This window comes from Halyomorpha halys, unplaced genomic scaffold (genome assembly GCF_000696795.3).
Source record: "Halyomorpha halys isolate HHAL.00 unplaced genomic scaffold, Hhal_1.1 Scaffold37.1, whole genome shotgun sequence".
Taxonomy (NCBI): domain Eukaryota; kingdom Metazoa; phylum Arthropoda; class Insecta; order Hemiptera; family Pentatomidae; genus Halyomorpha; species Halyomorpha halys.
Genome location: NW_027106407.1, coordinates 233,582 through 300,658, shown reverse-complemented (window position 1 = coordinate 300,658; position 67,077 = coordinate 233,582). Strand labels below are relative to the sequence as shown.

Genomic DNA, 67,077 nt, shown 5'->3' with positions numbered 1-67,077 from the left:
CAATTATGATGGGAAGAGTTAAAATAGTTTTTATGATATTTGAATCTGCTCAACATGACCTTGATTCAACGGACTTTTTGAAGGATACGTACCGCCATCTTGGTTTTGTTTTGAATCACAAATTTATTATAGCCAATGAAAATTGGTTAGCTTGCTTTTTGCTTCAACAAAACAAATGAACAATATTAAAATGATACATAAAATAAAACATATTAAAAATCCTTAATACATCAAAATATACTATTTAATCAAAAAGAGCATATTAAAATATATTAATTTATAACATTTTTTTATTTTTTTTTATATGTTCAACTCCTATTTAAATATCTTTTAAAAAAAGCATTCCTAAGCTAATGAAACATCTGCAAAATTTGTGACATCTTGATTGACAACATAACTGTCAGATTCCAATGCCCAATGTAGTAGTCAACAAGTTAGATAATATCTCTGTCCTTTATCCCAAAATTTTGATAAAGTTTGATTGCAGAACTCTAGAGTTCTAGAGCCTAGAGAAGGTTCTAGAACCTTTATGTTTTTTTAAGATTCAAAAACGGTCCATAACTCATGAACTCCTTGAGCACTTATTCAAACCAAATTTGGAGGGCTGGTAAAGGTTGTCTGAATACAAAATTTTCTTTAGCCAATGTTATTTGTTTTAACCTCAATTTTGTTTCTATTTTGTAATAATTTTTTTGTTTTTACACAATCCTTCAGAAATAGTGTCAATTTTATATAGCTGGAAATTCTCCTCTTTCTAATGAGTCTAAGAACTTGAAAATTATATCAACTGAAAGTGGAATACTGAGCCTGAAATTGAACCATAATTTCGTAGCATAATATTTTAGCACCACCATCAGAAATGATAAAATATGTTTTCTATTACGTTTTAAAAATTTTTTTTTTTTTTTTGTGTTGCCACCATTTTTAGTGTGAACTAGTCTATAAGGGTAGTTTACTTAATTTAAAAATTTTATTTGACCAAAAAGTATTTGTTTTTTCATGTTTATTTATTTCCTTTAATTCGCTTTATAAGAACAAAAGTTTTGACAGTGAACATGGTTCTATTACTAAATCCTTAGTAACAATGGTTCATACACATTTTTTTTTACAGGCATCACTCTAAAATTGTTAAAATAACTCAGTTACCATTATTTTATAATTATTCTACTCATTAGAAACTGGATATATTATGGATAATCAAAATTTTTTTCAGGAATTGGTGAAGTGCATGTTAAACAGTAAAAGTCACAGCAGTCTTCCATCTTCTACTACTTCTTTAGCTCACATAACTCAACAGCCTAGCGTAAGATATTATCTTTGATTTTTAATGGGATAAATAATATTTTTTTTATATATAGAAATATAATATTGTTTTCTATAAAAAGTAAGTATATCCAATTCTGAAAGGTATGAGTTTTTTTGACAAATTGAAATTCTATGCCAAAAACTTATCCAGTTATTTTGAACTATAATTTTTCTCCTATTAAACAGATTTTACTATTCAAAGATTTCCAATAAAACTTTAACTTACATAGAATACTCCTATAATGATTTTTAAACTATAATTTTTATGAAGTGGATATATTGACTTTTATTAGAAAACTCCTCAGTAAAAATAATTTTTGACTAATAGTATGAATAAATTGAATAGGATACAAATGAGGGAGAAGGGGACACTTCTTCGTCTCCAGTTAGAAAAGTTTCTAGGTTTCAAGTTAGTTCAGTACCCGAGATCATTCCAACTCCAGGTAATGCCTAAATTAATAAGTTGTTGGTTATTTGTTATGCTTTGGATTGGTGTCAAGGATTTATTAATTTATTGCTAGGATTATGATTTACATCTGTTGATTTTTCTCTTATTAAGTTGTTTCAGAAGCTCAAAAATCCGGAGTACTGAGCCCAACTAGTAGTTTAGCAGCTAAGATTGCCAGTATCTTACCTACCTACCACCATCAGGTAATTTTAGTATTCAGTTTTTGCTTGTTTAATGTGTTATTTTCATTTTTTTTTTTAATTTCCACACAATGTGTTTTGTACCATTATTGGTGTGTAACTAGCACGATATGAAGTGTCATCGCATGGTTTTGTTTTATTTTTTATTTCCTCTGTAACTAAAAATGAACATTTTTTTTGTTTGTTTATGTATATTGTAAAAGTGCTGTGTCCTCAGCTAAATGAATTGATGAAAGATTAGTTTTACTTATTTTCTTTTAAAACATTTAATCTCACTGCTTTTTTTTTTTTTCACCTTTTAAGTAGTGAGCACCCTAAAATTTATAGTTTTATTTTACCATAATTCATTTTAGATTTGATTTAATTTTTCTCCCTCACTTTGCTCTCCATTTATGTTAAGGTAATTACAGATTCTTTTATGAAAAAACGTTTGTTAGAGTCGAAATGAAAGGATAAGATTAATTTTGTTCTTAATGTAAATAAGCTTTAGCTTTTTCTAATTCTCAACAACTATATTTAGTTTGGGTTTAAGCTATTCTTAGTGCAATCTAAATGAGTACGATTTAGTAAGCTATTACTACTATTGGCACTGTTGGGCAAGAATTAATTTTAGCTTAAGTAATTGTAGTTGTTATGGATTAATTTTTTAGTTACTAATGCTTGATAACTATAAGAAGCATTTAATTGATTATTTCAGTTAATGGCTTATTTAGTTACAAGAAGTAGTAACAAACAAACAGATGACAACTGATCTTTTTGATTATTAATCCATAACGACTAATGCTTTTTAGCTATAGCTAATTTTTTAGTTCTCTTGAGAGAATTTCTCGAGCCTGTTTTTTTATTTTATTTTTTTATATTTTCTATTGCTCAAATTAGAATCCATCTCACTGTATTTTATAATGCTAAAATAATCAACATTTAGGTACCAAGATAAGTAGTATTTTACTATATCTTATGTATTGTATTTTCAGTTGATTTGATAAAACTATGTTCACTGGGATGTGTTTCGTTTCTCTAGTTTTCTACATAGAGAATGAATCATTTTTACTGGCAAAATAAAAATGAAATAAAATAAATAATAGAACATTTCGAATTCTTGAAATATTTTGTTGAAAATGATATGCTTTTATGAGCTTCAACAAGATTGCCTGAAGGACTCAGCAAATATGTAGTTTGGTTGCAGGGCAGTTGTCAATTTCTGCTGCTTTGGATTGTTTAGTGCTAAATATTTTCATTTTAGCTCATTTTGTTTAAATATTGAGCTATGGCAAAGGGTAATTTACTTCATATTTTTCTATTTCCATTCCTCTGTTGTGGAGTAAGTCCAATGAGATCAAATATTTCAGTTCTATTTATTGCATGAAAAAAAAAGCAGCTAACCCTAACGATTTATAGAAGAACTTTAGAGTGTACAGTTTTCTTTACTATTATTTGGTGATGGTTGGTCTGAATATCAGAATTTATTTACTTTCTGTTCATGGTTATAACTTTTGTATAACTGAAATAGCTAAAATTATTAACATACTATTAAAATGGACAACACCAGATTCTTTATGATCTGGTTTAGGACTAGCAACGTACCAGAGGTGATTTTCACACAAAAAAGGGTAATTTTTAGCATGAATTTTCAGAGATATAAAAGTATGCTTAAAAAATAAGGTTACTCTCGTTAACAATTAATTGAAATTCAATGCCCATCCAAACAATAATAATTTTATTTATAAATAAATAAGAATGAAGGTAGGTAAAGACGGGGTCATGTTTATAATGTGGTTGTTATGGATTAATTTTTAGTTACTAATGCTTGAAGAATTGTTTTTAAATAATTACAAAAATTGGGAATAATCCTAAACTATTTATTTTTTCATTAAATTCAAAATGTACTTTCAGTTATACATCATACTATCAATTTTAACATTACTGATTTAAAATTATATTAAATGAGTTAGCAATTTACTGTCAAAGAGTAGGATCTTTTTTTCTTTTGTTCTCGCCAATTACTTATTAGCATTAACTTACTAGGGTATCATCACCAATAAACATTGTGTACAAATTTTGTTGATAATTTTAACTGACTAGTGTAGCCACAAATAGGGTAAATAAAATGTTTCGGTATCTATTATAATCTATTCGTTTGTAGGTATGGGACGATTATTTGAATGAATGACTATGCCAATTTTTAAATCTAATGGCTCAAGTTATTCAATAAGATCCCCTAAATGTTTAGAAACATGTTGAGATCATGATATTGAAAATGATGGTATTAGATTTGTTTAATTTTTTTTTTTAATAGCTATTATTACCAACATACCGAAGAGGTGGGGGGTGATTACCTATAGGTAACCAACCTATTCTAACTATGGTGAGAGGTCAAGTTTTCATTCTTGGAGACCACCATAAAATAAAAAGTCAATTCTCAGGCTAGATTTAAACCAGCCACCGCTGCAGTACCAGGGCTTGTTAAGACCAAAGTGTCAACTATCTGGGCTACAAATGGCCCAAAAATGTGTTTAATCTATCCACCTGTAGGTATGTAACCATTTTTTGAGCTAATACCTCAAATTTATACAATAAATGACAAAAATTATTCGGTGATATCCCTGTTTTGAAACAATTAGAACTCAAAATATTGTACTAAATTTGATTAATCTGCCTTTTTCTGAATAACACTTTTTTGAACTAATTTCTAAACCAACTGTTAAGAGCTCAATTGAAGGAAGCTAGTCTGGGTGGTGATCAAGAATGATACTCAAATAGCAAAAAAAAAAAAAAAAATTATTAGTAACCCATGTTTCGCCCCACTTTACAGCGGTGAATCCTAGATCTAATCCATTATCTATACCTCTGAGGAAGCCATGCAGGGTGGGACGAAATGTGGGTGACTTTATTGACAATCCCCAGACCATCTTTCTTCATCTTACGAGTCAGATATATCCATATTATTTTGAATATCCACAATGAGTGTTGTATTTTTAATTAATATAAAAGAGTGAAAACTCCATAAGAGACACAAAATAATTGTCAAAATACAAATGGAAGATAAATAGACCAAAGAGATAAATAGGAGTTAGATCAAGATTGAAAGAAAGAGCCTTTTGTTCAAATCTATTATTATTTTCAAAAAAATTCTGAGACACAAGAAGTCCAGAAATCTTATCAGAATCGAATTTTCTTATTTTGGTAAAAATGAAATTAAAAATAATTAGAGAAAAATGTCTATTGACTGTGATATAGAAAATGAAGAAGATACAAAACAAAGTGATATTAAAATAAATACATATATAAATAAATTATTATTATTATTAGTTTGATTATTATTTATTAGTATGCTCTCTGTTGTAAAAGGGTCAATGCAACTTTAATAAGATTAAATTTTTGAAATTATTATTATTATTATTAGTTTGATTATTATTTATTAGTATGCTCTCTGTTGTAAAAGGGTCAATGCAACTTTAATAAGATTAAATTTTTGAATCATTAGTCTTTATTATTATTTTTTAAAAATATTAAAGATAAATTAATGAAAGGGGAGAAATGAGAAGTTTTATGAATATAGAATAAGTTTATAGGGGTTTGAATTTTTTTTCTATCTATATCAGCTATTATAACTGTTCAATTTGATCTCTGATAGGTCCTTTATAACGTTTGATATATTATTGTGCTGATCCTAAAAAATACATAATTGGAGAGTTTTCTGGCCTCTAAATAATTTGCTGATTTTTTTAATACACTTTTTCAATCTTTCAAATCGTATCTATATATAGATCAAATGTTAAAAAATATCATTTATTTTTTTAAAACATTTAATCCATAAAAGAGTTCAAGAATAGAAAATATCTTTAATTTTAAATTTCACATTCTTTGATGTTGGTTAAGAGCTATATATTTGTTTGGCAGAAAGTGGTTTTCTTGTTATAATGAGAAATATTAAAAATAAGGATACAATAGTTGTATCGTGTCAAAATTAAATAATGTCCTGCCTTCTAGATTTTTTGTAATACTATTACTGTTAATGTAAATACATGTTACTGTTAACCATAATTTTTCATTAAAGTTTTAAGGTTTAAAGGATATTAAGTATTTTTTAACATTAAATTGTTATATGGTTATAGTTTAATTAATTATATTTTAAAATATTGGAATTGCCACTTTTAGATGGATTTTTAAATACTAAATACCTCTGTAATGAACTGTATTTTACGGGAAATAACTGCAGAATTGAGTTTATCAAAAGTCATTAATTTATTTCTGATTAAGTTTCAAACTTAATATAACTGTTTTGACCAGTGACCGAAAAAGTTATCCGTCTTTCACTAAGTTTAAAATAACTGTTTTGTATATAAAAGTTTCTGCTAGACTTTTGTTTTATTGGGAAATTATTAAAAATGTTTCAAGCAAAAAAATTAATAACATTTCCGAGATTTCTAATGCTATTTAAATACAATTGAGTGATTGTACAAGTAATACAATCATATGAACCTAGTTCATAAGTATTTAGTTAATAATGTATAGTATTCAAAGGATTAAAATCTCTTTCTGTAATAACATCCATCCCCACATCTTCTAGCTAAAAAGCATTTGGAGTTTTATTTTAGTTTGCTAAGTTCTTTGACTCATAATAGGCATTTATTTTTCGATTTGTACGGATTAAAAAAGTGTATTCCATTCCCAAAAATAATCATCATCAAAATTATAGTCGGGGATTAAAAAATTTATAAGAAGGGAATGAGTAAAACATTAGTTGAGGACATGAGATGGGTATGTAAAGGGCGTACGGCGTTGGCCTAGCGAAGGAAGATTACACTGTGAGGAGAACCGACCTTCCAGACGGCAGCCTCGAACCCTTGGCTGTGGAGAGATCCTTCATTACAGCCATTGGCTCCTCAATAAGGCCAAGGTAATCTTTTCCTTGGTAATCGTTATACTTATTTTTTGGGATATTAACACTTACTATTTTGGAAGGGGTATGTCCAATTTCTCATTATATATAATTTAAATAATTACTTGTTGCTATAGTAATAATTAATTGTTGATCCAATTTTGAAAATTCTCTTCCCTTAAAATCTAACATTGTAATTATCTCAGCGTTTTAACATGCTTAGTAGTTATTGTAATTTCTGTTGCTTGCTATTGTTTTATTTAGATTCAAAAGCCTTGCATGCGCTTCTTGTTTTTATTTTGGTCCAATTTTCATTGTTTAAACTAGTATCGTTTTATAAAGTTATGCTTGCATTCAAAAGTATATGCACTGTTCATAGGTTTTGTTAAGAAAAATGCACGTTCTATGTATTTTTATGTTGATAGAAAAAATCAAGATGGAGCTATCAATCTAATGTTCCAAAGCTATTTTTTGAATCATTATATGCTCATGAGCTGGCCTATATAATATATATAATTTAATTATAGTTGAAAAGTTTTAAGAAACAAATAATTGTTGACTTATTTCTTGTTTTTCTTAAAATTGGATTTCCTCATTATAAATATTATTATTTTTGTTTATTATAATATTTTTTAACTCTAAAATGTTGGAGATATAAATTCTAGAATATGTTTTGGTTGAAAAACTGATTTGCAAGGTGTATTACATTTCTTTCTCTCATCTTCTTGATTATTAAACACATTTAAACATTATTTATCCTGAAACTAATTTTAATTTTAATTGTTTAGTGGAAGATCGATGATTGACCATGTGTGATAATAAAAGGTAGATGGTTCAGGTTGGGTGTGGTCAAAGAAAAAAACTCAAATAGTCGTAAAACTATTTCAGTTTTTTTCATTGACCACATCTGAACCATCATCCTTTTATTTAATTGTTTATAATTAATTATTTTGAACTAATTTTTGAGGATTTTTTTATTTTGATTTTAGTATTTATAAATTTTAAAATTGATAAATCTATTCATATATTTGCTAATTTTAATTTTTTTGGTGATTGTGATGAAAATGATGTTTTTCTTTCATTAGGTGATAAGTTTTTGTACATTAAAAAATAATCCATTGTTGAAAAAAAAAATGTGAAGGATTTGTATTGTAGTTATCATTTATTTTTGTTGTTGTTTTTAAATACAATTCTTAAATAAAATCTGGTTTATTGACAAATCATGTGCCTAGGTTCAGAATATTATGAACTATTTCCATTTGGATTTTGTCTACTGATATTTACTAGGTCTAAAATTTAATTTTCTTATTCTTTTTAATTACTTACATTTTCTGTTTTGGTAGACTGGTTCTTATTTTTTGAAGCTTGCCTTCCAACTTTTGTTTTACATTTAAATAAATACTGGAAGCATTAAATTTTTAAAATATTGCAATCTTCATAGTTTAAAATTTATAATTTTTTATTCTCTTGTGTCTTTGTTCTAGACTCTTTTGTTGCTGAGCAATGTGAGAAGCTTGGTCTGTGAGGCCCAGTATTGTGCCAATTCATGTTCTGTTCATGATAGGCCTCTTTAATTTCATGGCTGAACTCTGTTAATTAGCCTTTTATGTAGTTGTGCTTTGCCCTCTTTAATTTCATGGCTGAATTCTGTTAATTAGCCTTTTATGTAGTTGTGCTTGGACCTCAATGTATCTAATCATGTCTACTGATGATGATCTAGGGCGGATATGGCTGTTCTTAATTTAAATTGATCCGTTTATTTCCTTTTCACAAGTAAAGACTTCATGGTATTATTCTGTTCCAAATTGTAGCATCTCTCCCTTGATGCTTGTGCATAGGGTCCTCAAATATTTGAAAATTTTAATTTTCTCTTGTACTCCATTTAAGTTAATCAATGTGGTCTATTTATTTTTCTCTAATTCTTATTATTTTTATGAAAATAATTATAGTTGTGGAAGTCAATTTTCTGTAGGTATTGCTATTTGTACTGGTCAGAGAAGTCTTTCTAGTTTTAACAATTTCACTTAATATATAATATTAAAATTATTCAACCTATTACTTGATTATTTCTTCCTTAGAATGTATCTTAAGTTAACAAGCATAAATAAAAGACTCTTTAAATAAGTCAATGTTAGCCCATTAACATGAGAGATATGTAGCCTAGATATTGTTCTGTAACCAAGAGTGTTTATGTTTTCAATGGATATAATTATTCTCAAACCATTTTTACACTTTACTATAATCATTATTTCTACAGATCACACAAGAGGAAGATATAGAAAAATGTAATCACGAACTTCATGCACTTCTTCAGAGGTATTATATCTCAAATTTATTCTGTTTTTTTTGTATTTTTTATTTTTAGTGTCTTAGTATTGTAGGTAGTTAATATGTGGTAAAGGATTCTATAACAAGACATGTCTATTTTCAAATCTGTAATTTAACTGTAGTCGGTACTAAATTATCACAAGGTAAAAGAATTTCTTCCAAAAACTGCTTGTGCTATGGCTAACAACATACAATTGTACATGCAGGTTATGCATATAGGGTTATATACCATTATATTATAGATTAAATTAATAAGTGTTTCCTTCCCATCTCCGTATTATTTACTGGTGTTAGTTTGTAAATATATTTAAAAAAAATCATTTGTTTATAATGTGATTAATTAGTAGTTTTCTATACAATGCAATAAAATAATTCGGATTGAACCCAATCCAAAAACCCACATTTCAATTACAAGTTAAGCTGTCAATGTGTATTCATTTAATTAGGGAACAAATTTGGAGCCTCCTTTTATCATTTCTTTAATTCTTTGAACACATTAGTTTTTGAGTGCAAGGTCCCCTTACTGCCTATATCCACTTCTAGTTAAATACTGTCACTTCTAAATGGGTTCATCAACTAGACTAGACGGTACTGACTTCTTTGTGCGCTAATGGCATCTTGCCCCAATTCCAAGTTAGCACCTATAATACAGTAAATACTTTTATTATGATAAATGAGCATCATATTTCAATAAGGCTTTACTGAAAAGTTTTTTTTTTACTTTGACCGAACAATTATCTTCGGCGTGTGGGATATTGTGCTCCATTAACTCTTAAGTGAGCTCCCACTTCTGATTTAAATCAGACTACTTACCACTCAGCAATGTTTAAACAATCCTTTCAAGTCTGTATAAGGATAGAATCCTAAAATATTTGATAATTTTTGTCAATATTTATAATACTAACATTAGTAATTCCTTTGTTGTGTTCTAGGCAAAAACTTGAGTTGGAAGCATTACAGCAGAAACATAGGGAGGAAGTAGAAGCGCTCTGTAGACGGCTTTCGCTGGCTATACCTTCTGGATTCATGCATCATGGTAAGAAACATTTTAAAATTTAGTGGTGTTCATCAGTAGAAATTAGTAAACGCCTGGTGTAACAATGACTTTTTATTTTAAATTTTTTTCAAACAATTATTTATTTACTAAGCAATGCATTAACTCCATCTCTGTATTAAAGTCTAAGTTGCCTTTCAGTTATCAACTTAAATTTTCTTATACAATCTGCCTAGGATATTATTTATTAATATCTCCAAGATGTATAGATTTTTAAATTGTATTAATTAAAAGTTATTCTGATATAATTTGAGAAGTCACTTTTAAAACTTTCTGAATTATTGTTCTTAAATTTCTAGATAAATTTATTCTGCTGAAGGATGGCTAAGTATTTTCTTTACATAAAATTTATTACCATTCCACAACAAAATAATTCTATTTAATTTGAGTTATAAGCAAACATTCCTTATTAATTTTAATTTCATCATTAAAAAAAAAACCGATAAATATAACCTTCTTATTTCATGTTATGCAGAAAATTAAATGCATCTTAAAATATTTACTGTTTTTAAAAATAATATTAATTTTAAATAAAAATCCGACCTCTAATATCATTTCTCGTTGTTCTATTTTAATCCACAACTTGTTTTAAAGGATGATTGATACTGATTAGAACTACTTTTTTTTGTAAATCAATGAAATTCCCCATTCCCAAAAAGGAAATACAATTATAATTTCTTTTTATAAGTCTTCATTAAAAACCAAGGCTTGCTACCTTTACCTTATCTCTTTATGAGTGGTACCCTTATGGATTTCATTTTCTGGTATCATCTATTCCATTAAGAATTATATTCTTATAGTGACTTTATTAAGTATATCAAGTGAAGAAGACCAGTTGTTCAAAAGCTTTTAGATGCCTAGCTATGAAAAAAAAAAATAAACATTATTTTTATTTTTACATTTATAAATTCAAGAAAATTAGAATGTAACTTATTTATTGCTTGCTATATATCTTGCTGAAAACTTTTTTAAATAATTTAATTTTACAAGGTACAGAGGACAGAGGGAGTGAAATTTCTTGCAACAATCTTGTTTTCACAATATGCCTCCCTTATAACTGTCAAGTCCTATTACTTTCCAGTATGGTTTTATCTACATAACATTTCTTGTTTATTTATTATAAATAGGAAGATTTAACATGAAAGTTAAAAAAAAAAAAAAGTTTGTCCTCTCAAACACAGTATTATTTAACAATTATACTAAAATGTGCATATTTATGTTTGGTCAGGTAAAAAAAAATTCAAAATTATTTCTAAACAAGGCAGCTTTTGTCTTTTGGGTGTATTGTATAAGGTATTTTGAAAGTAATGTTCAAAATTTATGCAGATAAAAAACTTTGGATTGTTAGAATTTTGATTTGTGTCTCTGAGTTTGGAATACTTTTATTGCTTGTTTTCTACAATTTTTCTTATTAATTAATTCTATCCCCCTCCTCTCCCATGTATAAATTATACTTATGGATTTTTTAAAAACGTGAGAATATTATTTGATCAATTGAGGTTTGGGTTGGGTGATTAACTCTTGTAGCAGTAAAGGTTTTGAATCGTTCCCTAATTTATTTATTATGAAAGTTAATGCAATGCATAGTATGGGGTGTGCAAAAATATTTAACTGTAAGTTTAATGCATGGAAAGTATTAACTTTAAAATAAAAACCTCTAACAATCATAAAAATTAATGTGATGATATGAAAAAAAAAAAATTAGGCAAAGGCAAAATTCAAGGTCCAAACTTGTCAGATTATTTTCACAAAAATAAATTAATTTATAAATAATAATCAGCTGTTACTAAAATATTTTAAAGTAAATATATATTTTCTTCGTTATTGAATTGATTTGTCATTGAAGTTATGATTAATTGTTTTCATTTTATTGCTTCAAAGTTTCTAGCTTAAATTAGTGCAGATTAGCAATTCCGCACTGTATTGCAAAATGAACAAAGTAAAATATTATCAGTTGCTTTAACAATTCTATGTGTTTATTATGTATAGTAGTATAAATGATAGTAAGAAGGGCCGTGCCCTTAGATTGTACAGAGCCGATGTAGACACTGCTGCCTGACTGGTTGTAGGTCAGATCGATTGCAGTATGGAGGGATACTCGACGGCGCTTCAATCACCTGAACAAGTCTGCTCTCGTGTAGCCTCTCCCACTCCAATGCAAACTGTTAATAAATCGTCTGATAACGATAAAGGCTAGTCCCCTAATGCTTTAATTCTGTGTTATATATTTATTATTTTAAAATTGAATGTATGTATATATATGTTTATATACATATAAAATTATTTAGTTGCAATAAAATTTTAGATTGTTCTCAGTATGCATTAAATTTAAATAGTTTAATTTCAACTAAAATACTTCCTTTTTTTTTTATTTATTTACAATTATCATTTTATGTATGTTACTTAGCAAAACAGAATTTTGTTCATTCATAAATTTAAGAATTGGATCCTTAAAAATGCTAGTCCACCTTCTTTTATGGTTTGCTATGGCTTCTTATGCAATATAGAAACTAAGCAGTTTTATGTTATTATATCTTTATTACATCAATTTTTAGGAAGATAATTGTATTATAAATTTGCCTAAATATTGTTTATTATAATTACTGTATTAACTTTTAAGACTGAGATAGTGAAAGTAAAAAAGTTTGATTGTTATATTGTAAATGAAATGTTCAGAGTTTTATTTTATTGCCCCTATTAATTTGAGGAAAAGGAATTACGTATGTATATAAATATACATGTATATTTATATACATATGTGCTCTTGTATATAGGAATACATAATTGTAATTAATTATATATTTATGTTTAGACATATTTAATATTCTGGTTGAAAAAAATCCTGTATTATTTTGTGAAGCTTGAATTATATTGTAATTAGTTAAATTCATATAATTTATAGTAATATAATGCTATTATTTAAACTAAATCAAATAAATTTAAGTTCAGTAATTGTTTCATTTTTCTCCTTTGGGTGAATATGTATGAAATATTTTGTTTATTACTTTTCACCTCACCTAAAATATAACATTATCTACTTACATTAGGTTAATTAATTAAATTACAAGAAGAAAAATGATAATTCGTAATAGTTTATAATTAATTCCGATTTGTTATTGAAAATAACAACTAATTGAAAATACGAATAGTGTAGTAGAACTCATTACCCATTAGATATACTTTATTACATGTAATTTATGTTATGCAGTATTTAGGAAACAAAAATGTTATATATGAATAAGTAGTCTATATTAGAATGGTGAATTGCAAAAATCGCACATATCCATATTTATAGTAATGTGCGATTTCTGCTATACATGATTCATTTTATATAAACTGTAAGGGTGTCTCATATTTAATTTTAAATGCTTTTTGTTTTTACTTATTCTTTTTAATGTCAAACAAAATAACTGTTGAATTCTGCTGAAGAATAAGGGTATTTTCTTCTCTCTGTTTTGCATCTCTTTATATTTAAAGGAGAATCAGGTATTTTCCTAATCTTAAATTCCTAATGAAAAATTAACTTTTTTTTTTTTTTTAAGTTTTAATCTTGTTACATTGATTTTTGTCTACCTTATGAATGTTAAAACTTTTCCACTATTATGTTTATTGACCAGTAGGAAGTGAGTGCAACTTCAATGAATGAATCAATTTGTAAAGGATATTGTTAAAATTACTAATGATAATCTAAAAAAGTATTATCATATTTACGAACAATAATTTGGAGATCATATGTTATATGAGGTAAAAAATTAATAATTGATACCATACATAAAATTGAATAATAATTTATATTCATTTAGCCATTGCAAATAAAATGATTTGTTTTTGTTTCACCTTTAAAACATATTTATGTTACATAGTAATGAACTTTTTTTTATAAGTTGAGATCCCTGAAAAAGTGGAAAATGATAAGGGCTCAAAATTAACTTTAAGTTGGTTACAACTAATCTACAAATTAGACTAGAGGACACAGTACAAGGACAGAAGTTGCTGAAAAAAAAAAAAGGTAAGGACTCCTAATTCTCCACTTCTCATACAAGGATAGGGCTTAAGTGTCCACAGTGCACTTTTAATAATAAATAGATGTTTTAATCTAGCGGATGGAAGAGTTTGGCTCGATTGTATCAGTATTTTGGATCTCCTAATTTTGTCTCTTTTTTTATTTTCCTACATTAGTCTTATACTTATGTTTCTGCTCCTAATTCAATGGTATTTATGATTATTCTCTGTATAATCTGCAAGATAAATTACACCTAATCATGTCTTATAAATATTTTTTATGCGGATTATTCATATATATATAAATGTAAAAACTAGTTTACACCTGCGAGAACTCTCGATTTAGATATGCTTCCTCCTTCTCTTTAATAAAATAGGAATATAAGTGAAATTATAGTCATGCCTATAAACAATAAATATTATCAAGAATATCTATTTCACATAAGAAACACACAAAATGGGTAAAACTAAGTTAACTTTATAATGACTATTTTTAAGGAACAGTTTATGAAATAAGTAATTATGTTTTCCACTGAAAAATAATTATGTCAACCATGAATTGTATCTGCTGAGACCTCATAGCTTTCATACATGAACAGATGCTTGAGATTTGGAAATCTTCACTTTTCTGTTAGTAATATCACTGTGTAATTTGGACAATAAAACCTATCACTTCAGTTTTCAATTCAAAATACTTTTATATAAGCACAAATGGATTGACTAAATACAATAAAAAAAAAAAAACATGTTTTATTACACATTTTGCTTGCTCTGTAAAAAATGTATTAATCAACCAATTGTAATAAAATTTTATTTTAAGTATCTAATTTTAGATTTTGTGGATGAATAATTGGTAATGACAGAACATAAAAAGACAATGCTGGAAAACAATGTGATCAAGCCTTTGTGGTACTTGTCCCTAAAATGAATAAAGACAGTTCTGCACCGATTTTAGGAATAAAGCAACAAAAGCAGATGTATACTCTCTCCCTCAAATAGCGGAGATCTTGGAAACACTAGGGCAAAGTGTCAGTACTTTTGTACTGTAACCTTGCAAATGGGATAACATCAGATTTGAATTCGACCACATTAGAAAAAAAATCAGACCAACTTGTACCAGTCAATCCAAATAACACATCCACATGCACGAATTAGCCATTGTTTGGCAAACGTGTTAGAGGTACCTTAAAGTCTGCCGCTTCCCCTCACTCCCGGTTCCTGGTATCCACCTTCCTCGTTCCTTAAACTTCCTTCCACATACAAAGCAACATTATTTTAAAACACATATACCATTTTTAAGTGAAAATTTCAGTTTGCTAATTTTTCTATAAAGTGCAAACCAAAATTTAATTTTTGATTTCACAGATGAGTTGCAACCAAATGTTAGGATTTGTAGGGTGCCCGACCAAAGGTTACAATCACAATTAAAGTAGTTAGATCAACTGTGGATTATAAAACAATAAACAAATGGATTAATTATCAATCATATACACTGACATGAAATATATTTATTTATTATTTAATTTCAGTAGTATATAATTTTTAGTTTGTTATATAAAATAATATTTTTAATAATCAATAAAATATAGAATTTTTATTACTGATAAAATTTGGAAATATAGGATATCAAATTTCTCCCTCAATAGATTGCTGTGGATAAGGAAGTCTATTATCATTACATTGAAACAATAAAATTAATTTCATGGCCTGAAATTAAGGTTGGGATGGTGATATTGTACACAGAATTATATGAAGCCAAGTTCAATTTGAAACCTCATGTCATGAAAGGTGTGATAATGCAGGGTTTGATTGGGGCCTTGATACGATATTACGAATGATTAATGAGAGGTTAAATTCATCATCTTCATTTCCATTAGTAGTTGAATTAACACTTGGCCCAGCCTGGGATTCCTCTACACTTTCGGTATCTTTCTTTGGTTTAACATTTTTTCGTCTGCGTTTTTTATTTTCTTTTACGGCTGAAAACATACATATACTATTATTTTATAAGAAATTAAAATGAAATCATTTAAAAAACTTACTTACTTTCAACTACCAATGATAGGTCAAATTCATCTACATCATCACTGTTTTGCTTTGCACTAGGTTCTTCTAATAGGTCCAATTTTAATAACTTTTCATCATTGTTTTTCTTCACATTTTTTTTCTTTGTTTTCTTAGACCTTTTTAAAGCTGAATACAAAATATTTTTTCAATACTTTTTAATATGTATATATTCAATTCCAAGCTAAAATAATTTTTACCTTCAAATTCCTCAACCAAATCCTGATAAGCTATAGAAACTAAGGTCTTGGGCTCAATTGTTACCAAGTCATACTTATTCCAACTTACTCTGTAGCAATAAGAATTTTTTCCAATAGGCACGCCAATTATAGATGTTATTTTGAGATCACTCTCAACCAATGGATTAAGTAAATGCCACCTAGCAAGCAATGGAACGAACTTTTGTATGGCATAATCTTCTTCCCAATTTAGCTTCTTCACTGCGATGCCCTACCAACAAAATATCTACATTATTAATATCATCATATACCTATCCAAATTGTAAAAATGTATTCAGGATTTTTTAATAAATAATAAGATTTAATAGATAGTATGAGTAACATGTGATTCTAAATAAATCCTGATGTATTTAAAATTTCAGAGTGTAATAATATCCACAGCATAGTGATACAAATAAGTCACTTGATTTGTTTCATAAATAGTTCGGAGAACTTGGTCTTCTAGATTTAAAAGTTCAAAGTATAATTGGAGGAAGATAGTATGGGTGGTGGCATCAGAACGTCATTCTTATCAGCCCTGCTAAGTGGAGCGAAACATTGGTTAACAATAAAGTTTTTTGTAACTATTTTGAAACCTTTATTGACCACCACCGGACTATCTTCCTTCAATCTACTTCATACTGTCAGGTATCTTCTTCCACTTCAATTTATAAGCTTGCAAATGCTTGCTTTTTTGTAGTTCTTGTATTTTTTAAGGTGCTGTATTATTTGCAATCAAGCAGACATATATAGAAGGAAAAGATGACAAGTTAATGAAAAGATATAGAGTTAACGTCACTAGTTTTATTTTAACTTCCATTTTTACTAACAGTTTTCAGTTAGCAATAAAGATACTATTTTTTTTTTTTTTTACGATGGCTATACAACCCGATTACAATTGTTGGTCTTCTTCCACTGCTTCTTCTAATTGTCACGGTCTTATGCTGACATCATAGAGTTCCTGACTCCCAGGATATTGTCAGCATCTACCTGCCCATTCAATCATCTTAGCTTTGATTTATCTCCCCCCATGTTTCATGAATTGGCATTTTTTCATTTGCCATTCTGGCAATATGTTCTGCTTATTTTAAACACCTTAGCTACATTATTCTCATATTGGGCTCTCCAAAGACATTGTATAGCTCTTTGTTAGTCCATCCCTCTCCAATTTTTTCCTTCCTAAAAAGACAATCATTAATTTTTTTTAAGCATAGCAGTATCAACAACAGTGTTCAGTATGTCAGCTGTGGAGAGGACAGGACTTAAAACATAACTTTTGTAGAAAAGGATGTTTAGAAAAGAAAGAAGAAAGGAAATAGTAAACACAGAAGGAAGACTAAAATTATAATGTAAATAAAAGGTAAATGGGATTTTATTTTATTGACCCTTCTGGCAGGCTCCGCTAAATGTTTATTCATTTACTAGGTATAACTTAATTTATATTCAAAAGTAGTATAACTTAATTTATATTCAAGGCTTTATAATCTTAAACATTTTTAAAAACTTAGCCTTAATGTCTCAAAAGAGACAAAACCTTTATTTGACAATTTGATAAATAGGATCAGGTTTTTAATTAATGACTGGATAATTATTTAAATCCAATTTTAGTTGGATAAATAAATTATTCAATTACCAATAATAATAAAATAGGTTTTATTTATTTATGAGATTAGATAAAATAAAGAACTCAAAACTTGACCCTACTGACATGATTTTATGTTTCGTGATCAGGAAATTAATATTACATTCATATTGAAGGTAGTATTTTTTTTTTTTTTTTTTATTCAAATAAAATGAATCAACAAATTTATTATTATAATTGAAAAGTTAGTAAATAGTTATCTTTTACTAATATTTTGACAGTATAATACTCATCTTCAGTCCTTCAGAGCATATTTGTATAATTATTTATTGTTCAACAAGAGGAAAATATTGGTGACCACACTTCAAGAGGCATGGCACACAGTAGATTGAAAAATGGCAGAACTCCTCCTTCAGACTAGTCAGTTGAATCCTCTGATACAACTGCTATTTCGGCCAAACAAAATTCTGCATACGATATTGTATTGGGTACTTCCACTTCATATAATCAAATAAAACAAATTCTAACTGTAACTTTTATGTAAAACATACTTTGATCATTTTCACATTGCTAGAGGAGATTGGTTGCACCTTATTTATCCTAAACATTACCTGCCAAACTTAATGACATAAAGTCACTATTAACAACAGATTTCACAGATATTTAGTAAGAATCATTCTTAATACCATAAACTCTCATGTCTGGATTGGATGGGAATATTTTCAATATGGAAAAGTTATTTTTGTACATACAAATGTAAAATGTACAAAGATGCTAACAAAGCATGTGCATTTTCTCCTTTCACTCTCTAAAAATATTAATTTAAAAAAGTAAAGAAGAAAACATTTCTTTCTTTGTTTTCCACTCTCCATATTTCTCCCTTGTTCCTTCTTTTTAATTTTTTTTTCTAGACACTATTTATTTTAGCTTATTTTTGTACTCATCTACATATCTTTCTTGCCCCTTGTATCATATATATCATTTTTCTTTCATACATTTCATAATGTAAATTTAAATTGTTTTTCATTATTTTAGACACTACTTACATATTATGTTATGTCGATTTATAGATTTATGTTAGTCCATTTCCCAAAATTTACATTTTCTTCTACACCTTTCATTGTTTATTTCTTCAACACTTTCTCTTTTTTTAAATTTTCATGATTTATTTTGTATAATATTTACTTCTATATTACATTTCATCTTCTATTGTTATTAATTAATTAAGTTAATTAGTTGTTATTAATTCATTGTTATTTATATTTCCAAATTTGTTTGTTTGTTATTTTCCTTTATTTTTATGTTTCTCTGAGTTATGGTTGTCATCTCTCTTCTTTTTTTTTTTTGCTCTGGTGAAGACCTGAAATTCAGGTTGAAACGTTGACTCAAATAAATAATTTTTTGTTTATTTGCTGACCATACCACCAACCTTAAAAAAAAGATAGTAGGAAGATGGTCCACGTGGCGGTCAAGAAAAGTAGAAAATAACAGAAAAAAATATTTATTAGCAATTAATATTTCACACCATTTTGCAAGAATTCATCAGCCCTAAATAAGAACAAGATACAAACATAGTAATATATGACAAAACTATAAGTTTATGGATAGAGAGTTGTAGGAAGGATGAAAAAATTGATATAAAAATTAAAACATAGACTAATTTAGAAACTAAAGAAATTTTAAATATATATGAATTGAATAAAATCAAATAACAAGTACATAAAGTAGTAAAATTGAAAATGTACAGCTTCAGGAATGAATAATGGAATTATGCAAAGTAATAATTATTCATTTACCTACATTTATTTGATTGCGTAATACACCCCATTTTCTTCCTCACTCTTTATTTTTTTTAATTGTACAATATTTGTTATTACTTCTGCATATTATTGTTTCACTATTCATTACTCAAGTAGTACATTCGTAATTCTATCACTCATTGCTATACTTTTTCTTAGTTTATATTCAATTCATATATATTTATAATGTCTTTAGTTTCTAAATTAGTCTATGTTTTAATTTTCATATTTTCTACAACTTTCTATGTATAATCTTATAGTTTTAGCATATATTACTATGTTTGTATCTAGTTCTTATTTAGTCCTAATAAAGCCTCGCAAAGTAGGGTGGAACGATTACTAATAGATAGTTTTTCTGTTATTCTTATAGATTTTTTTTAGATAGTTTAGATTTGGATAATTTTTCTGTTATATTTATAGACCACCAGCTGCACCTTCTTTCGACAATCATCACATACAGTCAACTAATAATCTTTCAATACAATAAAATTAATTTTGTTTGAATTATTTGTTTTATATAACTAATTTTATAAAAGAATATTTACTAAATATATTGATATTTATGAAATGTATTCTTCCTTTTATTCTTTTAATTTTCTTATCTTTAATTTTTATTCATTTTTCTTCAACATTTCAAGTTACTTTACCCATATTCACGATTACATCATTTTTTCCCCAGTCTCCTTAGTAATTACACCCATATAAATTATTTTTTGTCATATCTGTAATTAGATTTAATTTTAAGGTAAACCTTTCCTGTTTAAATAATCTGCACTATCAATTAACTCTGGAACCCACGTGCAAAAAAGAACCAACAATTTTTTCACTTCCTCTCTGTTTTCTAGACTGAGTATTTTTTATTTTTATTTCAGATCAAAAACCAAAGAATGTCTATCCCTAATTGTGGCATAGAGGAATGCTGGGGTTTATGTTGAATGTTCAAATGTTCATTTTGAAAAAATGAAAGATATAAATTAGAAAACAATGCCACAAAAGTGTTGTTTGATTCCTTATTGCATATGTGGGTTCAATTATCTTTTCAGTTTCAGAGTTTCTTTGAGAAGAGAGGGCAGGGTAATTTGTTAATAGTTTGATATTGATTCTTCAGTAAGTTTTAATCACGCCACCTCTATAATTTCCAATAGAAACAGAACTCACAGGTAGTTTTGCCCAGTTGTCACTTAGAGGAGGAAAGTACTACTACTCTACGAGGGTGGCTGCAAGGTAATTAATTACCCTTCAATAATTAGCTTCTCCCAATTCTCACCCTCCACAGATCCAGTCCGACTGCAGAATAGCTGTTGCTTTGTTTATTCTTATGTGCGTGACTGAGACTATGGCTGCATGATGTTCCAAGAATACTCCATGCTCCCTTAATTACTTTGCTGTTATATTTACAGGACCTCAAAAATGAGCAGAAAACACAGGAAAAAATTGTTCATGGCACTCAATTATTCTATGGGAATCAGTGAACATATACCACAAAGAGGTATGTTAAATTACAGTTTCACAAAGAGGTATATTAAATCACAGTTACACAACCAATTTAACTTTAAATTCACATTTTGCTGTCCCAGTTGAACTGTGTAATATCTTTAAAAAAATGTTCATTTTGAGATATGAATATAATATCAGCAATAAGGGTAAGATATAAACAGTAAAACTGTAATCTCTCAAATTTTTTTTTTACTTGGATTTTATGATGCATTATGTCTTAGTATGATTCTGTTTTACTGTATACTCTTATTGCTAACATATGCATATTTCAACATAACCAGTCTCACAAGTAATTCGGTATGGCATTGATCATATCTTCATCTTTTCTGAAGACTGAGAAATTAGCTTACACCCTCTCACTGCATTTATTATTCTCCAAATAATTTTTTTATTGCAGATAAAATCACTTTTTTTTTTCATTAAATGTGGCTTAGTTCACTGTGAGTCGAAGAGAAGAACTGTTACAAGAGAAAAGCCCCATTAAGTGGGTTTATCAGTTCTAATTGTCCCTTCTTTTCCTATTCTCTATTACTGTACTTTCACTTTGTCTTAAAAAGCTTAAATTTTCATATATGACTAACCTAACCAAGTGACAATGGCAGAGCCCAATGATATTGATTAATGAACCAATATTACTTTCAAAATCAGATGCTACTGAAAAACTGGAAGATTTATCATAAACATTTTGATAGATTTTTCTTTTTTATGAACAGACTTTTTATTTCTGTAATTTATACAGAATAATAATTTTTCCCTCAGTCTCAGTTGTACTTTTTCTGAGAAATATTGGATCATTTCAAATGAAATGTCTGTTTTTATTATTTCAGAAATTCAATATGAGATTAGTGGACTTATGCTGTTTACTACATTTATGTTTACAGATTATAATGAGCCGTTAATTAATCCTCTTTTTTTGTATATTTACTATCTTTCAAATTGATTACACATTGTTCAGTATGACATCAAATATGACCATGGAAACATGTGATTTTCAATTACTTTTTTTTATTTTATGAGTTTAAACTTGGACACTCGGTAGTCCAAGCTGCAAGAAACATTATCATAGAGTTCGGGGAAGAGTTTTGTAATAAAAGGACCATTCGGCGGTGGTTGAAAATTTTTTGGCTGGTGACACAGATTTAGATAACCAAACCAGAGGAAGACCTCCACCAGCAATTGACAACGATAAACATAGGTTTACTGTGGAAGAAAACCCTTAACATACAGTCAAAGGACTTGCAGCATAATTGAATAAAAGAGTATCAACAGTTTCTGGACAATTAAAAACCATTGGTAAAGTAAAAAAAGGTAGATCAATGAGTACCTCATGAACTTAACGAGCGGCAGCTGAAGTGTTATGAGACATGTGTTTCTCTGCTTACTATGAAAAACAAAACAAAAAAAAAAGTCTTTTCTTGAAAGGATAATCACATGTGATGAAAAGTGGATTGTATATGATAACAGGCGTCGGTCAAGTCAGTGGTCAAAGAAAGACTGGGACACATTGCAAAACCAAATTTTCATCCAAAAAAATGATTGGTTTCTGTGTGGTGGTCAATGGCGGGAATAATTTATTTCTCCTTTCTACCCAGAGGAGAAACCATCAGATCCACCAGGCATAATGTATCAAAAAACAACCTGCATTGGTTAATCGGAAGGGACCTATACTCTTACACGACAACTACAAACCTCATGTTTCACAACATACAGTGAAGAAACTAAATGAGCTTTGTTACGATGTCCTTCTACACCCACCTTATTTGCCAGAATTATCACAAAAAAATTTTCATCTGTTCAGGACTTCCTGAAAACTAAAATATTTGAAAATGATTGTCAGGTCAAAAACGCATTTTCTTATTTAATTTCTCCATAAAACCCTGAATTCTCAGATCTGGGATTGAAAAGTTAATAAAAATATATAGAAAATGGGGGTAAATATTTTGAATAAAAATGTTTTGATTTCATGAAGTTGTTTTACTAAATAACCATTCCTGTGAAAAATGACATTTTGTAAGAAATGACCAATTATTACCTCACAGAAAATTTTGCCTCATTTTTAGTTAATTTCAAACATTCAATTCTCTTCATGATTCCATAAAATTTTAATAAATTTTATCGATAGGAGTTCAGAAGAACCAAGTTTTAAAAGAATTAGAGACTGACTGTAATTACCAATGCAACACTCTTCCCTAGATTTCACTCACACCATCCACATAAAAAATACCTTCATTTATAAATTTGTCGATAATTAATCATGTTTTCTCATATAAATGTTTCTTTCAGGTATCAAATGTTGATTAAGGATCTAGGAGACTAGTTCAAAGATAATTTTTTTTCATATATCAAATGCAACTAATAAATCATCCATAACTTGCCTAATTATACAAAACAAGTCAAACAACTGGTTTGGGACAGTAGGTTTGTTACGAATTTTGATGCACTCCAAAACCATCAGAGCTGTGATGTACATTCATTGGAAACATAAATTTAAAAATTTAGAAATGTTTAACTTCATAAGTAGCTATTACTAGCCCAAAAGCAGACCATCCAACCTGACTAAAAGCAGCTTTGGCCTAAGTTAATAAATTAGCAGTAAGCTAATCTGTTTTGTAACCAACTGCATTGTACTTGTAATAATCTCTTCACAACAGCATTCCATACAGAAAAACAAAACTGTGACTAGAAATTACATGTTCTTGGCATACATAATAATTAATGCGAATGATATGCACTCATATTGGATTGCCCAATAAATACAATTTTAAGGAAGAAACGAACTAAACTAATACAAATCAGTAAAATAAAATTATGATATTTACTTACAACAAATTTTCCAATATCAGGTTTTGACCATTTGTAACTGAACTCAATGTCTGCTGGTTCTTTCATATATTCCGTTACTACTTCTAGGTCTGGAAAATGTTCATCTTGAATACACTTCTCTCTTATTTTCATTTCCAAAGTGAAATCACTAGGATAAAAGTGATGATATGAATGAATAATATGTGTATATTTTAGGACACTTGGTCCCTTATGAATAACAATTTGGAAAATTTCAACAGCATTTGTCTAGCAACGGATTAAAAAAAATAAAATAAAACTGTAACAATAATAATTATAAATACAAAGTATAAACAAAACATGTATATTTATCCAAGCTTATATTAAATTTATTATTTTCAAGTTTGCAGAAGATTGATAATCAAGGAGATGGATATATAATTAATGTTTAAATGATGGTAAGAAGGAAGCTTTATGGAGGAATATGGGTAAGAAATCCTAAAATGAGGTAGTTCAAATAGCAAAGGAGGTCAATAATATAGGAAGGTTTTCAGCACAGGTGAAAGGTGACTTCTAGCTTTTTAATGGAGTTTTGGAACTAGATCGGTATGTTGATGAGGTATAGTAAGAATAGGTTTAGAACTGATGTGAATGACCTTGGTTTTTGCTATATTCTGAAGCCCATAGCTATATGAAATGATAAGGCAGGTCATCGGCATACAAATTGTACAAAATGATAAGTGTATTTACTACAATAATTAATAAAGAATTATATACTGATGTAAATGATATTTATAAGTTAATTTACAGTGCTCCCGATGCAGGCATCTTTACCTGATTTAGGGTATTTTTAACCTTTACAGGCTAATTAGCATGAAGCGGGTTATTCGGGTAACATAATTTTATATTTAAGTAGAGTGCTAGTGCAGTGCCACACTAAACCTTGATCTAGTTTTTGTAGTTAATCCTTAGGCACTTTTTCTATTACTAATAAGTTTTAATATAGGCGTACTTAGACCATTTGGTGCCTAAGGGATATACTTATTTTTGGGACCCAGGATTACTTATTTTTGAGGTCTGAGATGATTATAATTTTGGAGCATTGGGTGGATTTGTTTTTGGGGTCCATGATGGATTTGTTTTTGTGGCCCAGAGCAAATTCATTTTTGGCATTCAGGAATTATTATTGGAGCCTGAGGCTGCTATAATGTTTTCCCACCAATCATCATTACATTTGGTAAAGTTGATATGTTGCGACATGTTCACTGCCAAAGGGTATACAAGTAATGAGAGTTAAACATGGCAGTTAACTCGACTTTAGTGCACTGACATTACTTGTACAATCAAATGTCACACCAAACCCAGTGTGACAGTAAATGCTGTCATGATTGTAATTATCAAACAGTTACACCATAGCAGTGGCTATGACTGTTGCTGCAATAACTGAAACTATGCACAACAGTTGCTTAACTCATACTACTTGTACTATCAAACACCACACTAGTGCTACAGTACAATCATGACTTTGAAAATTGTACAGCATAACATCATTGATTCCCATAAAAAGCGAGTAAAAGTGGCAGGTATTTTTAGGGTAAAATGGGTATTTTCAAGGGTTTGAACACTTATTTTTCATCAGGAGCATTGGCACTGAAATTGTACCATTTCATGAAGTTACAAAAAACTATTCATGAACTAGAAACAAAATAATAATGAAATTTAGATATACCCATTATAAAGTACCTGTTAAGGAATTTGTTTTCTTCAATGTATTTAAAGAAGGAATCATTTCTCCATTCTACAAATCTAAAAATAAAAACAAAAACTTATTACTTTTGAATAACAAATTAGAAAGTTTCAACATATTAATTTAGAAATGTTAGGATTTTATTTAACTAAAAAGTGTAGATTCATATTTTTTTTTAATGGTAAACTATCTTCATCCTTCTTGTTAAATATAAATGCAAATTCAATCATTCATAAATTAAGAACATAGGACCTCAGTATTTTCTACTGTTGAATAAGGATATCACTTTTAACTTTAAATAAATGTCAAAGATTGGAATTATTTTTATAAAACCTGTTTGTAACTTAGTTTATCGTTAGTATTACCTACTGCACAATTAGCAAACATTCCCCCAAGAGTAGCCAATCTTTAATCAACATTCACATATTGTCAGTCGATTTTACTTCATCTCAAAATCCATTTTGCGAATTAGTAATTAACTAAAGCTTCACTTGTATGATGGTGACAATAGGATCAGAAAAAGAAACTTAACAAATTACTAAAGGATTAATCTGGTTTGGAACTAATACTTTTGCTTAACTTTGTAATCCAGATTCATATTATAGAGCCATATCGGAGTATGACTTTTTATTCCCTATTCTAGCACTTTTTTTATCTCAAATAAATGGAACTTGAGATTTTCCTATTCCTTCAACATATCACTGTTCTGGTTTATTTTTTTAGTTACTGACACTGAAATTTACTTTTCTTTATTCATTATCACTATCTTCTGACATTTATAAAGGGCAGGTCATCTTCTATGGACTTGTTTGATCCTTATAGAGCCAAAAAAGACATATTGTTATATGGTAATGGGGTCTTGCATTGGCATAGCAAATCTCAAAATAAATATTAAAAATGCATGAAATAAAGTGAAGTTCAGAATACAGATCATATAATCGCTATGTACAAATGATTGGAATCGGAAGAGATCAAGCACACACTGCACTCTCTGATTTTCCAGTCTTTATTCCTTCATTTTTATCTTTTAGTTAATTATCAAATTATTTAATAGTTCATATTTACACAGTTTCTATTACTGCAAACAATATAAAATGGTTGATTATTTCAATTAAACAAAATTAAAAGTACTTCTGAGAATTTTTGAAAATTCAGCATTTATGTCCTATTTCATTGAGGATTAAGACCTAGTTGTTATAAAAATTCATTTATTAATATTGGAAGAATATAGTTCGTTCAAACTACATAAAGTTCATTTATTTTTACATACTGATAAAATTTTGATAAACTGGGTTTAATTTTGACTAAAATGAATTTGATCATTTGTGAAAAAACCCATTATATAAAGTGGCATGTTTGGTAAGCCAATTTTATTAAAGCAGTAACATACCAGTCTTAAATATGTAATTTCAGTTTTGTAGGATTTATCATTTTTGAGCTAGACTGCTCACACATACACAGACCACTTTGTGAAACTTGGTAATGTGGACTCAAGGGACCCCAAAACATACATTTCAAACAAAAACTCGAAATCCAAATTTTGTACAATCACAATACTGTTATACCCCTTGCTACATATTCCAAATATAGGTAAGAGAAAGTAAAAATGGATTGGAATTGTTATGTCTTTCTATTTGTATTAAAAATAATCATTGATGCTTAATACTATAGCAAAGACCACATGTTCTCACCAATCTTTACTATTTTAAATAAACACATCTTGAACTATAAACAGAGAGTCATTTTAAATGCATATCGTAATATTCTGATTTATTTGAATAAATGTAAGAGAATTTAATAGTTTTTATTATTCTCTGATCTTAAATATAGCTTTGAAGATGACAAGGTTTAAATGAAAAGATTAAATATTACAAAGATATGAGAATTTTATTCGAAGTCATATATAATATTATTGACTCTTATCTTAGGACAGGTTTTCCAGACAATCAGAACATAATGACACTTAAATAAATTAATAGCTACTTTAATTTTAACTTAATAGCTACTAAATATAATTAATTAAATCCTAAGTAGAACAAACTAACTAATTATACATGCTTCTTTGATGACTGATGGTTCTCGATTTTTTCTTTCTCAAAATCTACCTCTGACAGTAAACAAAGGATTGGTCCTATTCTACCTTCCAAGACACGACCACTTTCTCAGAAATCCAAACAAAGAGTGTCTTTCTTCCTTCAATTATATATTCTTTTGACTCTGACTTTTGATCTCTTCTTCCTATTATCTAGCACTGACCGTCAGCAAAGGATGCAACCTCTCTTCCAGGAGAGTCCTCTCCTAACCACCCAACAAACAAATGTCCTTCTTTGTCCATTGTTCGATAGTAGATGCAAACAATTAATTGATGATTGTTATCGTCTCCTTTTTCTTCTTAGATTAATTTCTACTATAATTGTGGTAGGGAAACATTTCAATCTACCTACTCAACATAGCAGTAATTGCACAAACTTCGGAAGGACGCATGCTGCCATCTTGAAATATTTTAAACAACTTTGTTTCGGCTTCCATAAGTTCTAAATGATGAAATTGGTACATAAAATAAAACTAAAACCACTTATACATAAAAAAACAACAACTTTTTATCAAAAAAGAGGATATTACAATATGTATACAACAATGGCAACAGTTCTTCATTTGAATAAGAGACCAATCCTGTACATTTTACTTTGATATAGTGTTCCATAAATTTACCTTTGTATAATTTTGTCATCTGGAACAGTAAGAAGAAATTTAATTGCTGCTTGTTTTCCCAAATTTTGAATACCACAGTTGTAATCAGAGCCAACTAAAAGAGAATATCCAACTAATTTAGTTCTTGTAAGTCCTAGTTTTGTCTCAATTATTCCCATTGAATAGCTATCGCATGAATAGTGAGGGGACATTTGGAAATTCCTAAAAACTTCACGGGCTCCGTACAGAAACACATCACTATCTTGGGTTATGACACCATCGACTATCTGGAAAAAAAAAATAGATATATTAAACTAAATCATTATCTACACATCATAAGCTGCTAAAATTAATTAAGCAAAAAATTAGAGAAGAGAAGAGAAAGAAATTTATTCATTCATGGTGCCCAAATACATCGGGTTGCCACATTACACAGCATACTGATCAATCCGTGATCGGACATTCCTATTACAAGGGGTTTCCCAAATTTGTCTTCCAATATTCTTTTAAATGGAAATGAAAGACAACTGAAAAAAATAAAATACCCTTCACAGAAGGAAATTATAATAAAAAAGTTAATGTTACATTATACAATAGAAAAAAAAAATTCATGATTTTAAGAAAAATGTGGTCACACTATGTCATGTGGTGTTCAGGATGTACAGCCGCGATGACTATATCTCAGTAAGAAATACAATTCTATCCTATACTAGTCATATTCCTATTCCTTATTCAACGTAGTCAAGTCATGTATTACTTTTCATGATGTATAATTATTTAATCATGAATTTATAATAATAAAATTTGAATTAAAACATAGAATAAAGAAAAATATTTATTACCCCTAACCGATTCAGATGTGCACAATATGCTTCAGCTTCTCCTGGCCCTTGTATACATAGAATACCCAGAGATGAAAGAAGATCAACACACTAAAAAAAAATTGATAAAATAGAAAAAATTCAAAGTGAAACAACAAAATTAAACATTATAGATAAAATTGAACTAAATTTACCAACTTGTTTTTGCAAACTTGAAAGTCGAGAACGAGAAACTTTCTTTTCAGGAACTATGTCAATTTTTTGATTCCTATTTTTCAGTCTTTGTTGGATAGTATTTGATTTTAAAATAGGTGCTACTCCTTCTAAAACAAAAACAGGTTTCACCCCTAGCAGGAGTAAATATGATGTACGGAAAAAGAGATTCCTAAAAATAAAATAAACTATAAGATGTAATAAAATCTGAAACTTTACATCTTAAAATAAATAAAAAAACTAAATATAATAGTAGTGTTAAGAAAATATAAGAAGCCTCGTAAAACAGATTACAGACAAAGATATTCTGGGTTTGATAAAACCACCAACAAACCTAGGAAACATAACAGAGTACCCTAGATACTAATAAAATAATATAACAAGAAGTTTCGAGCTGATTACATACCTATACCCCAATTAAAACTCAACTCATTTTGAGTACAAAGTTATAACACCACTGTGAAGAATGAGGAAATTTAAATTTTCAGATGAATAAAATACAAACAATGAATAAAAAGGAAATTATAATAAAATAATGTAAAATTTTTATTTACAATGAGTTTCATTGATAAAAATTGACCGCAACTAAGCTTTAAGATAGAGAACTCTGGCTGTAACAACTAAAAACATAATTTTTATAAGCAATATTTGATCAGTGTAGGAAGATAGTTTGGGTGGTAGTCAATAAAGGTATCAAAATAGTAAAAGAAAACTATTACTATTTTGATACCTTTATTGACTGCCACCCGGACTATCTTCCTACAATCTACTTCATACAGTCAACTATCTTACAATACTTGATCACATAGAATCATGATTCTGTTTAATAAATAAAACAGGCATTTTTACGACAGTGAAACACTAATTAGGCAATTAATAAACATAGGTATTATACAAATTGTTTTTTGCTGGAGGTGTTGGAAAACCAATGGTTCCTTGCTACAGCCTACATCAACAACCTGGCAGTCACCGAAACTGAGAAAAATAGAACCACACTGAAGACTCTAGCAAAAAGGTGAACCAGCCTAGAAGTGAAGTGAAGTGAGAAGAAGAAATTGAGTTTGGTCGCACTCAAGAACAATGTCATACTGAGGTGATGGTGTAAGCATAAATAAAGTTCAAGTACTAGTGTCCCAGGAGATAGTATAAGTGTTGGTCATACCAATGCCCCTGGAGCTCGTTCTCAAGGATACTCCTAGTATGATGAGAAGAGGCTCTAAGGGCTGAAGATGCTCTCAAAGGAACTGTGGCAGGGTATTTTCAAGAACCAAAATCTATGGAAGAAAGTCATCAGGGAGGATTCCATAGATGAGTGAGAGGTGAGCCATAATGGGAAAGTTCAAAATCATTATTTAGGTTTGTCTTTAATGAGCTTTGAGGGGGAGAGAGAGGAAGAGAAAAGAAATTTTTCTAGTTCTGAAATCCCAATGAAGAAGAAAGGAAAAAATAAAGGCCAGTTTTAACCTACCATGTTATTATTACTGCTTTGATTGGATCTTTTTTTTTAGCCTCTGCCTGGTCAATCTGACAAATGGAGGGAATAGGAATGGAGAGAGAGGGAAAGAGAAGGGTTAAGTATACGCATAGATGCCAATTTCCATTTGCTTTACCCTCTCAAAATGAAATTGTTTTCAAACATAGCAATATTTTCTATCACTGGAATTCTTCCAAATCAATTGATGTATACATGTTTCAATAACCACATTTAAAGATTTTAGCGCCCCTGGTACAAAAATATTATAATCTAAAAGCTATATTTAACAGATTATTTTCATACTTGCCTCAAAAGCTGTAGGGATTCTCACCACATTGGGTTAAACAAATATTAGGAATAGTATTTTTTTTTAATGAAATCGTAACCTAATTTTGGCAAATATCAATAAAATAAACATTAATATTCTTCAAAAAATATTCTTTTCTTTTATGATCATTATTACCTAAGTCTTTTTAAATGGGTCAAAACATATCCCACTTAACAGGAGAAATTATTACAATGTAAGAGTTGTAATGCACCCATCACCTTTGTAAATTATAAAACGTACTATTCTGGTAAATTTGGTATAGTTACTTAACAAAATATGTACCTTAGTGCATAAAATAATTTTTTTGGGGGGCCCTGATTTTTTTTTTATTTGTCCCTGATATATACATGTATTTTTTTTTTTTTTGTGAAGTCATTATTTGTACTTTCTAAGAATTTATAGAACTTTTTTTAATGTTAAGCTCTGAATTTACTGGGTCCTAAGCTGGAACTATACCTGTGTCAAATCAATAAACATTGAGAAAAAAAAATACATACCTCAGGTACATATTATTCTGAGGAGTATGAAGTGATTGTGAATCACATATCCATGCACTAAGATCAATTGCTATTACTTTGTTTTCCAGCTCCCAAAGGGATTTTTTTTCAGATATTGGAGAAATAATGGACCACAGTTCTTTAACACCCATTATAATAAAATTCAGGTTTCTAGCATAAACCACCTAAAACCTATATCAATACTTTAAAATAAAAATAAAATACTTTAACAATTCATAGTGATATTTTTCTTGAATAATACATTAGTAGCTCCACTAGTAAACCATTTAGAATCATAACAGACTCTTGAAATTTAAACAGATGGGGGGAGTTAACGTATACAACGAGGTAGATTGTGCTCACTTAAGTGGAGGTTCCACTTGATGGGATGTCTGTCTTGCAAGTTTGTCACGCATTCACTGTTAGTTAAAAGAACTACCACCTATCAAGCAAATCCTGGTACGTACGAAAGTAAATGTCAGTTTACATGATATTATTGGATGGAATAGGCATTATTACTGCTACTATCACCGTCTCCGTGAAACCTGCTAGTTTATTTTGTTAAATTGCGTAAAACTTCGCTGGTCATCAACGACATCTTGAAAGTTTCACAACGTATAAATATATGTTATAATACGTATACGTATTGTTGGATTATTGATATAAGATGATTGATAAATCTTTATTTAAATGGTGGAGCCAAAAATATAATAATTATTAAAGCATTACGAACCCGAAGGTTCGATGTCGATACCACCAATCGCTGTTTACATATATCTATCCAGGGATGCCCACCCAAACCCAAATCTACAAGATCAGTCTTGCCGCTATCCTCCCACCTACATTCTGGTCTGCTCCTCGGACGTTTACCCTGGGGTTTATTGTTTATTAACATTTTAGGGATCCTCTCATTAATAATAATAATAATTTATTTATTTGTTTTTAGAGCAACACCCGTACAAATAGAGTTAGCCTGTGAAATACAAGAAATCCCGCTCAACATTCTCCAGACCAACACACGCCAAAAGATGGTCCCCATCCATGTCTCCTATGTTGGATATAATCCATAATGCATATATATATATATGCACATATGCAATAATAATAGTATAATTTATATAATTGCTGGTTGGTACTACAATGGATATATTGTACTAATTCTATGGGATGGGATCAATAACCGCTCTTTTTAAATCCGTATTCCAAGAAACTATTTAGATGAGAATTGGACTCACACCATTAGAACTATAGATTGGCAATCGATCGATTTTGGCCTGATTATTCTACTAATCCTTTAAAAACTGTATTGAATTTTGATGTCACGAACTTATTATTGTTTTTAGTATTTAGCTATGGGAATGAAGATAGATCGTGTTTAGACCTAGGAGGTTAAGTCCTATATTATAAAACGGCTGTTTCAAGAACTAACTTTTCTCTTAAAACATCGATATTTTAGCCTTTGGTGTAAAGGTTGATTGTAACGTCCTCTTCGTTGTGTTATAAGTTTGTTTAAGAAGTTTAGTTAATGACAGTGAATGAACATTTAGAAACAAACTATGGCATTACTTCGTGTAAAAAGAAGACGGGATGAGGATGCAATTGATGTTTTGTTATTAGCTTACAAAAAACAAAAGACTGAGGATCCTTCATTTGCAAATGTTTTTAAATTTGCTGGAACTGTTGAAGGAAAGGTAATTGTAATAAATACTCTATCTAATTTATTAAAAATAAAAAACACCTTTTTGATGGAGATGTGTTCTTTTTTAAGTATCTGTTTAATGATTTACCTTTACTCATTTTATGATCTTACTTTAAATTTCGTCTCATCATATTTGTTTGATATATGTTTTATTTTGACCTTTTTGGATAGATTAGATATTTAAAGTGATAGTAAATTTCTCATGTTTATGGTTTGTATGCCAATTAAACTTTTATTAATATTCTTACAGAGAATTTCATTGAGAAGTATTAAAAGTGTATATAAATAATAACTAAATATTTAATTTCGCAATTAGTTCAGTCTTTCATTGTTTAAATTGTAAAGTCAAGATGTTTTGGGACTGAATGTAAATGATATTAGCTTCATATTGCTTTTATAGTAATTTTGTTTTTTAGTTTGCTTTTTAACCCATTAATGGCCAGAAAGTAGACCAAAGCAGTGGGTGATAAGTTTGGTAGAGACAACTAGACTTTTCAATGTTCCGAAAGTATGACACAACTGCAAAATTGACTTTATTTAATTGGTGGGCTCAAAATCCATTTTGGTTTGGTTATCCACTTAATTTTATAAAATCTGCATGCTTATTTATCTTTCCCTCCTGCAGAATAATGACCCATTTTTTAGTTGTTACATTGAAGTGATAGTATGTAGTTATCATTATGCTTCCAGCGCTGCAATGTGTTGACAGGTTTTATATTCCCACCCTCTGTTCACTTAGTTAGTTTATAAGTTCAGCTTACTCCCTCATTTTCTGAACATCACTATCTCATTTTATAGCTACTTTTTTTTTTTTTTTTTTTTTTTTTGTAATTTGGCTTTTATACTTTTTGTGCTGACAGAAATTCCTTTTCCTGAGTTTGTTTTGAGGAGCTGTTTTTTTTTAACATCTTAACACTCCAGCAAAATTAATTATAACTGTAAATCAAAGTTATTCCTTTTATATATTTCTTAGGAAGACTTCAAATTTCAGTGTCGTTACACTAGCTGGTCTGAACATATTTTAAACTTTCTTGCAAACCTATATATATTTTTTGTTTATTGTGTTTTTCCATGTTCTCACATGCTCATTACATCAAATTTTAACTTACATAGATTTTCATTCTATAAGTTCATTACATAAATATTCTATTTATGCAAATGGATTTTTAGTGATTGTAATTACTTTCATACTGTAGTGTACAACTTTTTGAGTTTTGAAAATAAGAGATAAAAGTAGTTTTATCTGTTTTATTTATCTTATATCTGTTGTGTGTATAAACCCTTGTGCTTGAATAATAAACAGTGATACTTATTTGATTTTAAGATTTGTCAAGTTGCCTAAGGTCTTAAAAGTGAATATAAAGATGAATATAGGCTTGGTGGAAATGTGAAACTAGTATTTTTAAAAATTTTCTGGGCGAGAAGGATGGTATAATTATTCCCAAGTCCATTCATGGTAAATGGCACCTGTCTATATTTGCTTGGTTACTTGGTGTGTGATTACAAGACAACCAATAATGGACTTATTAGAGTTCATTCAGGATGTATTTAGCAAAAAAAGTAATTATTTTATACAGTATTGTAAGGAAAAGACCAGATAATATTGCATTGTATAATACTAGGCATATATTGTTCAATTATAATACTTCAATTATTTATACTTTTTTTCATTATTTATGACCAACATCAGCTACTTCTTTTTGAACAAATCATAGCATAAGCCATCTTGTCTCTTCAGAATAGCGCCTAATTGGATCCTAAAGTGATATTTAAAGAAATTACTTAAAATTTCTTGGTCAACAAAATTTGTTGACATATTCTATACAAATTTTTATCAAAATTCTCTATGAAAAAATTGTAATAAAAATGTTTGCTAAAATGATGATACTATCCTTGTAAAATAATTTATCAGATGAAATTGCATGAACCTAAATAAAAAACTGAACTAAAATGATTAACACTCCAAATTTGTTTTTGTGGAACCATATGGAAATCACAGGGAAATAAAGGTATCCAAAAAATTTAAATGTGAGATCATAAATTCATTATCAAAATCAAATTATCAGGACTTTATGGTTTTTGGGAATATTTCCTGGAACATTCTCCAGGTACATTTCCTGGGATTTAAGTTCCTGGTAATTTCACATTCTTAGTTACCAGACATTTATTATATTAATGTCTACTGTTTCACTGTTGAGGCCATTAATTTGTGGACTAAGCTTGTTTTTTCACTTTATGAATGGACATAGCCTTTTATAGTTCTTGTAGGTATTTTTTTAACCCATTTTTAAGCGGTATTTCAAAAATATTCAACTTCTTTATCCCAAACTACAGTATTTTTTTAATATTACACATTTTTTTATGTTAGGATGATTATGTGTTTGTGATGATTAATGACTTGGCCTTTGTTCGTAAATAACATTCATGAAATTACAAATACATTGGCATACTGATTACGATAATTAAGCATGTAATTGATATAATTTAAATAAATAGAATTATGTATAAATAATGGACTTTATGAAACTTATCTCAAAAGTGTTTATGTGAACTGTTTTGTACCAGGATGTGAATTATTAAAAAACTATCTACACTTAAAGCTGTTAATGTGTTTTCACTTAGCTATAGTTGAGTTTCTTTGAACAATGATTTGATATATTTATATATTTATTTATTGTTATTGTTGGTTATATTTTTTAAACTTTATTACAGATTATATAACAAGTATAAACAATAATGTCTGGAAAAAAACTTGGAAAGGAGGCCTTTCACCGAATGAATTTCTTATATCAGGCAGCTAAACTGTGTCACCAAGTGGATAGTGTTGACAGTCTTAAACTTTCCTTGCACTATGGTTCACATATTAAAAGTGTCGGACACAAAGCTCAATGCAAAATGGACCCGCGTCTAAAGCGTACCTTATGTAAAGGCTGCAATGCTATTTTAATTCCTGGTGAAACCGTCATTGTCAGATTATCTAAAAAACCTGACCCAGTCCTTTTCGCAGTTTGTCTGCTATGTGGAACATATAAGGTTTTTAGAACTAGAAATGACTACATGATTTGGGCTGAACGAATCCAGTCTGTTCTCGACACTTCAAAAAAAAAGGGCATGAAAGAAAATGAAAAAAATAAAGTGGTGAATGATCACGAAAAAAATAAATTAAAAATTGAACATGAAAAAAACCAATCTCAAACTGAATATGAAGAGAACAAATTAACAAATGAAAGTGAAGAGCTCAATGGAAGGGTTAAAAGATTAAAGATTTAAAAAAGATGGTTTTAGTTTATCTTGGTTTACTTCTAAAGAGACTAAAACTTTGAAAATATTCTTACTTGGTCCGTATTCTCCTTGTATTAATCTGATTGAAATGTATTTCAGTGTTATAAAATGTATTAATGTGTCTCTTTATAATATAACATCAGTATTACTAAAGATATTTGTGATTAATATTTGGATGTTTTCAATGTCTTAGTGTTATGTAGTAAATCTGAACGTTTTGGAACAATGTTGGAAAATATGGAAAAATGTTTAAACAATAGAATTAGTATTAGAGATGAACAGTATATCAATGGCTAAGAAGTGTTACCTCATAACTGTACACACACTAAAATAATCTTCCTCTGAGAAGTCATAATTGGATTATTTGTTATTGTACTTTTCTATTACATTGACATTTTCAGTAGCTTTGATAAATATATCTAATTAACACCTCATAAAATTTTAATCTGTTTTGGTGACTGTATTAATGTAAATTTTTGGCAAAAATTGGCAGTAAAAATTACAGATAGTATTACAAGTAATGTAGTGAAAAATGTTGTAAATATTACTGTTCATATAAGTTATTATAACTTTTTTCAACTATTTTAATTAAAGGGGTTAGTGGATGAAGGGGGCTATGTTACAAATAGTGAATTTTAGTAAAACAAAGTTCATTTTTTTTTTTTTGTTGGAGCTTGTTATGTTTTGACGTGTGCATAGTTCCTACTACATCTAAGTATATTAGTTATTAATTGGAATTTGAGATTAGAGTACCTCATACGAGATAGGCACCTACCCTGTCCGTCCACACTAAAGCTTCAAAAAATATTACATTGCCTCTTCATCCACTTACCCTTTCAATTCATACAAGTGAATGATTCTTCATTTTTTGTTTGATATCCAGGATATAATTTAATTTTTAAAATTATTTTATTTTATTTTGTTATGGCTTTTTTGAATAAAAGAAAATTAACATTAACTTGGGTGAATTTTAAATAAATTACATTTTAAAACAGTGTCTCACCCAGCTGTATAGTCGACATCTTACAGATACTAGATATATCTATTCAATCATTGATATAATGTTACTTTAAATGTATACTGTTTAAAGTTAAATTAATCATTAAATAAAATTATTAAGTGTAATTTGGATTGATGTTTAGCTCTTAAGTGTATATTCTCTGATTCATTACTTCTCCGAACCAACTCCTTTAGTCTGATAATTTTCTTACATAATCTTTGAGAATGGAAGAGAAAAATTAAATTGTCAACATTTTAATGTGTTACTGTTGGTTTTGATTTTGATTATTCTGTGATATTGTTGATATATTTCATATTTGTCTTTAAGTTTCATGACTTTATTTATTATACTGTTTTGATTTCTTGAATGCATTTTTATTATTAACCTATATAATGTGAGCCAACCTATTCTTTTGAAATGAGATACATGAACATTGAAATTATGTCAAATTAAAATTTTAATATAAATGTTAAGGACATCATAAATAGTCAAATAAAAAAACATTTTGTGTTATTTTTTAAAAATAAATGTTATCTCCTTGTATTAAAATGTAATAAGTTATTTTTTTGAATAAGTATGTCTAACTTCAAATTCATTGTCAAATTTTGATAGTAATAAAATTTATTTGTTACTATATATTCACACTTCAGTGCATGTATATTGTGTTTACAAATAACAATTGTTGCAGAAGGAACAAAAAAAAATATATGTACAGTAAATAAAATTTAAAAACTAAATTACTCATTGAATAATTAATTTTACTATGGAGTACAATAACCTTTGGACCTTGGAGGGTTCCAAACTTAACCTAAAGACTGGATAAGCTATAAATTCTACTCAACTTTTATGTTATTGACAATGACAGTCAATAATGAGTTAGATTTATATTTGGTGGAATTAAGGATACATTTTTTGAAATTAGATTTCAATGGATTCGTTGGCAATAGATATTGTTGATTTTATTAACTCTCCAAGTACCGTGGTTGTCATAAAACATTAGTACCTTTTTTGAATCCCAAACTAATTTTTCCACTTTCAACTTCGTATTAATGGATAAGATGTTAGAACTTGGTACTTTCATATTTATTTAGGTGCTGATAATGAATTTTACCTTCAATTTTGATTTTCATTTTTGCTTAAACCAAGAAATAAATAAAAATTGTATCCTATATTTTTTTCTCTGATAACAATCATTCATTTGTTTGCATGTTTCTTACTTGAGATTCGAGCATCCTTTATTTCTTTATAATAATAAATAAATAAAGATAGGATAGGTATAAATAAAAAAAACTTAATACTATTATACAATATAAAGCTAAAGGATTTGTTAGAATGTGTTAATCTCAAGAACTACTTGTCTGATTTGAAAAAGTCCTTTTATGTTAGGTAAACTTTATTGAGGAGGGCTATATAGCATCACCTTTAGGAATGGAGCAGTAACTGTTTGATGAAAAGCTTGCGTATGTATGTGGCCTTAATGTTGTCATTATTCCTATGAACTGTGGTTCTTCAAAGGCTGTAAATGTGTAACAAGGCTTGTTTTAAAAAAAATTAATTTAAGTTTCTAAAAATAATTTATTCTAAGAAAAGTTGCGATTTGAATAACTCAAAACTAAACATAGCATCTTACAAATACCCATAGTAACAGAGAGTAAAGATTTAATGGTAAGCTTCTGTATTTACATGGTCATAATTGTTCTTCTCATGCTGTAAATATGCAATAAGACTCAAGTTGATTTTCTTTCTAGCTTAAAGACTTTTCTCTAGGATAATTTAAAGACACTTTGAATTAAGTCTGTTTTTATTAGTAATTGCTTTTATATATCGACTCAAGGTTTTATTTAGATAAACCTAATACATATATAATATAAATTTATTTATTGTAAATACTTCGAAGAAGTTTTATTGTAAAAATGAAACAATTCCTTTATTGGAAAAATTTACCTAAAATAAAATAACTGCCATTTCACTCTCAAAATTTGTCTTAATCCTATGTACTCTAGACTAAAAGTTTTTGCAGTTATTTAAAAAAAAAAATTAAGCTTTGTATTTGTTTATCCTTGGGCATACAACAACATGTTATGTTGCGCATTTTCTCACTATAGTATCTGATGGTATTTTCAAAATTTGTTTGAGGTAATATCACTGAAGTGCTCTGTGTGCTGTTTATAATTTTTTACAATTACTTGTATCGTAATTATTAACTTGTGGTGTACCTATTTGTACAATATTTTACACTTGCAGTTTGGTTATATTTGGTTTGAAGTAGATCAGTAGTTTCTAATCTGTAAAACTGAAGACCACTAAGGAAGAAATTGAACCATGTGCGGCCAACACTCACTCCCTACTTGTGTAAAAGGGGAAAATATTTGATAATTAGGTTGGTTAAAAGTGTATTTTGAGTTACTTTTATTGTGAATTTTCCTTTTAAAACTTTTCAGGTAACACTCGAACATTAGGAAAAATAATAAATAAATTAGTCCTAACAATAAATCCTCCCAAAAATAATTATCACTGGACCTCCTTCAGTCCAAGTCGTGGATCACTGGTTTGAAACTACTTGGGTAGATGTTATAAACAAGTAACTAAATGATTCAAAATTTTACTTGGAATACTGCTTATGATATTGGTGGGGGAAATTAGTTTTGCAAGTGGACTTATTGTTCTTTTTTTCCAAACACTATCAAAAAGTTTTTATTCAACCCCAACAAGAGTGGAATAAATAAATTACTCTAGTGGGAATTGAACCTGTACTGCTACCAACCAGTAGCTTCAGCCTTGAAATGCTTGGTTGTCATGGTCCCTACCTGGGGTGAGGATAGAAAAGACAAAAAAAGTTATACAAATAAAACTGTAATTAATTTAATCATTTCATACATATACTCATTTAATTAAATTTATTAATTAATATACATAAATAAAAATAGATCTGTGTGTCTGTATATTTCACTTCGCAGCCACAACTACCCAGTGTAGACCACTGGTATTGTCTGGAGTCTTCCATCGTACAGCATGGTGGTAGCGTTTCGGTTACTGTGGTGGTGTGGAAGGTATGGGGTGGATAGTGGTTTTGAGCTAGGGAATTTTCGTATTTTGACTAATTAGTGCTACTTCGTACGCACCTATGGTAGCAGGATCATTACATGAACAATAATAGGTTAACTTTAGAAAGTGTTTATCAAGAGGTGGAATGAGAAATTATAACATAATTATATTACAATTGGGCTTACAAAAAAAAAAATGAAAAAAGTTATTTACTGTTTTTGGGGATTGATATCATAAAAGAATAATAATAATAATAATAAATAAATTATTACTATCTGTATTATGTTTTAGCCAGGTTTTAATTATGGTTTATTAGTTCTTTCTGTATTTTGTTATGAAACAAAGAGAAATAAACAAATATAATATATAGTTAAAGTCAGTTTTTTTTTGTTTTTTAGTTTAAGGTAGACATGTATAAGGTAAATTTGACGTGAGTGAAACTGTGGGGCAGAGCCAGTGATTAATTAAACTGTTATTTATTAATGAAGTGATAGGTCATTGACCTTACAGTGATGTTCAATAAGAGGACCATCTTTCAGTCAAGTTTTGGTTTTATTTTGAAATTTGATATGTTTTATATATATATATATATTAAACATAAGCGGAGGTTTCTTTCTCTGCTTTGGTCTTTTGATAGACTATCCCAGAGCTAATAGGGTTGTCATAAAGTAATCACAGTCTAGGGTGCAATCAACAGAATAGGTCAAATACTGAATATAATAATTTTTTTGCCAGATGTGCTACTATTCATGCAAAGCAGTGTATATGTCCTACCGAGAGCAAGAAAAGCTTTTAGCTCCTTATGTTTTTAAATATTTAATTAAAGTTCTTTCTATTTGGCTCACACTTAGACCAGATTAAGACCCATTTTTTCAGTGGTATAGGGCATAATGGTCTATAATGGTATAGGTATAGATGGAGGACAAGTCATAATTGACATTAGGAACTTTGTAGATACTGGTAATGTTAATCTAATTATGCAAACAATGCTTACAAAACTTTATTGAGGTATTTGCTGTTCAGTATAAAATATTTTTTATGGTTTATTAAAAATAAATAAAATTAAAACTTTATCTTGCATTAGTTATCACCTTAACATCATTACTTTAATAAACATTTTATTATTTATTTATTAATTTAACTTCACCAGAAGATGGCTCAAATTTTGAACTTGAGAACTCAATAATATTGGAACAATATTAAACAAAAAGCAATCAATCCGAAGAGTACTTGAACTGAGAAAAAAGATTTTAAGTTAAATGGCCATAAACAATTTACAAAACTGTATATGTAATTATCTGTACAATGACAAAAAGAAGTTCAACCTACTGGAGTGTTACAGAGGAAAAATAATACAGCACTAACTCATCCTTTGTAAGTTTGGGAGTTGATTCCTTTCTGCTCGATGTTCAATATCACCATTTTCAAATTTGTCATTTGAACACAAATTATATTTCAGAAGTTTCAGAAGTTATTAACTAACAAATTTGTTTTAGAAATTATAATAACTACTATACCGCTGTTACAAACTAATTATTTAATATTAATCTGCTCATTTTTATTACAATAATAAGTTATATAATTTAAATTTAGTGTTTTTGGTTATTATTTTTTAAAATAAATCTTCCTTTTTTATAGGAAGAGGATGTGAAAGTCCATGTTAATAATGCTAAAGAAGCATTTGACAGTGGAAAATCTTTCCGGTATGAAAAACGTCAGGTCTCGGACATCACGAAAAAATTGAAAGCAGAAAATAAACTGTTTTCAAAAAACAACAGATTGAAGGTAAGGGTTTAAATAAATTGAGAAGTTTTATTAGTAAATTTAAACATTTTATTACATATAAATTAACATTCTACAAATTTTATGCATGCACGGTAATGAATGCAAAACATTTAACTACTTTCATCAAATATAGCTAATTTGGTTTAATTAACATAAAAGCAGTAAAAATTTTACAAATTGAAGTAATACTATTATGATTGATATGTATCACCTTACTGCCTGTATTAAAAAAGTATAAATAATGAAAGTTAAATTTTTTTTATAATATATTAAGCAAAACTAATGAAAAAACTTTTTTTTTTCAGAGTCTACTTAATAAAAATTAAAAATAATTTATAATTTTTAATTGTTCCCAATAATTTCTTAATAGCCAGAAAGTCGGCTTTCTTTTCTTTTTTTTCGTTCACTCTAATAGGCATTGAATTTCCAAATTTGTTATGAACTTATTAGCAAGTTAGTCTTTTATTTATCTAGGCAGAATCCTAAATTACTGGTTAAAATATTATTTCTAGATCACAAAATTATAAAAAATTTAATAGATATTTTTCCATTCCTATTGCATTTTAATTTAAATTAAAAAGAAAGAAGACATTTAATTAAAGTATTATTAAGTAAATCTAAATTACATTAGCCCACCCATTGAGCAATAATTTTACACATTTGCCTTTGCCACAGTGTTCTCATCCTTACCCTGTTAATACCTAGTTTACATCTTACATAGGTTTATACAACTTTACAATCATTTAAAATTTTAAACATTTAAACTGATTAACCTAATAAGTTATTTATGTACATATTTGTCATCTATAGCTTTATGATGCTTCATTCACAAGTCTGTTTACAACTTATTACTTCTCACTTTCCTTTTCAATGATTTCTCTGATTTATGACAGGTGATCAATTGTTTTCGAACTGGGGAGAACGAGGAAGAAAAAGAGCTAACAGTTGTCGATATTGAAAACCAACCACAGCAGATCACGAATGAGGCACCCAAGGACTCATGTAGTTTGGTAATAGGTTTTCCTCATCCTGAAACAAAAAATGGTTTCATTTTGTTAAATAATATCAGTGCAGTTATCTATAAAAAATTAAGTTATTTTTGTTTTTCATATTTTAAATCAGACATTAAAATGTAGTTTAAAATAATTAGAAAATAAGTATGATAAAATTGATATTTATGAAGTACTGTTGAATTGATAGGTTTGTTTAACTTAAAAAAAAGTCTTTAGCTTTTCTTTGCTAATTACAACAGTAATAATTACTTATCTGCGTATTTACAGGCTAGTACTGAAGAGCAGTATGTGTATGACCTGTATTATAGCAGTGGCAATTTCGATGATCTGCTTATGGAAAATGTTTTGAGGTAGGTTAAGGTTGTTTACATTTATTGTTTTGAGAACCTTTCTGGACTGGATTTATAACATTTGTAAATATTGTGAAAGAAATGTTCTTGTTTATTTATGCTTTGATATAAAAATATATTCTTATTGTATTTTGAATAATATTAAAGCTGTCAGATGAAAAATATCCATTGTACTTTTATTTTTTTATATTAACATCTAATTATTTGTATATTGCCTAAATCATTCTCTAAAACTTTTTTAAATGTCTTAGCTATGACTTTAACGGCATATTTTTCAAGTTCAAACAGTTTTTTTTTTATTTTATCCATTAAATTTGTGATTTTTGTTTTTAGTGCACATGCTGTTAATGAAGATCTTTTATTTGGTGATTTCTTAGACAAAGATGAAGATGATGATGGTGTGATGGATGATGAAGACGATTCTAATGATGAGAACAATTGGCGTAATGATTACCCAGATGAAGAATCAGACGACTCCAAGTCAAGGTAAATACTACCATGTTATTCGTGATATAAAATAATGTGTTTCAATTTCCACATTATTTTGGATAAACTTTTGACAATGTCATATTGCTGATGTATTTAAGGCTGTGGTTAGAACGGAATCCAGTACACTCAAACCAAAATGAGATGTTTGTTCAAATTCAGCATGATTTGATTTATTTCATGGTGGTCCCACAGAATAAAATTACCTTATATGTATACAATAAATTGAGTTTTTCTCTCAAACTTAAGTAGGTTGGCTAACTGCCATAGGGGTAGTATTTTATGACTTTAAACTAAATAAATAACAACCTTGATGTTGAATTAGGTCTACAGATAAAATGAATGCTGGTGCGTTATTCAAAGCTTTATTGAGTAGTGAATAGTAAATCATATTGACATCTTTCTTTGTCTGACAACTCAATTATCTAGCATACCATTTAGTTAATTGATTTTTCTAAATTTTACAGGATCTAGTTGTGTCAATTGTATTCTCGTATTTCTTAAAGTGTAGTGTACTCTCTTATTTGCCTATCATATATTTATTATTCAATAAAAGAATCTTGAAAGTGTATAGACCCAAATGAAATACAAGTGTTTGATAGATATTTATACTGCCATATTTTTTATTTTGGCTCAAATCCTCCATTAAGGATCTATGCACAGCTGCAGAGTGAGAATTTCAAGATTTGTTTTTCGGGGCCACCCTGAAATAAATGTAGACTGACCATGAATCAGATCCACAACCTTCTGTACCAAGTACTCTAGGACCCATGCCTCAACTTGCTCAGCTATCAGGTCCTCTACTGCCGTATTAATTACTACTTATATTTTCACTTTTGATTATTAAAAAAGTGTTAATTAAGAATTTATTCATATTTTTCTTTGTTTAACACTTCTCATTGCATTTTATTGTTATTTAAAGTTATTTGGTCAGTCATTAATTTTGGAATTTTCTGAGCTCATTAATTTTATTTATTTATTGTTTTTTTTTAGTATTGATGAACACCATTTAAGGTTGGCTATGCAGATGAAAAATATTAACCTGGGTGAGTATTGTTTGTATAAAAAAAAAATTGTACTAATTTAATTTATTTTTTAAATCATTATTTTAAAAATTATAAATTTAATAATCATCATTTTGGTCCTATTATGTCGGAAATCAATTTATAAGTCTAGACTTGAACATTTAAATGTAATTTGGTAATAAAGATTTTATCTCAGATAATTTATTTTATTTTAAAATTAAATTGATAAAATTCTAATTCAAAATTAATTACCATTAAACAGAATAAACGTTTTGCAATGCATACTAAAAACTGAATACATCATCATAAATTAAATTTGTTATACAACTTTATTTTAATCAGCCTAGGAATAGAAATATTTGTCATGGATTATTTTCCTGGTTTATTTAATTTAAATTGCTAATTTTAAAAAAACAAAATATTATAGATGTAAGATTTTAAAATATATTTTTAGCCATCTCAAAATGTTTATATTAGTTGATATTAATCTTATAAATTACAAGAGCAAGAATTGATTTTTTTTTAACAATAATTTTATATAATGTTTAACAAATTCATATTTAATTTTTTATGTTTTTGTGTCTTATATCTTTTGAACTTTATGTGTCCATTTTTGATTTGAACTAACAAGTGGGTTAGTCAAGTAAAACTGTGAGAATTCTGAATAAAACAAGATTTTGTGTAGTTTTAGCTTATGAATTTTTTAATTACTATATTATTTATTAGTTAAATAAATAATATTGAATTTGTATATAAATAATTAATTTGTATTTGTAATTTATCAGATGGGGAATATGAAAGTGATTTATCATCTGACCGAGAAGATGAGGCCCTAATTTTCAGTGAAGATCATCGCGGTGATTATTATTATTGTACCAGCCCTACGGAATCTGATGACTCAGATAGAATTGATTAGGGGTGATGGGTATTTTTTTAATGATGAACAGTTCTTATGAGTATTTCCATATTGAGAAGTTATCCATTATCAATTTATAATCTATCTAATTTGATGTTATGGATAGGAGGTCATTAGGATTAAATAAATTTGTTTACTTGCTTTTAAGTAATGATAAAATAGAGTCATAAAATTATTTTATGTCAGTTATAAAAGTTATAGTTTTTGAATTTAGACTTGATTATGTATATATCCAAGATTAAAAAATGTTGAATTTACTATATTTATCCAATATTTTTTAATGTTAAATAAATATATAATTAATTCCAGATTAAAAAACTATTACTTTTACTATAAACATACAATAATTTTTAATAATAACCATACTTATATTCTTAAATTAACAGAACAAATTCAATTCAACCGTTCATTATTGAAACACAAAACAGATAAACTAATTTATTTTATTCATATAACTTGCTATTCATTACATCAAATTATATTAGATAGATTAATTTGATGTAATGAACTATCCTTTTTAAGGGTATGCTTAAAAAAAATGTAACAGACCTGTTGCCAGAAGATGAATTCTTAAACAGAACATCTTACACAATTAATAATTACACATTTAATGATAATATATGAGGGAAAGGGATAAATGTTAATATTATTGTAATTGAATAATATTCTATTAATCAAATTAGATAGATTAATTTGATGTAATGAATAGGAAGTCAATTTGATGAAATAAATTGGTTTACTTATTTTTTGTTTTTATAATAAATTGAATTTTTTCCTTTAATTTAAGAATGAATATTATTAAAAATTGATTATATGTTAATTGTAAAAGGTGTAGTTTTTGAATCTAGACTTTATTGTATATTTATTTAAGATTATATACAATAGCAAAGCATATATAAATATATAAGTAAACATAGCATCAGAATCAGAAACTTTATATTTTCTCAAAAAGCACACTTTTGTTACCGAATTAGGCATAATTGTAAGATGCCAAATACACGACTTTGAACCTCCGAAATACTGAGGAACAACCAGTACAGTAATCTGGACTGCTGTTACGTTACTTCCTTCTTTTAGTATATGTTGAAATGTCTAGACTGATTTGTCTTTTTTTGACTGTTGATGTGAGATGTCCAGTATTTTATCTTATGAGAAAATACAAGGTTATATTTTCTAGTCGTAAGTGTTAAGTTATTTGTAAACAAAATAGTTATTTTTATAGATAGGAGGAAATAACATTGATAATTTAAAGAATTACATTTTGTTATCATGGTAGAAACATATACTCTCCAATATTTAAAAAAATAAATAAATGTATAATTAATTCCTCTTTTGTATGTTATCGTTATACAATACAAGAATTTATGTTCTGTTCAATTGAAAAATAAATTTTTTTAAATTGGCCTTCTAACTTGAGTTAATTATTTTCATTAAAATTTATTGCACTATCAAGAATCACAATTAATTACTCATTTAAATTTTAATATTATTCTAATTGAATAATATACTCTCAATCGAAAGTATTTTATGTTACTAAGTCTGAATCGGATTTCCCTTAAAACTTAAAAAGCTCTACTGCTTATTAATCATGATCCCCAAAACATGAACCTAAAGAGAAAATATCTAAATTTATCTTGTCCAACCTTTCATTTTGTGTATTCCTCAATTTTGAAACTCTTTGATTTCAATTTTGCTTTTAAAGTAAAGAATCAGTATATTATTAATACTGTATTATTATGTATACTTAAATGAAGGATTCTAGAAGTGGGAAAAAAATATATGCACCAAGGTCATATGCAAAAATTTAACACCTGTTTCACCGTTAAATTGTGTATTACAACTAATATTACTGGTAATGAATACTGTTCTACTTGCAAGGTAATAAATTCTATTATCAGTTTCTCATAATAATAATCGGGTAAGAATGTCATAATCTAGAATATGGAATTGCATCTTCAATTTAAAGTTATTTCAACTGATTTATAATTTCTTCACTTTTACCTATCAATTACTGTTATCGTAGTAAGATCCAGTAGATCTCACTCCTTTCCTTCCTACGCTCAATCATAACATTGTTCATACCTTTTATGTCAATCATTTATCAAAATCATGATTTTTAATTAAAGATATCACAAAATAATATATATTAATGATGACTATCTGATCTGATTATACCCTTAGATTAATTGGAAATAGCCAAATTGAGAGGAAGCTTAATCAATACTATACTATATAATACATTATAATAAAGTGTTAAATATATCACCTTGTTGTAATTTATGAAAATAATATCTGAAATTTTCTAATCATTTGTTATTTTTTTAAACAGTTGTTACCTATCAATTGTTTCAATTGATGAGCTGCACTAGAATTATATCAAGACTTTCAGAAGATCTTCTTTTATTAAGAAAGTTGACTTTTATCTTATAAATTTGTGGGTAACAAATTCTCTGAATCCAATGAAATATGTTCTAGAATAATTAGTAAACTATATATTAGTATCAAATAAAATTTTACCTTGTTGAGTTCGGGCTAAAAGGGTTCTTGTGATGTACAATTACTTCTTCCCTTTAGGTATTTTGGTGCTATGGTGTCTTCATAAGGCTCAACACCTGCTTTAGCCATATCATCCCTTACCTAAAAGTATAACAAAATGTTATTATATAGAATAAAATTAGTCATGATATAGCTAAATATCATCTATAAAAGCAAGAATAATTGGGCATATGTTTCAATCCTAAATATATATTACAAAATTTCTTGGAAAATTATCAAGATCTATTGTTGGTTTAATGGCACAAACCCCTAAGATGAAAGAGAGATCATTTGATGATAATTTTTTTTGTTAAGAAATGGGTACTTAAAGTTAAATAAACTACCCTGCTGTCCAGAATAATGAATTACAGATTCTAACTTATTGCTAACTTCTTTCGTATTCCCTGTTTGATAAAAATATTATGAAGCTTCTAGCGGTCAAAAGAATGTCGAGTCTTTTTAAACTTTATATTAAGCTGATGAACTACCCCTTGCATTCTAATTTTTTCTGTAATATTTGACATAATGGAAAAATTTATCAATAGTTGAATGATTTCACTTAAACCCATATTAGCTATCTGGGACAGTGTCTTCAGCCTATTCCTTGATTCGACTATTTAACTAACTATAATTAGTTTCTATCCTTGGCCCCTTTTTGTGAGTTGGAATAAGTGGACTACTTCCATTCCGCAGACATTTTCTGGATTTCGCAGATCTTGTTAACCAAAAGATGCGTTTTATAAATATCTCTTCATCACCTTGATTAGTTCACTAGGAATATTTTCAGTTTCCGCTGCTTTACAAGATTTCAATTTCCATGTAGTTATTTCCACTTCCTTCTTACTAGGTTCTTCTATGAACGGTTTAGCCCTTGGACCTTAAGTAGGAGGAGAATGACAATTTTTATTTATTCAAAACAATGTCTAAGTGTTTTTTAAACCTGTCGTATATTTAAGAGTTTAGCTAAATTATTGTCACTACAGACACCAAAATTTACGCGATAAAACTGCCTGGTGCAGTTTATAGAGCCCCAAACCACTGCCAAGTTTGGTGTAGATTGGTCGAGAAGTTGAAGTTATTTCTATTTTTTTGATTTTTAGAAAGGAATCAGTAAGGGTAAGGCCCGATTTTAGGGCCGAAAATTTGGACTAATAATTTTATTAGGTTTCTTGAGGTGCTAAAAACGAACATTTCATGTAGCCTCTACATGAAAATATGTTATATAGTCAAATTGCCTTAAATAATAATAAGAAATCATCTAAATCGGACGAGTACTAACGGTAGTACTAATGTACGGTGAAGTTAGCTGCTAACATATTTATGTTACCATAGTTACCGTTTTATCGTATCATCTTTATATATAAAAGGGAATGGTCAAATATTTGTTCGCAATAAACTTTTGAATTACTGGACTTTGTTTCACTCCTAAAAAATATTTATCCACTCTTTGATAAGTCAATCAGTCTCAGTTGTTTAAATGTAGTACTAATATTCAAGCACAGTGAGGGTTGTTATTCAATAACTATTTAGTTCACGAAATGTTAATCTTACTTATTATTGTTATTTACCTTATTTAACCACGGCAAAGCTTGGTGCAGATTGATTGGGTAATGTATAAGTTATTTAAAATTTTTAATAAGAATTTCTGTTTCGCTCCTTTATACGAGGGTGGTTTGAAAAGTTCTCAGAATCACTAGAGTCAGTGCTAGAGCAACGAGGTTCCCGCCCAATAATCATACATCTTTTGTGAGTGAATACGTGGCGTAAGTGGTAGTTACGACTCTTTGTTGTTGTTTTATGCGTTGTGATTTGTGACAATGGAAAAACGCGATTCGAGCAGTGATTATGTAGAAGAAGGTATGAAAGCAAAGGATATTCATGCCGACTTTCAGAAAAAACTGGGGGACACTGCTTCTTCATATTCAACTGTTGCCAAGTGGACCAGCGAGTTTTAATTTGGTCGAGAGAGCTTAGATGATGATCCGCGTAGTGGACGGTCAAAAAGTGCTACGACCCCAGAATTTATCGCAAAAGTGCATAAAAAGGTCATGGAGGATCGTCGACTGAAAGTGCGTGAGATTACTGAAGCTGAAGGGATGTCATCTGAACGGATATATCACATTTTAACCGAAGAATTGGGGATGAAAAAATTATCCCCAAGATGGGTGACGTGACTCTTGACAATGGGTCATAAATGCACCAGATTGGAAATGTCCGAACAAAATATGGCCCGTTTTCAGCGCAACCAACAAGATTTTTTGCAACGGTATGTGACTACAGATGAAACTTGGGTCTACTACAATACCCCAGAGACAGAACAGCAGTGAAGGCAGTGGAAACATGCTGAGTCATCGCCACCAAAGAAAGCAAAGGCAGTACGTTCGGCCTGAAATGGCCTCAGTTTTCTGGGATGCAAAAGGCATTCTGCTGATAGATGATCATCCTACTGGCGAAACAATTACAGGGAAATACTACGCAAACCTCCTAGACCAACTACAAGAAGGGAAAAGATACCCGAAAAAAGGCCTGGTGTGGCAAGGAAAAAAGTCATCTTTCATCAAGATAACGCCCGCCATCACACAAGTGCAATTGCCATGGGAAAACCATGAACTGAGGTACGAATTGTTGCCACATCCACCTTATTCACTTGATTTGGCACCATCAGACTTTCATCTCTTCCCCAAGTTACAAATTTTCCTAGGTGGACGGAGATTTCCTAAAACGGAAGAACTGACAGCCGAATTGGAGAGGTATTTTGCAGGCCTGGAGGAATCTCATTTTCGAGATGGGATCAAGGCATCGCTGGACCAAATGCATTAGTCTACAGGGCTACTATGTTGAAAAATAAAATCAGTTCCACCGAGGTAAGACATTTATTTTTAATACTTTCCGAGAACTTTTCAAACCACCCTCGTAGCATTTATTGGTTCAATTTATGTTACCAAACCATAATAATAAAGTATTTCTAAATGTTTAATTTTAACTAAATATAATAATTTATAAGAGACTATCAATTGTGTTCGTTAAATCTATGTACATCCTCAAACATAGCAATAGGGAAACCGAACCTTTATTAGCACATTTTAAACTTTTTGTCAGACTTTTAGAAATCTGTATACCGGTTCGGCACCAGTGAAGTCATCCTACCTAAAGTGCTAATGAACTACCTTCCCTTGATTCCTCAAGTGTATATGTCCTGAGTGCTTTACTCCTGCAGTACATCTTACGAGCCTGAAGAGAACCTCATGTCACCTTAGTAGAGTTATTCTTGTTGGTTTAAGGACTCTTATCTGTGTATTTTAGAGCCAAGTATACAGGATTGTGGGGTTGTAAGTTTACTCAAAGGAGTAAATTTCTGCTAATTAACGAACGAAACAACCCTTGTAACAAAGAGTTTCAATTAATAATTCTTGTGGATCATCTTCCATATGAAATTTTTTATTCATAATTGTTTTTACAAAAAAAGTCGATAGTTCGACGTTTTGGAGTTTATCCTCAGGATTTATACTATTATTTTCCCTTTACAATGCGTATCCTCGTCTCTACAAAACTGTACTCTCAATAATTCTAATTATCGTCATAAAATTTCAAACTAGTGATTTGAAAACAATTTTTAAGAGAAGCTCACTACAGCATTGTAAGTGGACTTGTGAATTATTCCTTAAAATTATTTTTATATTATAAATTTTATGACAAAGTTGTTATAGATGATTTGAGTTTTCTCAGTATTGAGAGTTTATTTTGCTGAAACGAGGATACACAACAAAAATACAAATGTAAACCCTGCGAATGGGATAAAACCCCAAAACGTCGTTGCGACATTTTTTTTTAAACAAATTTTTTAATAAACAAATGTTACATGGAATTTGATTCTCACCAATTATTAATTGAAATTAGTAAAATTCTTTAAGTCAATACTAACGTATACATACAACGCATGTATATGGGTGGAAAGGTATAGTGGTTCAGCCAAGTTCATTCTTAGCCGAAGAACACTCAACTCTGGATGGCCTCCGGACAGAGTTGATGTAGAAGCAGGAGGCCAAATTGAGAACTACAAATGCTGTTTGAACCTGCTACACAGTTAGAATTCCAAATTGTTTCACCAGGAGCAGTGAGATGGTGACCAGACATGCGTAACATCTCACTGTCACAAAAACATGTGTAAGCTAAAATACAGGATATAATGTGAATATATTAATAAATAAACTAGGGATTACAATCTAGCATCATCAGTTGGTAAGATCACAGAGGGCTTGTGTTTGGTCAATAATAATAACATATCGTAATCTATAGTAATAACATAATCGTTTTCTTGGAAGTTGAAATTCACAAATGTAAATGAAATGAAGGCTTCATTTGTTTTTCAAATCCAATTGGTAAATAAAATGACCTCGTGTTATCTTCAGTTTTGTGTTGGCATTTCGCTGTACAAGATGAAACTAAAATTTGAAGTATTTGCAATCTTCATCATTATTAAGTTTTTCGTCGACTGTGGCAATCCGATAAGATTGCCACAGAAATTTAAAACTTTTGACATCAGTCATGGAAAAGAAGGCTTCTGAACGAGCTATCTTTAGATGAGGAAGTTCTTCGGGACTCTGTTGAAGCACAATCAATGAAAATTACTCGAGAACTAGCAAAAGAGCTTAGAGTTTCCCAATCCATCGTGGTAGACTGCAGGACTTGAAAAATTGAAATCCCTAATCAAGAGTAGTTCCCAAAGAGTTGGATTCTGAGCGGAACCACGTCGAGTAGAAATTTGTCAACAACTTCAGAAAACCCTAAATGACATACGTTTTATATCGAGGTTGGTGTGAACTGTTGTAAGGCCTCAGATACCGTGTGTTCGTTAATATTATCAGTGTTACCAATATAAAGAGATTAATAAGAACTCTATTGGCGGGGATAGAGAAGCTGGGAAAGACGGGAAGTAACCGAAGGGTGATCACTGGTGAGTGATTAGTAACAAAGAATGTATGGTGTATGATCCAGTATTACTGAGGATCAGTCAGTAATAAAAAAAAAATCCAAACTAGGAGGAATTGAGCATCTCTCTTATCCTGTTTAGAGTGTCTCTTACAGCCCGGTTTTGGCACCTTTCAACGACCACCTCTTACGATTGATCACTTACTACCTAAAAGATATAAAATCTTCTATGGACGAGGTTCAAAATAGAGTTGTAGAATTCTTCTGTTCAAAGAATCAATAAGGAATCCGATAGCTCTAGCCTCGAGATGGCAACGAATCGTAATATTTCCGTGCGTAGCTGCAAAGAGTGTTGAAGATGATGATGTTTAGCGTGTCTATCGTTAATAGTTAAGATATTTTTCATTTTAAAACAAATCTATAAATGTGTTTTGATATGACATCTCCGGCCTTGTACCAGTTCAATCCCAGTTCTATTATTTTTATTACATGACAAAATTATCGATCGCCTCTTCATTCCTAACATCACTCCTTTCCATCCCAAACATCAATCTTCGGACGGTTCGGAAAATACGTCAGAAAGTGAGAGCTGTTTGGACTTCCATACATTGTTTATTGTAAGAGTTAGCTAATTAAATAAAATAAGCCTTTAATTTGTAGTTATAATTAAACCGTCGAATTGTATGAACATCATTCTCACTGACTTCCTAAAACGTACCCGAAGGCCAAATAATTTTCTTAAACGTGGAGAAATTTCCATCTATAGATATTAAAAAATCACTGTGGCATTATTTAAAAGGAAATTTGAGACGAATACAAAAATCGAAATCAATATCTAATGTACATATATTATTCCAAGGATCACATTTCTTTACTTTGAAAGAAATGTGATCCTTGGAATAATACTTACTATTAGTGATGGAGACGATAGTTGAACAAGCATATTGAATCTCAATGATTTTTTTTTTTTTATTTATTTTATACTAGACAGACCTTTTGTTAAAAAATGGATGTTATCGCTTACAACGCTCTCTACAGCTTGTAATTAAAAGAGGTGACAAGATCAGAAAGCTCTCAAAGATTATTTGCAAAGCTTTGTGTTGTATTAATGATTTGTAACTTCAATCGTTCACTCCTGTACACAGAAGCCCATTAACAAAAAATGAAGTACTTACTTCTTTTGTTGTATTTCAATAATGAACCTTTGTAATCAACTAAGAAAGAAAAATTAATCTCTCCCCACAAAATTTTAGGTTTTACGTACTAAGATTCGTAGAATAAAAAAACGTTAACAAAACTGCAGGTCCAATTTTGTCGAGATAAGACAGCTAAGTCACAGGTAAGCTAACAGTGTTCCTCGAAACTAGACATTACCATCTGCTTTTCGTTTAAAAATGGCGGCCATACATAGAGAAGAGGAAAAATATGAAGTGTTTTGGAATCACTTTCGCAAAGCTTTAAAAAAAAAAAAATAAGTTGAAGTTATCTCTTATAGGGGTATATCAATTTTGTTGATAGAAAAAGCTATACGCTTAAGAAATTTTTATTTTCGCATAGCTCAAAAAATATTTGTGTAATGGTAAATTGTATAATGCTTATTAAAAATACATTTAAATTCCTGTTAAGAATGGAAAGAAAATTATTTTATTTCTATTTTCATTAGTTTTTAATTTGATTTAGTTAATAGTTATAATTAGTTTAAGTAATAAGAAATGAACTGGATTTACGCTTAAAAATGGATAGTTTATGATCACTGGTCTCGGTGTTAAGATTGCAATACATGTTTACTGCCACAGAGTACTATCCCAGAGGGTGGAGGCTGAAAGGACATCACACATCGGACACAACATAGTATGAAGGCAGTTCGCAGTTCTCATTCGCATTACAGATTTGATTATATCTTAATTATTTCTGTTAATTTTAAATATAGTTTTCATTTGTTTTATTTTTTGTATTTCATTATATTTATTAAAGAAAATCACCCTGTATGGAGCGCTTCACGCATTCAGTAGTAAACAAATTAAAGGTAACTTTGGCGACTTTAGTTTAACGACCGGGAAGAGGCTGCGGGCGAATAAGATATCTCATCTCTCCCCAACAATTCCCTATCAAACATTACTGAAATAATTGAAATAAGAGATTAGCAAAGATATTGGAGGTTGTCCTGCTTTATTATTTCCAATAATGACAAATTGTAACCGAATAAAAAAAAAAACAAATTCACCTGTTGAAATGTGGTGTTTTACGTTCCTATATAAGGAAGAATCCTAGAATTGAATAAAAATATTCCGTCCGTGGCGTTTTTTTTTTCTTTTTTAAGAAACTACCTTATTATTTTTTTAAAAAAGTATTCCAGCAATTCATTCATAACTTCTTTCTCCTGTTTAACAAAGAAAAATCCTGAAAAAAAATTGTAACAGTCTCGGGACTGGCCGACAGAAGTGGAAATGAAATAATGTATTGGAATTTGTTCATTGAACATTTCCCTCACTTAGGTGGAGCTACGATTTTAATTTTCGAGATATTTTAATCTAAATGCATAACACACCGAGTATGGCTTCACCAATACCATTTCGTCTCTGAGTCTTCCCTCACGTCACGAAATAAATTTGCTCCAGTTTAATATTTTTTCCTGAGTTTTAATTTTTTTTTTGAACGTCGGTAAAGAAGTTTCACCTTAAAATAATTTTATAAAAATGTATCAAAATTTATTTTTATCACATTGTAAATTTATGTCGTAAGTAAAACATACAGAATAATAGTCAAGTTCTTATTTAGAGAATAATTAAGAAACACAACATCTTACATACATTATGATACTGAACATTTCAATTTCAATTAATGATATCAGTAAGTTGATATATCAATCTATTTTTTAGACTTGGTGAAGGAGTCATATTACCAATAAGTTTGAAGACCCTCAGTCTTTAACATGAACCTGTATACATGCAAACAAAAATATGTTATTGAATTATACCTTTTCAACTTCCCTGAGAACCCTTAAGAGATTAAGCCCTGCTAATTTCTTTAGTTCCTCTATGGTCCATTGTCCAGATGCAATTAACTCAGCAAACAGAGCTGGATACATGGAAACATCTTCTAAACCTTTTGGTGTTCTATAAAAAAAAAACTTTAAATAATGACACTTTCATTAATTAGTGTTTAAAAAATGGATCATTACTTACGAATTAATTCCATCGTAGCCAGCTCCCAAGCCAACGCAATCCACACCAGCAACTTGCCTGATGTGGTTAATGTGAGCTACAAAAGAGAAGAATTTGATTGATCAGAAATTGTGAAGCTTGACACTGGGGTTTAATTAAACTAGTCCTAAAGTAATCCTTAAACTAAACTATTCCTAAGATAATCCTTAAACTAAACTAGTTCTAAGGTAATCCTTAAACTAAAATTTTCCTAAGGTAATCCTTAAACTAAACTATTCCTAAGGATAACCTTAGGAATAGTTTAGTTTAAGGAAACTAAACTATTCCTAAGGTTATCTTTAAATTAAACTTGTCCTAAGGTAATCCTTAAACTAAACTATTCCTAAGGTTATCCTTAAACTACACTAGTCCTAAGATAATCATTAAACTGAACTAGTTCTAAAGTAATCCTTAAACTAAACTAGTCCTAAAGTAATCTTTAAACTACACTTGTCCTAAGATAATCCTTAAACTTAACTAGTTCTTCATAACCGTCCCAAGGACGGTTTTAATCACCCTCTCATTCTTCATTTTACAAATATTTTTTTATACTACTCAAGAGTCCGAGTTTTTTTTTAACTCAGCCTCATTGCACATATAAAATAATTAAAATCACCAACAATAATTTCAGCTTCAAAGGCATCGTCGTTCTTGAGATATAGTGATGAATAAATCAGTGAGTGAGTGGTATTTATCCCATTTTTATATATTAAGATATAGATAAAATGATTTTCCTTGGAAACCTCAACAAAATAAAACTCCAAATCGTTGCTAATATTGGTTCGGTATAGATGTTGTTACCTTGTATTATAAAGAACTCTATTAACTTTCAAATGTGCGGCTTAATGTTCCAGGAGAAGCCGCTATTGTAGTTTTGGAGTTATTAAAAAATTCACTCTTCATTTTTAAGTTCTAGAAGTAATCTTTTTTAAACTACTCTAGAAACAGTGGTACAAACACGTAAACTCCAGTTTTATTCTATAAATTTGGTTCATAATTTATAAATAAACATTATAACAGGGTATAGTGCTGATAAAAAGATGCATACCTCGATCGGCAGTCAATTTGAATTCGTTGAAACTATTCATGTATATATTGTTATTTATGCCAATGTACTATAAAATTGTGGCCATGAAAGATCAAACAACTTCAATGCTAGTAGCACTTTCAGACTGGGAAAATTGACCATTTTTACTGCATCGAGATCTTATTTTAGCAGTCTTTATTTTCTTGTACTGATTTTATAAGTGAAATTTCATGACCAAAGCAATAAATCGGAATAAGGAAAAAGAAGGAGGGGTCATTGATATCCTATAGATCTAGGAGTCATTTTTTTCCAGAGATAGCGTATCTTAGATCATGGATGGCCCGTTCTGGGGAAACAGATAAAGAAATGCGTTTGAGTGAATATGAACGTTTTTAGGTTTCGTTTTCGTTCTAATCTCTTCTTTTTTGTTTTTTTTTATATTTACGAGTATTTATTGATATTTACACTGTATTACATAAAAAACACCTAGTAAATGTGTCAAATAAAGACAATGTCATGATAAAGAGTTGTAGAGAAATTATCCATTGATAGTTTCCAATAACATTAGAAGGTCTCGAGTCCATCTTCTTTTCAGGCAGCCCAGAGGATTGCCAGGAGTAGAAGTGGAAGCAAGGTTAGAAACTAGTAGGTTTGGGTAATTGGGGATTTTAGAATAGAAGGATTTATATCTGGTTCATTTGATCAGCTTATACGGGACACGTCCTAATCTCAGATTTCATTCAATCGTCAATTGAGTCGTATTATAATTTTTATAGGTTAAAGGGTTTTCACGAGATGTCATTTTAACCTCAATTAGACTAAAACATAATTTAAGAAAATAAGGGAAAAGGTCAAGAGTATATTGAAGAAAAATTATTTACACAAAGTTATGAATTTTATTAACCATAAATGAATATAAAAATTTAGTGAGAGTTGAAAAAAAAAATACAAATAATTAAAAAAATTCAATGATGTTTTCATGGTGTTGACTTTCATTTACGACCGACCCTAATTTGAGTTGAAATCAATCTTCCCTTGTTTGAGATCAGATTTTCTAAATTATTCACAGTGACAGTACTTTATCGTATTAATTTTCCAAATAAGCCTCTTGACAGATCGATTAACTCAAATTTCGGTATTTTGTTTCTACGGCGTTATATATTACATATTATTTTTCTAAAATCTTTAGCTTTCAGACGATATTTAAGTCTAGGATATAACTGTTATTTCCACTAATGTCTTTTCAACCTGGAAAAAATATTTTTCCCCTTATCTTCTTAAATTAATTCTCAAATCCTTTTGTAGTTTATATTTATCCATTTTCATTACAATAAAAAATTTGAGATGGTTAGTTAATTTGAAATAAACAAAATTAAAGATATTTTAGAGTAAATTTTTTAGAAAAATCCGCATTTAAGCACCATCAGACTATATCAATGAGGATAAGTCTAATTTAGTATTAATGAACATTTAATTGTACATTGACATAATAATATTAATCACAATCGCTGGAGTTTTCGAGAAAATCTCAAAAATGAGAAAACTATTTATTTATATGTGTTCCTTCCGGACAGCCAATTTGATCGAAACATTTCCTGCCACGCCTCAGGCATATAAATTAAATATGTAATTTCAGTTTTGCACGACTTTTTGTTTTTGAGCAAGGCTGACAACAATGGTCTGTATCATTTTGCGAGACTTGGTTATTATTGATTATCGTGGGACCTCAAAACGTGTATTTCTGTTAAAAATTGAAATGGAATTTTTCACACCTTTGTAAAGTTGGCCCCCATCCTCGAAATATTTTAATTTATTTTTGAGTTCTAGAAGTATCCATAAGAGTTCTAGAGTTCTCGATTATTAATAGAAATAGTTCTGATGTTTAAAACATCAATAATACCAGTCAAATGCACGCGCATCAATTGCGTATTTTGTGCAACTTTAACACCGCATATCTTTTTTGCTGACATTAGGGATTTACTTAATAAGGATATTTTTTGGAACTCTTGGGGGAGGTGGAGGGGTAACAGAACTCTCAACAGAACTCCGAACAAACGAAATAAAAATTTCCCAAAATTTTTGTTTTAGAATTTTAGACCTGAGAAGTCGTAGAAATAAAAAATTCTTAGAGTTCTAGTTTCTAGTTCTTAGTTCCTGATAAAGAAAAGAAACATTTATATTATTTAATACAGAAAAACTACAAATTAAAAATACGCACGACTTTTGTATATATTAGACACCGAATATTTTTTTTTCTGGAAATATTACGGATTTATTTAAATGGGATAATTTTTAGAACTCTTGGGGGGGGGAGGGGAGAGAGGGGAAACAGACTCTCATAATCAATAAAAAACGGAAAAAAAAAATTCATAAATTTCTATCGAAAACGTATGACCTGAGAAGTAGTTTAAATAAAAAATTCTAAGAGTTCTAGTAGCTTCTATAAGAGATTTAAAGGTTCCAATAAAAAAAAGAAACATTTATGTTGTTTAATAAAAAAAAAAAAAATACCAATTAAAAATTATGCAAGATTTTGGTGCAACTTCGCAGCGGTATATACGGACTTAGAAATATTTTTGAGGCGAAATGTTTTTTTGGTTTTTCATGAGTTCTGATGAGAGTTCTTTCGTCAGAATTGTATTGTTGCCAGAAAAAAAGATGCATGCTGTCAAATGTTGCACAAAAGTCGTGCGCATTTTTAATTGGTATTTTTGATGTATTAACAACATAAATGTTTTTAAGAATTTTTGATTTGTACGACTTCTCAGGTCGAAAATTCGCGAACGTAAATTTTTGGAATTTATCTTTTCGTTTTTTGGCAGTTTTGTTCCCCCTTCCCCAAGAGTTCTAAAAATTATTCTTATTAAATAAATCTCTAATATTGCCAGAAAAAAAATTATACGTTGTTAAAGTTGCACAAAATAAGTAATTGACGCGCGTTCATTTGACTGGTATTATTGATGTTTTAAACATCAGAACTATTTCTATAAATAATCGAGAACTCTAGAACTCTTATGGATACTACTAGAACTAAAAAAAAAAATTAAAATATTTCGAGGATGGGAGGCCAACTTCACAGAGGTATTTTTCACGTTCGATTCGAAATATTACATATATAGGAAAGTAAAAATAAAAGTGTCAGTTTTCGATTTAATCAACAGAGAATTGATTCCGATTGAATATTTCTTTCTCTAAAATACGTTGTATAGAAATAGTTTCTAGGAAGCTACTGCAGGTTGTGAGAGAGAATTCATGAAGTGGGTTGTTTAATTTTAAAGCCCGCTAACACATTGGGACCTGATTCGCCAGCATCGGGTCGGCAAACCAAGTTCACTCTACACTAGAGAGGAATGGTAACAACGGTTTGGAATAACAAGTATCCGTGAATCCGTTACTGATTCTTTTATTTAAGTACTATCTGTTCGTGAAATACGATCTTTGTTTATATTGTGTATAGACAATGCCTCCATCTCGACAAAACCGACAGCACCAAAAACAAGTTTCCATTAAAAAAAAAAAAAAAAATTATAAATTGATTTATCATTTGAGATAATAATTTACTAATGACAAATACCAATAGAAAAAAGGCTTTTGGGATCGTTACACGAAAGCTGAAAAAAAATAAATAAATAAATTAAAATTGGAAAAAATTGGTCTAAAATTTGGTGTTTTTACTATGTACTCTATATACAAAATTCAAAGTTACATAACGTTTTACATGGTAAAACACCTCTATTTCCTATGTCAAACATTTTAGCAGCGAGTGAAAATGTGTATTACTCCCTCCAAATGGGTTGTCAAAGAGAACTTGGTTAGCCTGGTCGATGGCAATGAACCGAGTTATTTACTAATTTTCTCCCCCAAAGAACCTACTTCGAATAAAGTAGTTGTTATTTTTGTAATGCTGTTTAACCCCTGCTATATTGATTAACCATATAACGCTATTAAATCTAAATAAGGTATATTCAATTGTTAAAACTATGTCTAACAACCTTTTTTTGTTGTTTTTTTTTATATAACCCCCTTCCTAGTCAAAGACCTGTGCTTCAACTACCTGAGCTACGGACTATCTGAGCTATGTCTAACAACCGGACAAAATTGTCATTCTTAGTTTATTAATCCAGCTTAGTAAATGTGATTAGTATCGTTTATTATTTTATAAAATTTTCAAAATCCATCTCACCTGCTGCATCAGCTATGGTTGCAGTTTCTTTGCAAGTCAAAAATTGGGAATAAAAGTTGACCATCACCAGTCCTCCATTCAGGCTCTGAAAACACACATGAAATATAATATTTTATGTAATGGATTTTAGATAAGTGGATAATGATCAAATATTATGTATATACAATAATATATAATTTAATTTCGTGTATTTTCTTTTTCAAATGAATTAATAGATTCTCTAACAATATAACGGTTGGAATGGGGACGTGGATCTGTTGCGGTTGGTAATGATGGGTTTGTCATAATTATCAATATAATTAAAATAGACCCAAACTGACCAAATAAACAACAAAGTTTGTACATCAATGAAACTTTTATCACATTTCCTTCTTTTTCGGCCAAGACTCCCTCGGAGTACCATACTTCCTAACCATGGTTGGGGGACAAAGTTTTTCATTTAGTGGGACCGTTACTCAATGAAAAAAGTGATAACCCCAGGCCGGATTCGAACCGGCACCGCCAAAAGGCGTCACACTGGTAAGAGTGTGTCTTAACCACTAAGCTACGGGCGACCCTATTTTCCTTTAGGTAGTAAGAATCTAGAGAACGGATTCCAGTGTGATGGAATGTGTCCAGCTTAGCAAGAATGTTAGAATGTTGAGCCTAAAAATCTATGGTAATCTGTGTTTGGTGTCAGGGCGTTTTCTATAAATAGGTCGGGTAACATAGTGAATATTAATTTTCTTCTGATTTGAAGGTATTTTGTCTTTCCTACGGAGGATTGCGGTTATATTTTTTTATTTTTAGAACTGCAGTGAGAATTGAATCGCGCCAGATATTTGGTTGCTTTTTGGTATACCAAACGTGATTTCAAAAGTAACAATTATTTTGTGTAGTTTGAAAGATTTTTAATGTCATACTGTTTATGGTTAGGACCAGGAGAAGAACCTTTACAGTATTCAATATATTATTTTGTTCCCTGGTTGTAAATTTATATTTGTTGTATCGTCTGCATTATTTTGAAATATGCTAATTGACTATAATAACTATACACTAACTTTATTTGGTATCTTTAGCATCTAGTATCCAGTATTACACATTATTATATATCAAAATATAAATTTAAAAAAAATTTTTTTTTGTTATTATATAAACACATTTTACTTGTTAAAGTTCCCTTTACTGACTGCATAATGATCCATAACACCATTAGTTAGGTACATGCAAATGATCTAATAAAATGGTTTATCTCGTTTAAAATTACTTACAACTTTAGCTAATATGTGGTCTGGAACGTTTCTGGTACTGTTGCAAAGAGCTCTTGCTGAAGAATGAGAAAAAATAACAGGAGCCTTCGTTGCTTCCAAAGCTGCTTTCATAGTACGCACGGAAACGTGGGACAGATCGACTAACATTCCCAGCCGGTTCATCTCTTTTATGATTATCTACGGGGTAAAAAAAATGTATCAATTCATCATCTAAACAGAATAAATGTATTAAATTAATCAATGGATTAGTTGAAAATAATAACCTAAACTAAATACAACTGAGTTCAAGGATTTTTTTTTTAAAAAAAAAAAAAATACTCCCATGAGATGTTTAAATAAAAACATATTTTAATAATATGATTGGGATGAAGAGAACCATGTTTGGAAATGGCCAGTGAATGAAAGACGAAACGTTACAGATATTGAACATACACACACCATTTTGAGATATTGCGAGGTATGTTTTTTTGGACTCAGGGGACCTCAAAACGTATATTTCTGACAAAAACTAGAAATCAAATATTTTAATGAACGTTATACTTTCCCTTATTGTATATTCCTATATAATTAGGTAAAAGTAAAACGATTGATAAATATCATATGATACACAGAATCTCAAATCTCTGCGGTTGACAACACAGGTGAACGAACGTTTCCTCGTATAAAGTATGGACTGCTTAAGCATCTGATAGGATAACCGGGCCGTTACTTCAACGGAAAATTGAATGTCGAAGTTTCCTCTTTGATTTTCGAAAAATCATTTTGACATGTAATTTCCGCCGAGATATTTACTTGTATTTTCCGGAAGACTTTTTACGTGATTCCATGAATTATTTTCCTTTATTTATAATAAAAGTGGAAAATGTGAACAATATTTCCTTCAAAGTTCACTTGTAAAAAATAAGAACAATTTGAATTCACTTTAAAAAATAATTTATAGACATTAATGAGGAGTTTACTATAGAACATATATTTAAATATATATCTACTTTTGGTGGATAATTATTTAAAGATTAATATAGGAGTATCGCATGAGTAATAGTGAATAATAATGAAGTAAATTAATGAAAACATTTATTTATAATACCTCTATGATCCTTGAACATTTAAGTGGTTTGCAGGAATAAGGATGGACCAAACTCCTTTCTTAATTTATGTTTTAGAAGTATTTACAAAACATACATTTTTGTAAAAAAAAGAGAGATATCACGCAACTGTCACCTAACACCCTACCTATACTTGCTTGATTTAGAACAGCAATTTCTTTATTATGCAGGACGCGAACACTTACAGTTATGGATTAGATGGGAGAAAACTGATTAACTGTCATAACAATCATGAAAACATTTATATAATGACAGAACTGATAAACTGAACTGCGCTTGCAAAAAAAAAAAAATTTTTTTTCTTAGAATGCAAAAATTGAGTAGCTCTGGCCTTTATTTAACTATTTATGAGAATTATTTGTACAAGGATGTAAACATGAACATCTGTAAATAAAGAATGTACACATTGTAAAATTTAAAAAATAAGCCTGAAGTTCAGTGTAATTAATGTCATTTATGATATTTAATTTTATCATTCTCAAACCCTTCGTTTTGGAGAGCCCGAATATCATTTTTTCGTTCATGTTAAGGCCCAGCTCTTGATAACTAGCAATAAGCACAGAATAGTCTTATATAAGAGAGAATATATTGGCAAAGGTATTCTTGAGTGCAGTGAGAGTGTTGTTATCAATGTTGTCCCTTTGTGCCGCTCATGAATAACATTCCCCCGATGTACACTTATCCTCTGTCATTGAAAATCAAGATGAAATAACCCTCATCTAGAAACCGCTCACGACAATCTGATATTCCATCAACAACAGAAATTGAGTATCACGAATATGTGCGTTTCATAAACAATAAGCCTGCATTTATTCTTTACTTAAATTGAAGTGTGTAACTTCAAAACAAACTCCATCCACATTTTTCTGAAATGCCTTTTTTTCCCCCCGCATGTTCTCGATACACCGCGTCATACTGCCAAGCGGAAGAGCAGACTGACCAGCTCCTTCCCCGGGAAAATTGCGTTCAATGCGATGCGTTTATTGCGAAACCAGAATCACGGAAGATTTCTCCGGCGCAACGCAGATTGGAAAAGCATGGAATCCTATGAGTATCATAAAAATGTGGTTGCCGGATGTCACAGCGAGCTTGATGAAGATGAGTACGAAGGGAACGCCAATAACGACGAAAATGAAAACGCCTTTATAAGAATTCATGAACAATAATTATTCCTTCACTTTTGTGCAATGGGTTTTTATAATTAATTTCATATTGCATTCAAATTCAAGTTTTTAAAATTTTATTGAATTGACGTTGTTTCTACCTTTATCGTATTCTCTTGTTCACATTTTTCTCTTAATTTCATCAGAAAAATAATTTTTATTTTTTACTAATGAAAACTATATTTCTTATTTTTTCCAATATAATTATTCCATTTTAGTTCAAAACCAGCTCAATCCAAAATTTAAATACCCATAAACCTAAAATTACTGATGTAGTGAAACTAATCATAATCATCGTTAGTTCTATCGTTATAAATAACAGCAATTTCTCAAAACTGACTGGCAAGTCAATTGGAAGTTTTTTCTCTTTCCTGAAAATTTTCTAAATTTCAATGGGGCTGGCTTTAAGCTACGTTATTTCGACCATGGGGTAATTAGGAGGCAACTCCTACTTATTAAGGTTTTCCACCTCTATTAGAAAAAGATATAAGGTTCCAACTATATTAAAAACTGAATTCGAAAACGGTTTTTTAAATTTACCATCACATTTTAGAATGAAGGTACTTGATTGTTGTGAGGGGTTGACCCCTCCATTACCATAGAAGCCCCTTTATAAACGGCTTTGTGATTGAAATGAACAATTAAATGATAAAACGGTCATTATTAATGTTGGCCAATTCGGAAACGTGCTCAATGATTTTGGAGAATTTGCATGCAATAATAATGATTATATGCATTAATGATTGGCCAATTACCTTTCCAAAGTTTGTTAACCCTCCATGTTCTGGCTTTCTGCCTGGAATATCTACAAGGGAAGAGTCTGCCCTGAAAACAATAAGGAAACATTTAAATTACAAAACAAAATCCTAAGATTTTAATAAAATGAGGAAAAATCAGTAGAAAGTGAAATACGAAAAGTACCAAAATCTCGCAAAATAAAATTCAATATTTGGATTTTTTTTAATTGTGCACTTTTTTTATCCCATACTGCTTAAAGCTTTTGTAATTATATCTTTAAAAAAAATCTTTTATTAAATTGAAAACTTTTATTTACCGGAAATATGGTATTACAAATTTGGGCAATGGATAATAGTGATAATCGTACACTTTCATACAAAAAAATAAAAAGTATATATATACACACTTTTA

The 67,077-nt window shown here is 29.3% G+C and overlaps 5 protein-coding genes and 1 long non-coding RNA gene across 18 annotated transcripts in view; 4 read left to right on the top strand and 2 right to left on the bottom strand.

Annotated features, from left to right (window-relative positions):
* Positions 1-12,451, top strand: part of Wnk (Wnk kinase) — a 69,390-nt gene extending 56,939 nt beyond the window's left edge. For 4 of the 10 annotated variants that reach the window (XM_014430776.3, XM_014430799.1, XM_014430792.1 and 1 more), the window contains 7 exons: positions 1,214-1,303; positions 1,652-1,748; positions 1,865-1,956; positions 6,725-6,853; positions 9,093-9,151; positions 10,096-10,199; positions 12,287-12,451. In XM_014430776.3, the coding sequence (XP_014286262.1) occupies positions 1,214-1,303; positions 1,652-1,748; positions 1,865-1,956; positions 6,725-6,853; positions 9,093-9,151; positions 10,096-10,199; positions 12,287-12,414 (699 nt within the window). In that variant the 3' untranslated portion in view covers positions 12,415-12,451. Of the gene's footprint in view, positions 1-1,213; positions 1,304-1,651; positions 1,749-1,864; positions 1,957-6,724; positions 6,854-9,092; positions 9,152-10,095; positions 10,200-12,228 lie in introns of all 10 variants that reach the window. The other 6 variants (XM_067044751.1, XM_014430817.1, XM_014430785.1 and 3 more) reach the window with 5 other exon arrangements.
* Positions 12,452-15,747: 3,296 nt separating this feature from the next.
* On the bottom strand, positions 15,748-32,303 carry Gen (XPG-like endonuclease). Of its 2 annotated transcripts, XM_014430750.3 has the most exons (10): positions 32,194-32,303; positions 31,932-32,123; positions 29,618-29,804; positions 29,441-29,530; positions 28,620-28,885; positions 25,904-25,966; positions 24,203-24,350; positions 16,484-16,733; positions 16,266-16,412; positions 15,748-16,198 (listed from the first exon to the last, which is right to left on the bottom strand). In XM_014430750.3, the coding sequence occupies exons 2-10, from the start codon at positions 32,081-32,083 to the stop codon at positions 15,999-16,001; spliced, it is 1,503 nt and encodes a 500-aa protein (XP_014286236.1). In that variant the 5' UTR covers positions 32,084-32,123; positions 32,194-32,303; the 3' UTR covers positions 15,748-15,998. The 2 variants fall into 2 exon arrangements, with proteins under 2 accessions (XP_014286236.1, XP_066900854.1); XM_067044753.1 differs by having other exon boundaries at positions 31,932-32,295.
* LOC136795134 (uncharacterized) lies at positions 16,896-31,690 on the top strand. 3 transcript variants are annotated; one of them, XR_010842687.1, is made up of 3 exons: positions 16,896-17,861; positions 20,926-21,106; positions 21,283-21,463. It is a non-coding gene; the product is annotated as an uncharacterized lncRNA (long non-coding RNA). The 3 variants fall into 3 exon arrangements; XR_010842688.1 differs by lacking the exon at positions 16,896-17,861 and adding an exon at positions 30,547-31,690 and having other exon boundaries at positions 20,409-21,106; positions 21,283-21,371; XR_010842686.1 differs by lacking the exon at positions 16,896-17,861 and adding an exon at positions 23,663-24,208 and having other exon boundaries at positions 20,473-21,106; positions 21,283-21,371.
* Positions 32,304-33,138: 835 nt separating the features above from the next.
* Positions 33,139-47,943, top strand: fs(2)ltoPP43 (female sterile (2) ltoPP43). Its single transcript, XM_014430929.3, has 7 exons — positions 33,139-33,622; positions 42,596-42,742; positions 43,636-43,752; positions 44,023-44,105; positions 44,439-44,591; positions 45,585-45,637; positions 46,402-47,943. The coding sequence occupies exons 1-7, from the start codon at positions 33,488-33,490 to the stop codon at positions 46,530-46,532; spliced, it is 819 nt and encodes a 272-aa protein (XP_014286415.1). The 5' UTR covers positions 33,139-33,487; the 3' UTR covers positions 46,533-47,943.
* A 3,404-nt stretch (positions 47,944-51,347) lies between these two features.
* LOC136795137 (histone-lysine N-methyltransferase SETMAR-like) lies at positions 51,348-51,887 on the top strand. The gene has a single exon (XM_067044764.1). It carries the CDS (start codon positions 51,348-51,350, stop codon positions 51,885-51,887), a length of 540 nt encoding a protein of 179 aa, XP_066900865.1.
* Positions 51,888-56,967: 5,080 nt separating this feature from the next.
* The window catches only part of LOC106686975 (dipeptidase 1), a 69,934-nt gene continuing 59,824 nt past the window's right edge, over positions 56,968-67,077 (bottom strand). Inside the window, exons 2-6 of the mRNA XM_024358789.2 lie at positions 66,684-66,753; positions 63,660-63,836; positions 62,410-62,494; positions 57,182-57,257; positions 56,968-57,112 (exon numbers count right to left, since the gene is read on the bottom strand). Coding sequence (XP_024214557.2) covers positions 56,968-57,112; positions 57,182-57,257; positions 62,410-62,494; positions 63,660-63,836; positions 66,684-66,753 — 553 coding nt within the window. The remainder of the gene's footprint in view (positions 57,113-57,181; positions 57,258-62,409; positions 62,495-63,659; positions 63,837-66,683; positions 66,754-67,077) is intronic.

Excerpts from the sequence above, each read along its gene's own strand:
- Gen (XM_014430750.3), bottom strand. The coding sequence starts at position 32,083 with ATGGGTGTTAAAGAACTGTGGTCCATTATTTCTCCAATATCTGAAAAA. Across the intron at positions 29,805-31,931 it reads CAGAATAATATGTACCTGAG|GAATCTCTTTTTCCGTACAT; the intron begins GTATGTATTTTT and ends TTTTATTTTTAG. Across the intron at positions 25,967-28,619 it reads GATGACAAAATTATACAAAG|ATTTGTAGAATGGAGAAATG; the intron begins GTAAATTTATGG and ends TTTTATTTTTAG.
- LOC136795137 (XM_067044764.1), top strand. The coding sequence starts at position 51,348 with ATGAAACTTGGGTCTACTACAATACCCCAGAGACAGAACAGCAGTGAA.